The 72,089-nt window shown below is 37.1% G+C and overlaps 2 protein-coding genes and 1 pseudogene across 3 annotated transcripts in view; 1 reads left to right on the forward strand and 2 right to left on the reverse strand.

Moving 5' to 3' along the window:
* Nucleotides 1-7,261: 7,261 nt before the first annotated feature.
* LOC145771959 (uncharacterized) lies at nucleotides 7,262-42,304 on the reverse strand. 2 transcript variants are annotated; one of them, XM_082583734.1, is made up of 43 exons: nucleotides 42,130-42,304; nucleotides 41,154-41,228; nucleotides 38,169-38,258; nucleotides 37,936-38,037; nucleotides 37,122-37,247; nucleotides 35,992-36,120; nucleotides 35,515-35,652; nucleotides 35,097-35,234; nucleotides 34,358-34,495; nucleotides 33,955-34,092; nucleotides 32,937-33,074; nucleotides 31,865-32,002; nucleotides 30,920-31,057; nucleotides 30,497-30,634; nucleotides 29,803-29,940; nucleotides 28,516-28,620; nucleotides 27,505-27,714; nucleotides 27,082-27,204; nucleotides 26,345-26,488; nucleotides 26,109-26,195; nucleotides 24,997-25,110; nucleotides 23,957-24,085; nucleotides 23,377-23,486; nucleotides 22,851-23,019; nucleotides 22,120-22,365; nucleotides 20,969-21,088; nucleotides 20,692-20,830; nucleotides 20,235-20,400; nucleotides 19,724-19,875; nucleotides 17,935-18,039; nucleotides 17,257-17,445; nucleotides 15,184-15,350; nucleotides 14,675-14,755; nucleotides 14,204-14,392; nucleotides 12,604-12,768; nucleotides 12,256-12,364; nucleotides 11,519-11,638; nucleotides 11,134-11,214; nucleotides 10,568-10,691; nucleotides 10,004-10,138; nucleotides 9,631-9,822; nucleotides 8,866-8,926; nucleotides 7,262-8,593 (listed from the first exon to the last, which is right to left on the reverse strand). In XM_082583734.1, the coding sequence occupies exons 1-43, from the start codon at nucleotides 42,181-42,183 to the stop codon at nucleotides 8,462-8,464; spliced, it is 5,682 nt and encodes a 1,893-aa protein (XP_082439860.1). In that variant the 5' UTR covers nucleotides 42,184-42,304; the 3' UTR covers nucleotides 7,262-8,461. The 2 variants fall into 2 exon arrangements, with proteins under 2 accessions (XP_082439860.1, XP_082439861.1); XM_082583735.1 differs by having other exon boundaries at nucleotides 10,013-10,138; nucleotides 22,120-22,360; nucleotides 22,846-23,019.
* Nucleotides 42,305-49,089: 6,785 nt separating this feature from the next.
* Nucleotides 49,090-49,760, reverse strand: LOC145771576 (EPM2A-interacting protein 1-like; annotated as a pseudogene).
* Nucleotides 49,761-66,316: 16,556 nt separating this feature from the next.
* The window catches only part of LOC145771585 (TBC1 domain family member 22B-like), a 13,194-nt gene continuing 7,421 nt past the window's right edge, over nucleotides 66,317-72,089 (forward strand). The window contains exons 1-6 of the mRNA XM_082583289.1: nucleotides 66,317-66,448; nucleotides 66,926-67,079; nucleotides 68,869-69,280; nucleotides 69,910-70,041; nucleotides 70,695-70,765; nucleotides 71,354-71,482. Coding sequence (XP_082439415.1) covers nucleotides 66,387-66,448; nucleotides 66,926-67,079; nucleotides 68,869-69,280; nucleotides 69,910-70,041; nucleotides 70,695-70,765; nucleotides 71,354-71,482 — 960 coding nt within the window. The 5' untranslated portion in view covers nucleotides 66,317-66,386. The remainder of the gene's footprint in view (nucleotides 66,449-66,925; nucleotides 67,080-68,868; nucleotides 69,281-69,909; nucleotides 70,042-70,694; nucleotides 70,766-71,353; nucleotides 71,483-72,089) is intronic.

Genomic DNA, 72,089 nt, shown 5'->3' on the forward strand with positions numbered 1-72,089 from the left:
CGGGGGGTGTGGGGGGCCTCCCCAGAAAATTTTGAAAAGTTGCTTTGAATTTGGTGCATTCTGAGCAGTGGCTCCGAGAGGGGGGGGAAGTCGGGCCAGTTTCCCCCCTAGCAAAACATTGTAAAGGAAAAACGAGTAGTTTTTTGTTTTTGCACTATTGAAGGAGCCCCATTTTCAGTACTAAAGTAAAAATGTACCAACTAAATAATCAATAAATTCTTAAATGAAGTGCGTAGTTCCAAGTATTTCTCAATCATTGTAAATGTCACTCTCGATGCTTCTCATCAAGAACAAATCATTTTTGTATTAAGGTAGGCGATGTTGAACCACTTCAAGACGTCAAATCTGAAGCTGAAATGATTTCTGTATCACTGAACGATTTCGATTGTAGGCTATTGATAGTTTCAACTTGAAAACTGGTGCTGTTTTAGCTAAGCAGGAACTATTTTTGCTTGACAACTGAACCTTAACTTCAAAATCTGCGTTGGCCAGGCATAGGATGTTGTATCCAACATAAGTTATCTGGGAAAGTTAAAGGTGTCAGTCCAAGCACGATTAAAGAAAGTAAATCCTGTATATTTTTTTGTTTATGGATCATTATCAGTCATCATCTCAGCCTGCAGCAGATTGCGCATCAACATGAGTTATTTGCTTCCAAGAGTGGCGATTTTGAGCCAGCTCGCCCAGTGTCGCCAAATTGAGTCCGGTCCATGATTGGATGTTGTTTTGCCATCGTTTTGGTTGTCTGCCAAGTTTTCTTTTTCCATCTACTTTTCCTTCTGTGCAATGTTTGCTGATTCCGAATTGTGATCTTTTGGTGTGGCTGAACAGTTTTAAAACTTTCGATTTTATTATTGCTGCAATTGGATGTAATTTTGTCATAGTTAAAAGATCTTCTGTTTTCGTGTGGTCAAGTAGCCGTTTGTTGGTCATGCTTCTCATGATGTGATTTGGAAGGTAGTAAATTTTTTCTTTATTTCAGTTTTTTGTTTATGGATGTTGTTGCTTAGGCTAAATCTAGTTGGAATTCATAATGTTGCCTACAGACAGCGTTGTTCAAATGTCTTATCATTTTTGGAGTAATTGATTATCTGTAAGCTTGTGGCATCTTTAAAGTTATAGCCCAATCAGAGGAAAAATTCTGAAAAATCTAAAGAAAGCTGTCCTATCATTTTGCAAAGAAAATTGACTTCGAGAAGGTAATCAAGGCGTGGTGCAGTCAAACCCAATGTTTTACATTACCCTTTTGGAATTGAAGCTCTAAAGACGTTACTTAAATGCATCAAGTTGGAATCAACAAGAGCTTGATCGGAAGCTGAGTCAATGCTAAAGTAGCCTACAACTAGCAGTTTTAAATTTGTGACTGCTTTGCATTATGTGGATTACGGTCCTAAACAAGATTCACTGATGAATTTAATGAAATTAAAGGAAGATGTAATCTAAGTAAGAGAAAGCTGAGAAGATTGGCTACTACTCACAAGCTAAAGTTGCAGTGGCAATTATAAATTTAAAAGAAAATGATTTTCTTTTCCAGAGGACAGAACGCTTTTATAACTCCACTTAACTAGCTGAATCATTCGAAGGAAATGTATTCTACCGTACATTGCAAAGGATTCGATACTTGTTGGAATTGACAAATGTATCAACAAACTCAAACATATCGTCGATGAGTGTGAAGTTCCATGAAAATTTCATCGTATGTCTGTTGTGCAGTTGCGGGCATGTGGGACAAATTTAAACCATTTGTAGGCTACAACAATGACATTTTTCAAGACATTTTGGATGAGTTGGTACTTTTGACAGAAAGCCACACAGCAAATTTCAGCTGCAAACCAGAACGAACCACCCCATAATCTCTACACAAGGAATCATTGATTGCAACTTTCGAAAGGTTTTTCCAAATAGTTTTGTTATAATTTTTTTTGTGTTCCGCTAGCTACCTTCAACGGTTGCGCTTTGAGAACGTGGTTTTAGCAATTACTGAAATTTGTAAAGAATTGTTTGCCCTCCAGTAGGCCTATGACTCAAAACCGATTGAAAAGCCTAACTATACATGTTGTGCATCAATTCAGACGTCGCAAAATTTTATTATTTGATGCTGTGATCCATAACTTTGTATTGCAAAAAGTCCAGAAAGGGTTGAATTAAATCAGGGATGTCCAAAGTCCGGCCCGCGGGCCAACTCCGGCCGACGAGACGTTTTTGTATGGCCGCGCCTGCTGTTGTACAATGTGTTATTTTTGGCCTGCAGACACACAAAAATCATGTAAATTCAACTTGTAGTTTTCAGAAAAATTATTGTAGCTGTTGGCCCGCAAACACTTATTATCAAATCTGGCTCGCGTGGGAAAAAGTTTGGACACTTCTGAATTCAATGCTTGGTTGAACCGTGGACTTCTAAATAGTAGAATCTGGACTGGAAACTGACTTTACGAAGTGTAGGCCTACAACAGTTGACCAAAGAGTTACCAGTTCTTATTTTAGTGCTTTTTCAGTTGCTGCCCCACCCCTTCTCGTTCAGTACCAGCACTGTACGAGTTAGGGTTATTCGCTAAGGGAGGTTTTGGATACCTTAGTAACTAACCCTAAAGGCTGTTGGCCAACTGTTGGCCCACTGTTGCACCAACTGTTGTACACTGCGTAAAGTCGGCTTCCAGTCCAGATTCTACTATTTAGAAGTCCATGGGTTGAACTATTTTCGTTGCCTGTAGGCCTATTGTGTGTTAACAAAGCTTTCTATACAAAATAGTTTGCCTCAATGGCATTTTTGCTGCAAGTGTAATCCAGTGATTATTGATGATTTACATTGAACGAAGTTCTTTTCATGCTGAGGAAAGCAGGCTAATTTCAGCTTAACACGAACATGTAACGCAAGATACAAATTAGTTGTATATTTGCTAAAAAAATATTATGGGGCCCATTTTTCGTATCATTTCCCGACCAGAGCTGATTTCTCTCGGAGGCCCTGATTCTGAGAGCATTTTCAACAAAAATGTGGGTATGAATATTCCTGTAAAATGGTGCTGTCAGGTGGCATAGCAAAAGGATAAGATCATGTTTTCTTCGGCATTTTTCGGAAATAAAGCTAAGTCTCCATGTTTTCTTGTTGTTAATTCCTGGCTGAGATGTTTGGTATTGGCAAAACTCGCTCTTTTAATGCAGTTTTGTTTAAAATTAGGCAAGTTTTTTTTAGACTGAAACCATCATTCCCAAGCATAAAGAGACTGAAAGCATCATTCTCAATATCGTGACGTCACACGCGTGCCAAAGTGGGGTTGTAACCCCCAAGGCCCAACCCTCCCCCTTGGCTATGCCACTGGCCATTGATATCCCTAGTTTAGACTTTATCCATTTCTCTCTCACTAATCACTATAATAGGCTTACAGAACACTATGCTACATTGGCATACCTGGGGTGGGGTAGGTGGATTGGGCTATGTATTTCGTATTGGCTTAGTCTATAAAACAACATTGTTACAGTAATTGCTTTGACAGAGCAATGCAAAACATGTTAAATGCCTTAATCTACGTCGTTAACTACTAAAACATTTTTAAGGGGGGGGGGTGCATGGCCCAATGCCCCCCCCCCCCCCTGCGTACGCCACTGCCTACCACTATCCACTTCAGTGTCGCTGCTACTCCCCTCTTCAGCAAAGTAGTTTGCTTCTTCAATTGCTTGAAGCATGTTCTGTTTTATTTTGGTCTTCAATTTAGCAGTGTCGCTTAATGATCAGGCATTAAACACGGATTAGTCTACATTGTGGGTGGAATGCAGTCGCAAGCTGAAAGTCGCTGTCCTCGAACCAATGACCAAATCTGGTTTGTATTGCTTCCACAAGAACGTCCACCAACAGCAAGCAAACAGCAATGCTATTGCTGGTTTTAATGTCAGACAATCTTTTTAGAGGCAATGCAAACATTATACTAAATGCAATAAATTTCAACTTCTTGAAGGTAACTAACTAACTAACTGACTAGTAAAACTCGGTTAATCCGGATTCGATTTGACCGGGGATTCCATCCGGATTAAGCGAAGATCCGGATTAACCGATGACGGTTCTATCAAGCCTGAGGTTAGGCCTACCTAGATAGAAGGGTATCGGTAGAAATCACCGAAATTGAACGCATTAGTGTAGTCATCTGCCAATTCCGAGACGCGCGATCACCACATTAGCGACCCAGTGATAGAGTTCTTTTGAAATGCAGTATGCATGTAAAATGAATGTATTTGTAGACTTTGCGTCTAACGCAAGAACACACTGGCAAAAGTTACATCTTCAGACATGCGTGTCGGAATAATCTGTAGTCACTCAAAACTTTTGAAAACAGTTACCGAAGACGAGTTTCTATGGAAAACTTACAAAAAATCACGGTCAAAGTTTTAGTTTTAGCATAAAATGGCAAAACTGTCGGGCAAATCCGGATAAAGCGATAGAGAAAGCGCAACTTTTGTCCGGAATAGGCGAAGATCCGGATCAAATAATTAAATAATCCGGATAATCCAAAGCTGTTTCTCAAGAAAAAGATTACAAATCATTTGTACTTCCAGTTTTATCCGGATTAGGCGAAGATCCGGATTAACCGAATCCGGATTAACCGAGTTCTACTGTTATAAGCATCAAGAAATTGCTTTTAACCACTGCGTGCTTCTGGATGCTTAGGCTATAGTCAGTTAGTTAGTTACCTTCAAGAAGTTGAAATTTACTGCGTTTTTATAAATATTTTCAGGTTCCTGATGAGGGCTTAAGTTCAACCGAAAACGTTTGACTGTTAAACTCATTTGTAAATATGTAAAATATATTATTATAATGCTCAGCCCTGTTGTATTGTTGTGTCTTGCCTGTCTTTGGTACATATTGATTAATCGCCAAAAACAATTAGGCTAATTTAGCCAAATCAGTTATCAAAAATCGCCAAAAAGGAGCCAAATCATAAATATGAAGCTAAACGTCTTAAAAAATCGCCAGATTTCTGGACTTTGGCGATAAATTTGCCAATATGGCAACCCTTCTCCACCAGACCACAAAACAAAAGTAGAACCTCGCATGCGCATTGCTGTGCCGATACATCTGCAAGAAAAATGCATTATTGCGCAAAAAGCAGCAAACAAGGCCTATACGGGGAGTTGAATTACCAAGCATCCAAGCAACCATGAGCATGTTGTGAATATCCAAGCCTGATGCTAATAACGCAATGCAAGTTATCATAACAAGATTTATTAAACTACTATCGGTGCCAATTGTTATTTTACGGTAAACAGAGATTATTTATGATAAACAAAAGCCCTTCTATTGTCAGACGTAATAAAAGCCTTCGTATCCCCTTCTTTAGATATCCCTGGTGTAGCCATTAGGCTGCTGGTTAGCCTACCGCGCGCACGCGTAACTGTTTTTACCAATTTTTGCCCTCATAGCAGCCGATACTCACGCTCCAGGTCCAAATCTAAACATTGAACTTGAAAAAAACGTAGCCTGGAGACACACCCAGTCTAGTCAAGTTTAAAAAAGTTGAGAAAAGAAATTGATTCTGGTCACTACTATGCTAAAAGTAAGATTTTCCGAATTGATTAAGATTTAACTCTAACCCTAGGAATTAACCCTAACCCATTAACCCAAATCTTACTTTTTTTGAAAAGCTTTTGTGCACCGCAAAAATTAATGTAAAAAAAATGACTTCGATGGGCGTCGAACGGATATCCTTACGAACATAAGGCAAAAGACGAAACTACTGAACCAAACACACCAACGAAAAATGTTTAGCTACATTCAAACGGTATAAATACAAACTCTATGCGAAGTAACAAAAAGTTCGTGGGAAAAAAACTTTGTGACCGCCCTGGGTCGGTAGCTCAAAGCTTCTACAAGTAGGTGATAGGCCTACTACAAGAATTTCAATCAACCAATGAACTTCACACCAACCAATTGTTTTCCAGTATGTCATCTCACTACCTCAGATATTCAAGATATTTTTCCTCGCTTTTTGGAAACTTGTCAATCTCTATCGTAAAACAGTCGCACACAGCTTATATTCATTTTTGCTGTTGTCGACTTTCTAATACGCTCAGGGCCGGATTTAGCTGATGGGGGGCCCGGGGCACTTTTAGATCGGGGGCCCCCGTGCAAAAATTTTTTTCAAGCCTACGGCGCGAAAAACCACCTCTACGTCTACAGTAGCTTCAGTCCAGTACTGCACAGCATTTTGCAGAAACTTTAAAGGCCAAAAGGAAAAAAATAACACAAAATCACATTTTTTTCCACATAGGGGGGCCCTTCAAAAGTCGGGGGCCCGGGGCAACTGCCCCCCCTAAATCCGGGCCTGAATACGCTTGTAGGATTCCGCCATATTTTCCGTAACCTAGCCTACATTTGAGCGTTAATAATGTTTCAAATTACGGTAGGCTACCATCTTTTATTATTCAGTTTTGCACGTTGGTCGCGCCTAACCAACTATTTGATCAAGATTTTCACAAGCGTTCCTTATCAGACCAGCAGCGGCATTGTTATCATGTCAAAAGTAGAAATTAAAGTAACTTTTTATTGAAATTGCCTCGTGGTAGCTTATTTTTATTAGCCCATTCAGGTGAAAGTGCACATATTCACGTTTATTTTGGCAAGATCATTCAGTTGGAAGCGAGCTACCGAGTGGATGTGTGTCTCGTGCAATTTTATCCTATTTATATTGTGCTTTAAATCACTATTTTTTTTTTCTAGACCACTACTATGTTTGGCATTTATTGTTTTAAGTTGTGATGGTCAGAAATAAAAACAAACTGAACTTGTATATCAGTTCAGTTCTAAATGATTCGTTGAGCAGACGCCTCTTACTATATGTATCGCAGGCCTATTTCAAATATCATTATCATTTCAATCCCTGATTTCAACAAGCTCTTTGCATGCACAGCAAACTCATGTGGTTTATTATCATATTTGTCCACCCACGACAGCTCAGTTGGTTAGCGCGTGACTTCGTGAACGAAGAAGCTTCAAGATCAAGCGGCGCTGGTTCGACTCTCGGGGTGTGCGCTTGAGCAACGTATTCTAAGGACTGCTCTCCATTCAGCGGCACCTAGTGAATGGAATACTTTCCCGGTAACAAGACTTCAACAATAAAAAATGAATCAATACGAAATCAATATAAACTACTCCAAGATCTTAGGCTATAGGCTACAGTATAAAACGTAGCAGATTTAAAAGTGCGGTTTCACACAATGCTTCTTAGCTCTGTAAAAAATCATCGTTGGAAACTTTTTATCATTTATTGCGGTACATCTAAGTACGGTATACTGTACTACGAAAGCTTATAAATCATTTACACATTCAAAAACAGCCATTTCGAAACATGCCCTTGTCCAAATTAACTTTTTACTCAAGTGACACTACCAAGCATGATGTTGGACTTTTGATTTATCATTAACTTCAACATAGAACAGTGAATTTAATGCTAAACAAATTTTGGAGTGTACCAACTAATTCACAAAAATATTTCAAAATAGTCTACGTTCGTCGCAATTGAAACGAAAAAGCTTTTATCGGGAAGCAAGAGCTTGTCACCCAGCGATAAAATCATGCGCTGTGTTCTGATAATGCAAGAATTGGCAGTGATCAAATTAACTTCATAATTTACAGCGTACACTAAGTTTGGATTTCAATTGTGAGGCAGTAGCTTACATGGATCTATAATCTAGAAGCATCAAAAAGTTGCATGACTTCCGAAATGATTGATAACTTTTGAGGAAAAATGTAGAAAATTGTGCAGTGAAGAGGTTGTGGGTTTGGTTTTCAATCTTCATCCTCAGACTGACAAAGCCTTGTTATTCCTGGTAGTTTTGCATACTTGTAGACTTGTACTGTGTAGTAGAGGCTTTTGACGCAGGGTCGGTTACCGAGATTGAGTGAAGTTTCCGATTATTGAAGTGTTGTTGCCGGAGAGGTTTGAATCGGAAGCGGATGACGCTTGGTAACGAAGTTATTAAAAAGGTTATGCTCATTGCTCAGTGTACTTTCTCCGTTAAACATAACCTTTAGACTTCGTTTATGATCACAAAAGAAGTTCAAATCCACATACAGTATACCAAAGAACAAACGTAATCATCAACAAACCAGCAATCGAGCGCGTCATAATACATTCTGACGTAACAACTTCGGAAAGCTTGTTTTCTTTTTAGTGACAAACAATTTGATGCATCTTGACTCAAGATTCTTGAGTCAAAATTCAGTGAACAAATGAACAAGTTTTGAGTCGAGGTTCAGAATAAATCCAGCTTCGAAAATACGAGAATCAACTTTATTGATTACAAACCGAAAGGGAGTGAAAGGAAAAGTGATACAGTAGTGCAATACATAACACTGAAGTACGTATAAAGTTAGAGCATCAAAGTAGAGTTAATTGTCAGCTCAAGGTTCTGGCGTGGCGGCGAGAACAACGCAACAAGTTGATGACGACACATTACGGTCAGCTCTTGTTTAAACCTGTGTAGATGGGACTGGGTCGTAATCGTTTAAGTTCAGTGCTTGTCGTTTCCTGGACGGCTTAGTTGGAGCCGCATGTGGTCGCCATTGAACTTTGTTTGGTTCTTGCGGAAAGGATGCGCTTTCCTGGAGTAGAACAAGTTCGGTTTCCGAGTAAAATAACTTAGAATAAGCTTTTGATTGGTGCTAAAATTTTGGATATTTGTAAACATGACTAAAGTAAACGTCTACGAATCGAAACGACAAGTTAACAACTGAACAGTTCTTCTATTGGTGCAAAATTGGGTCAACTTTAGTCCACATAATTTTAATTTAGGAAAAATCGTGAACATAACTTTCCAACTAAGGGTTACTTTATCAAACAAACCACGCAACAAACTATAAAACCAATAAATTACCTCGCTTGCACTGTTGGTCATGTCGCTGTCTATAGTTGTTCTTGTCACTGAGGAATAGCAGCTAAAAAAATACATCAGATATGAACTCAAAACTTTGAAAAATGTGACGGGTTTTTAACTGTTTCTTGAGCCGTCGGTAATCAGAAATGGTATGATGGTTCCTCAAAATTTACTTTCCAACCGGTGCCCCACTATGTAGTGACTTTGTTGATGTAACAAAAACTATAATTAAACTCAATGTAATCTGAACATAAAACCAAAGACAACAAATCTATTAGTTTCTGCTAAAATTAAAAAAAAAATACGAGAAAGACCTGGTTGGCCTTCTGTTAAGGGTCGTCGGACAACTCGGCAAACGACAACTCAGCAAGTACGTTTCAACATTCAACTCAGCATGTACGTTTCAACATTCAACTCAGCATGTACGTTTCAGCTACTGCCAAGTCAGCAAATGAAATTTACGTGCTCACGTCGGACGTGCTTGGTCATCGCTCGTCAAACTCATTTTGCTGGCTTGTGACATGCCAAGTTTCGAGTTGCTCAGTTTCATCATTTACCAACTTTAGTAACTTGCTCAAATGTTGCTAATTCGGTTGTCACTTGCTCAGTCCGCAACTGCTGACTTGTAGGAGACTCTGTGCTAAGCACATCTGTTATTTTAATCATCACTGATTTCAGACTCCGTTTTCTCCGTTACTCCGATTTCAAGTCATGTCTAATACAGTATAAAATGTGTAAAATAAAATGTGTAATAGAAGTTTTTACTCGTCTTCAGTATCTTCAATGGAGCTGACCCATCGGCTGGTGTCGGATCCGATTGACTGCGTCGACCCCAATCTCGATGCCTTCGTGGAAGAGATGCTGGACACGTCGCTTGGCAACACTGAACGCTTTGTTGCAGGACCAGCCAGGGAGTCACACGATGCTGCGAGTGCACGATGCTGGCGCTTGTTCGCTCTGAATGACGTCACATATTCATGTTCAATTTTGGCATCTCTGATTCATTATGCGTCGGATGTGAGATCTATAGGACACTGGTTCAAATCCTCACTGAGGCACGTTTCAACACATATAATAAAAAACACTAGAACACTTACCTATCATATGTATATAAAGAATATTAAGCAAAAGCACTCACAGTGTCGACGACGTAGGCATCTTAGTGTTTGGACCGTTCATGTTGCCTTTACAGCAGAACACCGATGTTTTGCTGCCTAACGTTGAACTGATATAGATCGCTCCTTCAGTGATGGCAGATCCAAGGTACCTAGCGCTGAAAAGAATAAAGAGTGGAAAAAGTTAGAAGTTATTTGTGCAATAAGTTAAACCTGCAGATGGAGTCAGTAACATTGTGCTATAAATATTGAACATTCACGTGGCATCAGGAATTAAACTTAAGATCGAAATCGTTTATCAACAAACAAATGATTTCTTTTATAACACACCCCTCAATTATGACTGAGATTTATAGCGAAGAAGTTGATGTGTGCAGTTGCATTGCAGAACTTTTCCACAAGGAGCAAGTTCGCAACGTACATGAGCGATACAAGTGCGCCCGACGTGGAAGTAATCAACGTGTTGCAATTAAAAAATGAAATAAGTTTGAAATAAATTCAACAGAAAGAAACTTTTAAAGAATTTCAAGCTATTAGATAAACTGTGAGTCAAACTTCACCAACAATTTAGAAAGAAATAAACCAACCCTGGAAAAGAGAGATAAGCTTGATCCAGGGCTGCACTCTCAGCAGAAGAGCTTCCGTCAACACCAATGCGGATGATAGCAACAGAGTTGAATTGAATAATGACCAGGTAGGGATCACGATACTCTGCAACATGAACGATCAGTTTTGCGTCAGATCACCTGGGATGAAGTAAGCAGTCATCCATTCGGCTTACATTGATACAGCTTCCGCAGACGTTTAATAAAAATAAACACAGGCTGAAATGCTGACTAGGTTGATGCGCTTCAAAGTAAACCACGCGTCACAGCTTCCATGGTAATGTCACTCTTTTGACATGTAGCCACTAAAAGCAAATACAAAAATGACGTGTCATCTTTCTGCAAGCTTCAAGCTTTTTACATGCGCTCAACACGACATTTCCAATAGTAATGCGCTGCACATCTAATCATACTAGTGTCACATTCTATTGCGATACCCTGTCAACGGTCGTATTACGTCATAGAAAAAGTAGAAATTGAAAGGGAGTAGCGTCAGTAGATGAGGACACTTCGGCAGAGACAAGATTTTAAACAGCAACATCACTCACCAAACGCTAGAGGCATTCGCGGCCACGTTATTCGCCCACTCCTGGTTTGACGACCGAATCCATCCACAAACACACCGAACTCTGAGGAACAAAATCAAGGCGGTTGCATTCACTTGATCGACATGCAATTGACAAAACCCGCGCGGACAAAAGTACAATTTCTTAAAATGTCACACAAATTGCGCGTAAACTGCAAACAATAAGCCAAGGTTTACAGGCAAAGCTTAATCCGTCATTAAGCCTTTAATGCCAAAACATTAAAAGTTAAAGATCCATGTTTACTACCAGAGTAGACTGTGCATTGTGCAACCGTCCACAATGTAATTGGCAACTGTTGATCTGAATGGAGTTGGCAAAGTAATGAATGACTTAAAATAGCAGTTACCGTGAAAACAAAGAAGAAACTCTTGCTTTCCTCGTCGCTGCTTAATTTTCAAAATTGAAACAGGAAACACGCTGCCGTCATCACAAGATGTCGCTACAATCTCTTCGTTATTAATAAATTCTGAAAAAATACAATCGGCTTAGGCGGCGCAGTGGTATTTGAATACTGGAAAGCTTGGGCGTTCATCAAGACAAATTATCCTTTCTAGCACTAGTTGCAACGTTCATCTGATGAAGGATGAATTGTTTCCTATCACTTTCATCAGATAAACATTGCAACTAGTGCTAGAAAGCAGTGGTATTTGGTTAGGTTAGCACACAGGTTGCCAGCTCACATGTCGACAAGCATTGTATCTAAAACACCGTAACATACTCACAAGTATAAAAACCAGGCAACGTTGTATCGATTCAGAAAAAACGGTTGAGCAGATGTAGAATTATGGAAAGACCACAATTAAAATGAAAACAACTTAGATTATAAGGAGCTTACGTCACTATATGAGAAATATGGAAAATTATTCTATACTTTATAGCTCTACGATAAGAAAACACAACACTCGGTTGCAATGATGTTGGTGGCGAGCTAGACTTTCAAATAAAGGCTGGAGAGCGGAGATTCAATGTGATGTGCGGGAGCAATCAACAGAACACATGATGACGTAATTGAACAACTCGTTTTCAAGAGGCTCGCGACAGTTACAACCGAATATAGAATATACGATATCATAGTTTTGATACCATCAGTTTTGAAGTCGGTAAGATCGATTTCGTAGAATGTGCTTGTTCCAATGATAACGCTGCATGCAGTGAAGATCATGCATGTGCAAGGCTCTGTCGTTGCGATCTCCTGGAAAATGAACTTTGTTAATCTCAACAGCTTGCGATGAAAAATGTAAAATGCAAGTCAAAATAATAACTATGAATTATATTAGCCTAAGCTAATTCACTTTTTCAAACGTACAAACAAGCGATGCATTTTGAAGAAACTTAACTTTGAAACGGAATAGCACAGATTCTTTTTTGTTCCGACGGCCACTACAGGCAACTAATTAAAAAGGCCGGCTTATACGGAACACAACAGCTCACCTTTCTCTTGCAGAACTTCTTCAACTTGTCATTATATTTGAGCACCGTGATATTGGAAGCACACGCAACACACAAGTAATGTAATCCTTCAGCTTGGCCAACACTGAACAAATGGCAACCCTGCATTTCCTCAATGGATTGTGGCGATGCTTTACCCCTCTCCATCTGTGTTGAGTGTTTTTATTCATTTACATGATATGTATTGGTAAAATTGAATTTCAAGAGTTTCCAATTTTGTACTTTTGTTTATCACAACTTTTCTGTCTTTTTCTGGTTAGATTTCCTGCATTGATCACACAATCTATGTTTCCTGTTTCGGTAGGTTTACCAACTAGAGCAAAGATTTAAACTCAAATTGCTCTGAGGGCCAAATAAACACTTGTAAATGAATCTGAGGGCCGCAATACACAATTAGAAGTCAGTAAACAAAATAGCGCAGTTAAAATACAATAACGGACCTGAAGATTAAAAATCTTGCCATCAACTTTCAAAAAGCGCGGAAAAACTAAATCCTAGATTCCTAGAAGAACTGAGTTCCGCAAATACCAAGATTAATATTGCGATAACGACACAATAAGTGAATATTAAAGGCAATTTGATTGTGATGTAACAATACGAGTTTCTAGCAGCAAGAAAATAGAGCGACAGCAGTACTAAAGAGTCATGTGAAGTTTGAAAGGCGTTTTCAGATTTTTGAGAAATTCTACTGTGAATTTTATCTTTCTACATCTATAGAAAAAATATTTATTGTAATTCATTGTTAATTATTTCAAAATTTAAAAATGCATCGCGATTCGCGGGCCGCACCAAAAGTCTTCGCGGGCCGTATGTTTAAGACCCTTAAGCTTGAGAGATGTAATTTACCCTCACAAACAATCTCAATGCCAGTTGAAAGCCACCGAGTTACATTAAACCAGTGGTTTTCAACCAGGGTTCCGCGGAAACCTAAGGTTCCGCCAGTAAGTCTAGGGGTTCCGCAAGTTACATTCAAATCCGAGAGTACATTTTACTATTATATGCATATTGTTTAAATATAATCAAATATTGATTAGGCTTTCCATTTTTAATAAATTAGCTATTTCGTGTGTGTCTGTCAAACACACGACTCAATATTAAAGACTTGTGCAAGAAACACCAGGCTCAAGTTTCTCATTGAATTTTTATGAGAATAAATGTAATTTTTTACAGTTTGTATTTTTATGGTACATAAATAAATCTGAACATGAGTATTTTAATTCAATTTTATTAATCAAATGATGTTTTTTGCATAAGGAAATTAAATAATTGAACAGGGGTTCCTCGAGCTTTTGGAATGTTTCATTGGGTTCCGTTCCACCAAAAAGGTTGAAAACCACTGCATTAAACCAACTGAGAAAAATATCTGAACCGATATATGATCATATCAAAGCTACAGAAATAACTAGAGAACTCCTGGTAGCGGGTTATACTCCGAGCCTCAACAAAGATAAGACAAACACAAACACAATAGAATACGACGTTTGCCCATTAAGACTTTCATTCGTTGTTGCTCGTTATTTCAAGTCACAATATTCTTTAATAGCTGCTTCAAAATGATTCCACACAACAGATATCAACTCACCGAAGACACATCGAGAGAGATCAGTCTATGCTTCTGTCCTTCAATCGCAAGAATTTGTGACTTTCCAAGAGGAGCCATTTGGAAGACACCGGACACTCCTTCCACTTTCCTCATGTTGGATCGGGATGATACGGAACTAGTACTTGGAGAGAGGAGGTACAAGCCTTCGTCACAACCGAATAAAGTGCTCTGTTAAATCATTGAGGTCAGGTGTCGTGTTTGGTGGAAAGCCATGGAAGGTTTCGTCAGAAAATGTAACAAAGTGTTCAGGTCGAATAAGCCACGCGAGTGAGACAATAATAATTTGAGATTGCTTGCACGCATGATTTCATACATTTCCTGATACTTTTTGCACACTTCACTTCTTTGTTTGCAGGGTTCAAGCCTGTCGAAAATTAAGCTTCATTTTGAGTGTTGCCATAGATACCGGGCGGTTGAGATATACATGATTGAAGAATTGATGCAACTTACCTTGTTAGAGATGGGGAGGGAGCAGTTCATCTCTAATTTCTCGTCGCTGAGCAGAGCAAGGATTTCGTTGCCCAAAATTTTCTGAACAAATTCCAGTAACAACAATTTATTCTAAAATGCCAGTTGCCGCCAAATACGTTTCTTGGGACTCGTTTGGTAATAATACACAAGACAGCTAATTTTATTATTCTACAGAAACAGTCGAAAAACGTCGAAAAAAGTTTCAGTGTTTAAATAACCTTTTAACATTAACTGAACTGCAAGTATTGAGGCGCGCAGGGTAAGCGAATATCTTTCTTAAAACTTGTAAATTTCAAAAAGTTGTAAAAAAAATCAGTAAAATGAACACAAATGATTAAACGCCGTATGATCAGGTGGTCAAGATTTAATCAAACCATGTGTACAAGACTCCGTTATATGTTGGTAAAGTGTGATAATGTTGTGGACTAAAACGCTGTCAGGACTGGCAGAAACACCAACATACAACATGATGTGAATAATCAACTAACCGCGTCAGTCGAGATGTGTTTGGTTTGGTTGTGCTTGACCGCGATGCCTTCAAGCTTCTCCACCCACAAATGCTTCTCTGCGTATCCAGCGGCCAAGAAATACACGGACCTGGCAGGCCAGCACGAGTTAGCTGCACCCGTTTGTACTTTGAAAGCGTACGTGAGGTCTGGAAATGAAGTTCAAAAAGCAAGGCTGAAAATGGTCAAACGTCAAAACCATTTGTAAGTGACAATCATGAAAAATTAACTGAGTTTTAGAATTTTAAATGACGATGATTACGTGTTTCCACACATAATGACACTGATCAACACGAAATTTTATAAGACAAACTAACAATCACTTCCAATTTCAAGTACATCTGGTTGAGTACATCGAATCTGAAATCAAAATTTGCCTATCACGTCACGATTTCATGATAATCCACTTTTTGTTCTTTTTCCAACAAATAGAAAATATTTTGTGGAGCTCATTGTCTCCAACATTGTATTTATGACACAGCAATTAGCTTAACATTACGATGTAAGAGTTGTAATTGTTCGAGATAATGCAATGGGTGTTTCGATTTTGTGACATCATAATCTGTCATAATTGACTGCTGGTTTTATCCCTTTCAAGGTGTTATATCAATAGGGGACTGTCATTGTCTTTGAGGTTGTTGCCATACTTGTGCTGTAATAAATATTTATATGTAGCCAGTGCTATGCTTGGTCAAAAGAAGTATTGTTTTTGGGAGCTTGAGCTGAACAAGGGAGAGCTTTCAAATTGCTCCATGTTATTAACATAGCTGGCAAGAGCGACTGCAACAAGTATGACAAGGGGTCCCAAACCACAAGGTCGCGACCAAGTACCGGGTCACGAAAAGGTTGCTACCAGGTCGCGAGAACACGTGGTCAAAATGGCCGACAAGAGTGCGAGTTAGTTGAAAGCATGTTTTCAGCCTTAAAATAAATGGATTACAGTGAAAACAATTGAAACCATACACTTTGTACGTACAAATAAATTTTATCTATATAGCCCAACCTTGCTGTACCTATCAAAAGCTATCTATCAATGTCGCAAAAATTGCCACCATTGTTCTTAGGGTTTATGTCATACTTCCGAAGTAGTTCTGCTCCAATACTCCACCTGGAGCAGAACTACCTCGAATTATGATGCTGTGATGTAGCAAAGATGCTACTTTATGTTTTTTTGAAGACAAGCCCGATGTCAGCAGCACGTGGTAATTAACTCGCAGCATTTTATGTTTCGACTCATAGCACTTAGCAATATAGATTACAAAAATTAAGTTACTTAAAAGAAATATGACCAAGAAGCAGATTGCGCTTGAGCATTACTTTGATGGAAACAACCAAAGAAAAAATATAGAAAATGTCGAGACAGCCACGCTTGCAGCGATGTATAGAGAAGCTGCTTTTAATCGAAAATATGATGAAACTTATCTAAAATTTAGTTTCGTTGCTGCAGGTGAACAATATGCTCCAATTCTAATGAGTCTGATTTACGGAGGTAGACCTAAACTCGCTAACGAGTTAATGAAGCCATCAAAACTACTGCGGCATCTCGAAACAAAGCAAAACTAAAACTAAATTTCAAGCATGAGCACTGAGCAGTTTAGTGACATTGTTGAGAACATACTCAAAGCATTGGTTTGCTTGTTAACATTCTTGTTGACTTTTTATCATTGTTTTTGATTCTCGAAATTTTGTTGTAGGGTACCGTACTGAAAATAACCGTATATGGTGCTCACTGATGAAAACTTGACGTGATAGAGAAAATCTGACTTCAGATTTGAGATCAGCAGCCAAAACTGAGCTGAAAACATCTATTTTCAAGTTTTATATCAAATTTGTTTTTTAGGTCAGTGAATTTGGTTCATGATCATTGCAAAAGGTGTTATTTTTTATCATAGAAACGATACTAAGAGTATGTTAATGAGTAATTGAAATGTCGCTCTGGCATTTACTGCACCCAAATCAAGTAAGAAAGTCAATAACACAACCATACGCATGAACCTGCATTGAAATGATTCAATCTTCTTCTCATGATAAAGCGAAGTGTGAAAACGAACTCACCCATTTTTGAAGTGCCTGGGAGTTCTGATTGGCTAACATCCGTCTGAATAAAGGCCGCTTGCGTCAAGTCGATGACGTCATCTTTGTCACTGACCTTAGACGGGGACTTCGCGGTGGGTGGGGCTATACGTACATGGCCGGAGGAGATACGCACTGACTTCAAGACCCAGGAGTCATCGCCGCATAGAACTGATCACGTGATACAAAGAACGAAGAGTTACAAATTCAAAAAAAAGTTAACGTGGTTTGTGGCTATGCGCAAGACTATTAGAGAACCAATATCCTCGATAAAATCCCATGTCAAGCCGGTGACCTGCAAGGGCAGTCTATTTTGCTCAAGACCAACAGGAGTATTTCAAAACAACTGCATGCCATCGCGATTTACAGTACATCATTAAGCTATTATGAAAATGGCAGTTTTCAAAGTATTTAGTTGAATTGAGAAGGGGAAAAGTATTTGCATTTTCTGCGTAAATTTGCCAAAGAAGTTGTAAGTTTGTGAATAAAGTACAGAAAAAAATAGAACAATACACATTTCGTAAGGTTAGTTGATATCGAGAACACGAAAATCCAAAGGCAAAATTTGGAATACACGTCTACAAGGGAAATCACATAAATTTAAAGGAACTTCTTAATTAGGTGTAGGTACGCCAATTGTGATCGTAAGTAATAACCCACCTTTAAGTTTTCCGTGAAACTGGTCAGAACTGGTTCCTTTGAACACGCACGTGATGGGAGAAGCAGCTGACTTTGTGCCTTCCTTGAATTGTTGGAATAATCCACCTATAATGGAATTACTCACTGATGCATGTTACATAGGAAATAATGGAATGTCCATTATAATGTAACGTTAAAAAACATTTGGAGATGCAGTTAAAATTATGAAGCAAACTGTAAGCTCATCATTTAACTCAGGGGTTCGCAAATAGTGGGTCGCGACCCAACCATCCACTGTGGGTCGCTAAACTGTTTAACTTAGCCTACTACAAATATAACTTCTTTGGAAAAAATTAATACAATTGTATACTCTTTGATGTGATACGTTTCATGAAATTTTATACAAGAAAATTTATCCTTTTAATGGTAGTGCAGTAGTCCCTGCTTATTAAGTCCATTTTGGTCCATTCTGGAATTACTGAAGGTATAGAAGTGGCAGAGAATCGTCTCCTCGCTTTAGTAGGCCTAGCCGCTTAATAGGCCCAAAATTGTCCGGTCCCAGTGTGGGCGTAATAAGCGGGGACGACTGTATTGAAATTGATATTAAATTGCTAAGTATTTAGAGCTTCGGTAGAGAGTTTGTTTTGTTGAACCATAGGCATACGAAGCCGAGCAACGTTATCAAGTTTAACATCTTCAAGTTTATTACATTTACATAAACACAAAACTACGCAACAAATTAAATATCGAACGTTTTCGACATCACAAGATGTCCTCTTCAGGAATAATAACATATATACAATTTTACTACATCTGAATAAAATACAATGGTTATAATAACTATAAACAGGAAAAAACAAAAAGTGCACAGTACTTCTGACTAGCTCACACTCAACGATATAGGCTCTGCAGGAATCAAAGGTAACTACATCAAAAGGTGTTAAACAGATCACATGATGTGGTAAAAAAGGCAAAGTGCAAAAAACTTATTTTAAAATACCGAGAGCAAGAAAGATGAGCCGCAAGCATACAATTGTCTGTTCAAAGGTGGATTGTTACGTTTTATGTACAAGGCTTCTAAGATTTTAGTTTGATACTCAGACCTGCCTCTGGATATGATCTCAAATTGTTTGATGGAAACGTTGTTTTTACATTCTGTACACGAGAAAATGTGATCTTTAATAGCACTTTTCTGTATGGAATTCAAATTCAAGTGTTCCCCAGCTCTAGCCGATAAATGTCTTGTTGACATACCGATGTATGTCAGGCTTGCATCACGCAAACAACTGAATTTATACACAACATTGGAACATAAAGCAAAAGGCGTAGGTGACTTTAGCTTGAAATATCTGCCTACTTTGAACGTTCTATATACAGGGTAAATGTCACAATCGAATTTGTTTTTAACAATTTTAGCTAGATTTTTTGAAAATCTTACCGAATCTTTTCCCAAGAATGGTACAGTATATCAAAAAGTTGCTAAAATTGTCTTCTTCTGGTATATCTTTTGGTTTTTTATCCAAAAAAGCTTTCAATACTTTATCAAAGAACGTGCTAAGTATTTTGCGCAAAATTATATGCTTCTGAAACGTTTGGGTCGCAAAGATTTAGAACGATTGTTTTTTGGGTCGCGCCAACAAGTATTTGCGGACCTCTGATTTAACTGAACAAAACCGATTGAAGTTGAACATTCAGATTAAATCATGATTTTTCAACAACAAAAAATCGTTAAACACAGATCCCAACCAGTCAAGGCAAACGTTAAGTTAAATACTCAGATGAAGCAGCTCCAGATGTGAGTTGTTCTTACCAGGCAATCCACAGGTATTAGTGATGCTCTTCCTGCACTTGGTGTGGCAGACAACTGAACATTCCGAGCATTTCAAAGCGGAGTGACCAAAGTAGATGGTAGCGAGACAAACGGAACATCGTACAGCTTTGTGACACACCCAGCTTGAAAGTCTGTATGTTGTACGCAAAGAAAATATTATCTTGCGAAACAGAAACTATTCTCAAACAAAAACTACTTCTTTTTGGTGAATGTGTGTGAACTATTTTCTTTGATCAAAATTTCTAATTGTACGTTATTTGCTCACAATTGAGCAAATAAATGCGCAATACGCATTGAGAATGCGCAATGCGCTGTGAGGAAGCACGTTGCGGTAATGCGCCAAACGTCAGAGAAGCATCTAAATTCTTAAACATTCCTAAGACCAGTTCTGGCAGAACACGAAAATCATACAAAGTGTATTTCATCATCAACGTTTTCAGAGCAGTTGATTGTAAACATCCAGTAATTATCTCAGTATTCAAGAAAACACCTGTGGGGGATATTATGATGCATCCGAGGCTTGGAACGTAATTTTCCACTTTTTGGAGAAGTGGCTCCGTCTACGGATGAACACGCTGGAGACTTCACGATGGCGGTAATGGCGGCGATAGATCCAGGACTAAGAGGAGTCTCCATTCCGTGCTTCATCCGCTTCACTGAAAGATGACGTTTTAACGAGTGATTGCATTGATTGGAAAGAAAGGTTTGTCGTGACAACGTCCATAAGACACTGGTGGCTTGAGCTACTTTTTGAAAATTTTAAAAGATTTTGTGTAATGTATTGAAAAATGATTTTATTGACAATGTTGGTATTAAATTCGGTCCAACGATTTGACGAAATCTATTTCAAAATTATTGTGAAACAATTTCTGCCTGTGCGGTCAAGAATGACTTGCAATTGTTCATTGTGGAGTCAGACTCGCTTCAGCAAATTTGACTTAAAATACCTTTGGAGTTGGTAACTTGCAATTCTGATCGCAGAACATTGACTTGCTCCTGCAGCCGCACATTAGAAGATTTTTCTTCTTCGAGCAAGTCACACAACTCCCGATACTGCAACGGGGCTTGGTACAAAGTTGTCTTTTTCTGTTGACCACGATAGATTGTTATTAAATACAAAAACAAAACCGCAAATACAACCGACTAAAAGGATATAATGATTAGAAACATATCTCAAAGACTAAAACCGAGTTACATGTGAATGTTATTTGCAAGATTCTGTACCTTTTTCTTCTTTTTATCGGCTGGTTCCAGCTCCTCTACTCTTGATTGCAAGAAGTCGATGAGTTTCGCTTGCTGGGCTCCCTGGCAGTTCAACCTCATCAGTTCATGGGAGAATTCCAACTGAAAAAAGAATTTGATGCATTCACAACATACTTACAATAAAATCACTGACTTTGTTCTCGCGAATAGCTGAACCTACAAACACCTAGTTGGTAAGTAACAAAATGGTCTGATCAAGCAACAATGGTTCGACCTTCGCAATGGGCGGCTGAGCAGGGTACCTCAAAGGAAATTTTCATTTAGCACAACAATTTTAAGCAGAAACACTTCGTGAAATGGTGAAAGAACTACTGCTACAAAGTATCTCTTAAAATTCTGTCATTTTTGGGATACCTTTAAATTGCTAACCGTTTTATCCATGCAGTGTTCCCCAAAGGCTGCATTTACTACAGAAGACCCCACTCCCTTCAATGCCAGTTAAGCATCTGGGCTTCACCGAGATGTCTTCCCGAGGGTTACAGTTCTCCTGCTAACCTCACCCCATCTCAAAATGACACATTTCAGTGGTTCTTTCACGCTTTACAATGTGTAATATTAAGATAAGTGAAGATGAGTCTTGAAGTTAAAATTACGCGGCACAAAACGTAGTCTTGCCTGCAGCTGCTAGCCGACTGCTGCGGCACACAATACGTGCCTACCAGTAACTTGGTGACAATTTAAAGTCAGAATGTCCTTTCTGTTGTGTACGCACATTTAGTTATTTTGAGCCTAAATGTTTGTTATCTAGACAAGTTGTATTATAAGATAATTTGAGCGTTTTAACCAAGTGACATCGATGTAGGCTATCAATCACTTTCATTTCACAATGTCCATCTCAGTAATTGGCACTGTGTGAGCAGTGTTCATCTGTCAGCAAACCTGCTCGGGAGTAGTTTCAAAGAAGCTTTGAAGAATTTGAAAATAAACCTTAAAGTTATTAATATAATAGCGATGATGAATCATTGCCTTAAGAGTGACCTCTAATGTTTACACAAACATTAATAACTAACTAAGACAGCAATCAAGTCAAACATGGAATAAAAGATTTAAGATTTAACACCCCTGTGTAAACGTCCGAAAGTTTTCTTTACCCAGCATGAAACTGTCCTCACCTTTTCAGTGTCGACCTTGTTTTGCATTTGAGTTTTCTCTCTTTCCAGTGCGTCGCATCTATCCACTTCCATGTGCAGATTCTGTTCCATTCTCTTCAGACTTTGATGAAGAACTTCTTGATCTGCACGGAGCTTATCAACATCATCTATGCTGCGTTCGTGAACTTGTTTCTCCATGGCGAACTTACGTTGAAGAGCGGCCGTGTTCAGCTCCAAGTTCTTGTATTTTCTCTCCAAGTTTCTATTCTGTAAATTTGAGAAAATAATTTGATCGATAGTAAGTAATAAACAAGTTTTAATATTAGAATTGGATTTTGGGGAACGTTAGATTAAAATAGTGAATTCAACTTTGGCACTGCAAACAAAAACAGCAAATCGGACTAAAAGTTTAGTTTGTGCACTTTCAAATGATTTTTTAAGGTTTAAAACCTCACACAACTTTTTGTGTTGTTGGGATACATGTGTGGTTTTTTGAGTCATTTTCTATTTCAGATGCAAACTACAACTAGGCTTTAAAACACCATCAAGCGCTGGTGATAGTTCAATGTTTGTAACATTTCAAGTAGAGTGAGCAAAGCATCAAACGTTTACAACTTATTGCCTGCAGCAATAACAATTAAGTTTCGTATTTACGAAACCTTGACTGCATGCACAAATGTTATTACTTTTGTGCCGTTCTGCAGTGGCAGTGCAACATACTTCGTACTGCTGGCCGTTTAGAAAAACCTTACCTCTTCGATCACTTCGTGCAGTTTATTCATCTCATTTCGCAATTCGATCTTCAACTCAGTGATCTGGTCAGAACTAGTTTGATCCAGTGAAAACAACTCAGCCTTGAGTTGATGCTTTGATGAGTTCAGCTTTTGTTTCAACTCTGAGCAGCTTGACAAAGCTTCATCTCTGAAAAAGTAACTGGGCGAACGTTAGCATGTGAGATGCTTCCCCCTAATTTGACGTAAGTCATTTTTCTAAAATATTTCAACTAAAACACCAAGATGTTGTGTTCATCAAAATGAGTGAAAAAGCTTTTACAGTTTAGTAGCAGCTCAGGTATATTTTCAAAGCTAAACAGTGTTGCAACTGTGTGCTTCGGAGCACGTCTTTTAGGTGCAGACAGTTTTGGTCTCCCAAATAGGCGCGCACACTGGGCATTTTTTAAATTCGATTTCATTTCGTTACCTTAAAGACGTGGACCCGTGTATTTTAATGTCTGCATTCAAAGCTTCAAAGTAGTTTTGGTTTGAAGGTTAAGCTTACCGTTCAAGAGCGATGTTGTTTTGCTTTTCTATCAATTGGTTGTTGAAACATTCGAGATCTTCTACTTGCTTCTCCAGCAACAAACAAGTTTCCTTCAGAGTAGCCACCATCTAGCACAAATGTGATGACAAACGCTGGTGAAGTGACAGATACGGAAATGCATTTTTCACAATTCAATTCAATTTATTATGATACATTATGATGATATAGCAGCGTGTTTTTCGTATTGGCGCGTTTTTCGTATTGGCGCGTATGTTGCACGATACCTACTTTTTATTGATGCTATTTTAAGGCCAACTGTTTATATTGTAAATGAATTACGATGGCCATTTTTAACGTCGCCGCAAGTTAAAATGATATTAGAAAAGGTCAACTGAGTAATGAACATGAACGAGGCATGAACGTAATCTTGCAAGCCCAGTCGTAATTTGAAAGCAAAATATTTTTTATGCTTTTCGGCCTATCTATTTTTGTGGTAGTGAAAAGACCTACGACAAAAGCTTACGGGTGGGATTTACGGATTTTTATCAGAATAATCGAGCAACGAACCTTCGTATTTCGAGCTTAATGCATCACTTACATTTTCATGGTCCGACATTTTAGATGCTTTTGTTTTCAAATCCTCTTCTAACTTTTCCACCTTCCTGCACAAGCCCCTGTGTTCCTTCAAGGTGGTTTCTTGCTGGTTCACCAATTGGGAGTTGATTGTCTAATGGACGGAAATGATAATTTGTCATAAACGTTGAGAAAAGTGTCACTGACAGTAATAACGTAAAGCAAAACAAAGGGCTCTTTTTCGAAATGAAGAATTTGTCTGTGAAATGTTGATAAAGAAGGTGTTAAAAGCTTCAGCAAGTTTTAGAAGTTTTAGCAAAGGTCGAAAGCTTCAGCAAGTGTTAAAAGCTTCAGCATATGTTAAAAGCTTCAGCAAGTGTTACAAGCTTCAGCATGTGGTAAAAGCTTCAGCAAGTGTTACAAGCTTGAGCATGTGGTAAAAGCTTCATCAAGGGTTAAAAGCTTCAGCAAGTGTTAAAAGCTTCAGCAAGTGTTAAAAGCTTCAGCAAGTGTTAAAAGCTTCGGCATGCCATTTCTGTTGTTTTCGAAGTACAGTAGTTTACAGTTTATATAACATCTTCAGTGCACATCTGGACATTCAAGGGAAAAAAAAGTTGAATTTAAACTTGGAGACCTTGATTTGTATCAGGACAGAATGAAGTATAGAACGTTTTCGAAGGTTTTATTTTGATTTATGGAGTAGAATTGAAACATGGTATGACAGGATAAAAACCCAGGTATCTCTCAGTTCTTCCCTGTACAAGAAACGTAAATGGCAAGAGAGCTCAAGAAAACCAAGAAAACTTTTTAAGGAATTCTATTTTTCAATGTAAATTTAAACCAAATCTTAAGTAACTCATTAAACTAGCATGGCTATTTGGCTACATTACAATTGAAGCATAAAATAATTCCTGTTGTCTTAACGTCATGTCAGTATGAAATGTTTAGCTCATTACAGTGTTAAAGGCTGAACATTAACTGTCCGGGCATGAATTTGAAGTTATGTGGATATAATCTTTTTATGATTATGAAAAAGATATAAATGCACAATTGCACATTACATACCTGCATTTGATCCAGTTTGCTCTTGTATTCATCAAGTTGTGACTCCAGGGAGGACCGAAGATCAGACTCAACTGATAATGATCTTAAATTTTCCTCCAAGTTCTTCTTTTCTTTCTAATCAAAAAATGAGTCAAAAGTCAGTTTCTATTTATAATCTTATATTCCCAATGGCGCTTGCAAAACTCACCGACTTCCAACGAGAAATACAGTTATCTCAGATAAAATTGATTGTTGAATTATATTGCAGCAACAATGCCCAATTGTCCATTCACCGTCAGCACAACGGTTCGCACCAGAGTTTCAGTGTAACGACGTAAGCATAACGGTTCCACAATGTTCCAGAGTTTTTGAGAAAAAAAAGATTTATTTTTCTTTTACGCATGACCCCTTCGGCTTAATAGGTGTTCCGCGGTATTATAATGTTTAAATAAACTATGCAATATTGAACCTGCATTTGCGGTCCAGAAAACGCTAATTGGATTGAAAAACTTTTAAGTTGCAAGAGATGTTGTTGTTGGGCACATGCAAAAAAGCCTTTTTTTAAACAATTTCATGCTCAACCCTAGGGAAGTTTCTCTCTATTAGCTGGGCCCAGGCGGCCAGCAAGATTCTGTGTCATTAAATGTGTGAGTTATGTTGCTGTGAACGATCATTTGTCCAAAGATTCTCAAGTAGCCACTCAAACTCGGAGTCAGTTGGATATTGATCGACAAAGGTTCACTTCGAGCGTTCATATACAAACGTAGCGATGGCGAGTCACTTGCTTGAGGTAGACCCGGTTAACATGTAGTTGGGAAAGCTAGCCTATCTGAAAAAGTGCAGTGGGTCTCTTGGAGAAGGATAGGTAAGCTGCTCCATCACAGATTTGATTTTGCTTGTTGTTGCTTGCTTGGCGTCTGAACTCGTCAGAAGCATTGCCCATTGCAGCTGTGACGTTCTGGTGGTGGCTGTATGTTGATGTTTTGTTTCACATCTGCTAATGTCGCAGATGCCATTTATAAGATGAGACGCTGAGAGTCACTTGTCGTCCAACCCCATGAATAATTCAATGATACGTCAAACAAATTAAAAGTTAAACCAGTTAATTCCAACGGTACATAACAAAATCTCACCTTCTCCTTGAGAAGCTGCTGGTTTAATTCGTCGAATTGATCTCGAAGATTCGAAATCATTTTCTTCTGTTGCTCGATGGTCTTGTTCTGAAATAGTTAACTTTGCTCAATCTACAACATCAACCCTTAGAAGTCCCTGTAATAGGTTTCCTCGTAATTGTTAAAAAAATTACATTTGTTTCGTGGTTCTGCAACAGACTTTGCACATAAAATAATATTTAAGAAACATATCGCACCTGTTCAATGCGAACAGTTTGTAACTTGGAAGATGCTGTTGTAGAATCGTCTTCTAAGATTCTCCGTTGTCTCTCAGCGCTCTTCAACTTTTCGCTGAGATCTTCAACGGTATCTACCAAGTTTTGCTTCAGCATATTGGCATGCTTAAAATTATAAAAGATTAGAAGTTAATGGTTGGACTGTGTGCTAAACAAATTTGCGTTGCATTTTAACTCAACGTACGTAATTTAAGATTCAATTACTAAAAAAATCACACAAACATAATGTCATAATTTACATTTAAATATCCATTAAAAGTATAATTAATGGGAAGTCTGATGTTGCTTTTTTGTTATCAAGCTGTCAAATCTAGGCAGAGTGTAGGATAGACAGCGTCTCATATCATATCAATAACGTAACTTCAAAAAAAGTTGTTGCACTCTTAAAATTGAGTTGTGTGATTAATTCAAATCTAATGTGAACCTTGAACATCAAGCTTTGATGCAAAGTCGAATTTCAACAATAAGTCAAGGCTTCACTTTACGATGGTAATAATTTGTACTACAGTACCTGTATTAACGTACGGTTGGTAAAATACATTTTTTTGCTGCACAAGAAAAGCAAAAATAGATTCACAGGCAATTTGGTTCCACAACACACAAGAAAATACGAAAGATTAGAACAGTTATAGAGTTAACTTCTGTCTAAACCAAATTCCCCAACCATCTAGTGAAGAATGTCCCTAGCATGAACTCACCTGGAGATCATTCCTCAGTTCTTCATTCGCCGCATTGACAGATCTAACTTCAGCATTGAGATTTTTTTCAATTGCAGCTTTCGAGAAAATCTCTTCTTTTAATCTTTTTTCGGTTTCTTGAGACTGAGAAATGAAAACGCTGAGTCATCATTAATAGAGATGTTTTTTGCAAGATCATGCACCAGTATCCGTAGGTAGCATACAATGTCAGAATATATGAAACTTCCATTCGGTTTATTCAAATTTTAGTTAATTTTATAATTTTACTTGACTGGTTAAGGAAACCATTATCTCTGACATTAAGAAAAGTTTTTTAAAACCGAAATCCTGAAAGCTTTGCATAAAAGAAACATTGAACAATCGTCACCGAAGTCAATTAATTTACAGTAGTGGCAGTTTGTCACCAACAAAATAAAAATTTACCATTTCAAGCAATTTATCCTTTCGCACGGTGGAGCTCTTGAGTTCTGTCAAGTCGCGCTCAACATTAGATAGATTGCACTCAGATTCCTTCAAGTCCGAAGCAAGTTTCTCTTTCTCCAACTCCAGTCTCTTCCTGTCACGTTGGAGACTTTTCAACTGACTCAATGACTCAGTTGACTTGTTGGTGCGTTCCCGGTCCCATGACTGCAGCTGAAGAATGTGACAACAACTCATTAAACCACATTGTTGCTGTCGAAACTGGATGCAACAATTGGTCCAAATGTTTCGTGCAAGTCATGAACCTCCATAAACCAATTTTCAATAATTGTATCATGGATTATATTGAAAATTTTGAATAACGCCGGAGAGAAGTGTGGTACTTAAGAACACCAGGCTACCTCATTCGATGCTTTCAGTAAGAACAACAAATTTAAGAATTCCATTCTGAGGCGGACCCCTGTAACTAGAAACTGAACTTCAAATTGCAAAACAACCAAACTACCTCTAAAAGCGACATGAAGACAAAAGGTGCAGTGAAAGATGGGATTGAAAACCCCTCCACTACACGACATTTCGGTTTCAAAAGCGGTTGCTTTTAAAAGGTTGCATACACTACAGGGCTGTGGAGCCAGAGGGAATTGTCCGGAGTCGTTAAAATAAAAGGCTAACGCCGATTCCGGCTTGATATAAAACGATAAAAAAATAAAAATTTTGATGGCAATTTTTTCACAATATTATTGTTTCTTGTTCTCCGTAACGCACTCTAAAACTGTACCAAAAAATAGAATTGTTTATTTTTGTCAGGTTTTATGAAAGTCGCCGTTTCAATTTCGATCACAACAGAAGCGAACTTAGATTTTAAATAAGTATAAAACAAAAACTTGGCAATCCTCAAAAATCTGGCAACACTGAAGCAGGAGTCCGCCAAGTATAAATCAAAGTGTTTGGAATCGTAGATTTTTTCACCCGACTCCACGGCCCTGGTTGCATTACACTTCCACTCTACCACACCTCATGAAGCTCCTCGTCCTTGCGTTCGTTTTCCATCTCAAGCCTCTTGACTTTTTCTTTCAAGGAATGAAGTTGATTTCCGTTCTGTGATGCTTTCGTCTCCATCTGCAAAGCGAAATGTTGGTGATATAAGCCTCGTTTGTAACTACTTTAATTATCAATTTTGGTAGAGAGGTAACTTTCTTTAACCATAGACAAATTTTCTTTAATCATTTCTTTAACCATAGTCTACTGTAACTATCATTCACAAAGGTCTGGTTGGCCAAAAAACTTGCTGGGTTCTTGCGTTCTATAGCTTTTGGTTGATAGTCTCTTGTAATTATAAAAAGACCGGATATATTGCTTAGTCACACGTAACGTTGCTTTGAGTGCTTGAAACAGTTAACAAATCTCAGGCGTTCAAACAGACAAATCTCAAAACAAATTAATTTCAGACGTGATTCAGACAACAAAATCTGTCATTTTTACACTGATTCAGCGTCGGCTGAATCAGTGTATCAATGTAAAAATGGCCAATTTTGCTGTCTAAGAAATACTGTTGCTTGAATAATCCAATGAGCAAGCCACAGCTAGTTTGCTTATGACAGTTGAAATAAAAAAAACTGCATGACAGAATTGTACATAATAGACAAGGAATATTTTTGGTTGTTTTAACTTGAAAAACCAGCAAGAATTTCCATTCTTATGACTTCCTCAATTTGAATCTGAACATTGTTATCAACAGAGCATGTAGTGAAAGCAATCAAATCATTCATTGCCACAGTTATGTTGTCCGTTCCAACAGTTCAGCATGTGGTATCGCATACTATTTGTGGCTGAAGATCGGCTACATTGGTCAAAATGCGTTCTATTCTTGAACGTCAGACTCTGGTACAATAGTAGAGATTTCATGATGTATTATGTCAATAAGTCACAGTGATCAAAAACTCTGCTTCCAGTGATGTTACGATGAAATTTGTCGGCTGCATTGCCGAGTGGTGAGAAACCTGGAACGACGTTCGACAGGGCGCCAGTTCGACACTGCTCAAGAGCATGCGGATGTGTTTTTGCAGGACACTTAAAGGCATGCCTGAAGGTGGACACGAAGATTGGCTTCCTTGTCTACCATCTACTTAATCTAATCTAAATCTTCAAACACCGGGTGTAAGCCTGGATTCGACAAACGATGAAAACACTTTCGTAGACGAACTTGAGGACAATGATACTCGGCTGCTATAATAAAATTATTTTTAGTTATTAAAAGCAAACCATTTCGGTAACTTATAGTCTGAATGTGATGATATTTACAGTGATCAGGGCTCTTTCCTTTTCTTCGTTCGTGGCCTGAAGAATCGACAACTTATCTTGCAATGCGCACACCTTGACACGGAAGCTGGAAGCAACAGAATCTGCCTCTAACTCAGAGTGAGCCAGTTTTGAGGACACCTAACATAAATAATGCACATGTTGGTTGGCATTTGAATTCTCATTGAAAAAAAAATGGAAACATTTAAAATATTCAAGAGAGTGTACTGTATAAACGATAGTAATTAACAGTAAATAATTTAAAAAAGGAAACTTTTGGAATGGTCATTCAATTCAATCTTTCCACGCCTGACATGCCCAGCAACGATAAGTTGAATAAAAAAATTAAAGCGTGGTGTACATACGGGAATATGAATCTGTTAAGGTTAAGCTACAACAAAATCAGAAAAATAATCTCCACTATCTGTGGAATTTCGTTAAAGAGGTGCACCTGACATTATGAGTACGTGTCTAGCATTGCGGGATATGATAAAGCACAAAACTTTGTTGCTTTTGGTACAGAAATATGTTCCAAATAAATTTGAAACAAAACGATCTATAAAGGTCATCATGATTTGAAACATAGTGAGGAAAAACCGCTCTGCAGTGAAAATTGCTGTTTAAATTAGATACCTGGTAAACAATCAGTTTTCGATACAAACTAAAAACAGATGAATAAAATTGTAAAAAAGCTCACGTTACAAAGCTGATCTTCTTTGCTTTTGTTTTCTGCTGTCAGCTTGGCAACTTTCTCTTCAAGCATTCGAAGCTTTGTTCTCTGCTGGGACGACGATGTCTGAACCTCCATTTGTTGGTTACTGAGCTGAGCTGTCGCCTGGCAGGTGATACAGAAGTTGAAACAAGTGATGAGAAAATATGCAATTAACTCATTCATTAATTACTTGTTACTATAATTATATAATACACTTACCTCTTTGTAGTTATAACCGTTGAACATCTGCAGCTACCGTTTATTTAATGTGGAATGAAGTAGTGGACTAGTGGTGCGATACTGATGAGCCCAGCCTCATGGGCAAATACGTGTCTATCGCTGAATTCATGCAACACTTGACCGCCGAGAAACAAACGCAAGTGTGTTAAAACACAAATGACAACCCACCGCGCACAGCTCTTCGTCTTTTCTTTTCATTTCCTTTTCCAGGCGACTGAGATTTTCAACCAACACCTTGGTATGAGACTGTTGCTTCAAATTGCTGCTCTCGGATTCGTTCTCAAAGCTGGACAACTTATTAGAAATCTGCAACAGCGACAAATTCTGCTCATGCAGAGAAATGCATAACCCGATTTCAAACACATTTGCAAGCAAGTTAAAGATTAAGCTCTGGTAGAGAGTTTGCTTTGTTGAACCATAGAGAAATGAAACAGAGTAACTTTTGTGGGTTTAACATACTTTATTACACACAAAATATATAACATAATTAAAATAAACTCAAACGTTTTCGACACGTACGTGTGTCCTCATCAAGAATTAAATCTGCAATATACATAAAATGAAAAAACGTAAGATAACTAGTTGACTTTGCACTATAACTGTAACGACACTCTGGACTAAAAAGTACAAACTGAACAAATGATACAAGACTGATTACGAGACTGGAGTAAATTATGCGGTGGGAAACAGATCACATTAATTATATTACATTTTTTGTGTGTAATAAAGTATGTTAAACCCGCTAAGGTTTATGTCTCTATTATTACTCTGTTTTATGTCTCTATGGATTAAGTTCATAGATTAACAGTAGATGTTCAGACCAGGGTTGTAAAAAAACGTTTTTTTTAATAAAACCCAACCCGCCTAGATTTTTATGGGCAAACACGGGCTTTTTGGTAAAAAAACCTTTCGTTACTCTGATGAGGCAAGCAATTGATTCTACACTGGTAATTAAAATTAAATGTTTTAGAAAAAATATTGTTATTTAAACTGACATTTTAGATTGGATTGGAGCAGGAGAAAGAAAGGAGCAGCTTTGAAAATCAGTGCATTGATACAACGTATTCCAAGGTGAAAGTTTTGCAAGTATTCGAGCTTTGAGAAATCGCTTACTCTGCACAATTGTTCCTCCTTGTTCCGGTTGGCGTCTCTCAGATTGGTGATCTCCTTTTCCAAGGAATCAATTTGGATCCGATGCTGTGAGGTCAAAGATTTGTGCTCCGATTCCAGGCGGTCAACTTCACGTTTGGACTAAACAGAAGATGGGAGAATATACAATCGGTTTTCTTCCACTGGTTTGAAAGCTGAGGTGATCTGTCACATGTTTGCGTTGCATAACTTCCATACTTCTTTCGCCTATCACGTCATACCACTTTCATGATATAACAATTGCTGCTCAGTTGTGAGAGCTCACTTTCTTTGTTTAGAATTCTCAGTGACAATACCTGCACAGTGCACAGCCATAACTTCATCTAGAAACCTACAATAGCCGGCAGATGAAGCTCTGCTCGAAGAAATACTTGTGGGACAATGACATCATATTCTTGGACTTTCAAAACCACTGTTGCTGATGTCACTCTTTTGGTTCTCAATCTTTTTCTTATTTGCATTTTTCTGTTAGTCCTTTTTCTGTTTTCTTCCTTTTGTTATTTTATTTCTATTAACAACTCATCACTGCTGTATTCGCCTTCACCGCCTCATTACACAAACCACATTCCACACAACGGAATACGGACTTGCCTGATAAACCAAAGGAAACTCTCGTGGTAACTCTAAACTTACATTTGTTGAATAAATTAGTTAACTCAACATTATAGTAATATCCCAAATTATATAATTCCAAGTTTCCAACCCAAACAGTTATGTAATTGTTAACATCAGCGCTGGCCTTTATTCCTTAAAATATTGAATTCAAATGTAATTGAAATAATATTCAAGCAAATGCTCAATCTTCTTTTCTTGCTGATGCGGCAGTATTCAGCTTAGTGAAATATAAATTTTAAAGGTATTTTTACATAAAGCAATGTATCAAAACGTAGGTAGAACATTAAGTTTTAAAGAGCAATAAACTTTATCTATTTTCACCCAATAATAGCTTATCACTCAAGTTCAACCACTACAAAACAAAGACAATGAAATTTCGCCGATTTATTTTAAATGTATCAACAGCGAATCCAAGTGGCACCTTCTTCAGTTTGAAGTCTTTCAAGTTGTTCTCTTTGCTCAATTCACTGAAATCTGTTTGCAATCTCTCCAGCCGAGCGACGTACTTTGATGAGGTTTTTTCATCCTTCTTTTCCAAGCTTAGCATGCTGTTCGTGAGCTGATACAAAATAGACATAAGATTGTAAGCTTCAACGGCAGACCGATCTATACACACAGGCAGTAACAACTTGCAAGCATAAGTTCGACTGAAGGCCTATTAGCTACGCTTTGTAGTAGTCAGAATGGCTTGTACAAGGGGATAGTCTGAATTGTAATTGTGTACATTTTGTGTCGTTTTGGTCTACTTTTCGTGTCACTGTTACCACGCAAATATTTAACAAGAATGGTTCACCAGAAATCAAAATTGTTGGAAATCACAATAGCATCCGGCAACATTGAGAACAAGGAAACATATGTATTTTTTTTACTTTTTGATACTTATTTTCAAAACTATCAGTTGAACTTCAAGCAGATATAAAACATAGTTAGCCTACAGTCATTATTATAAGTGAACATTGGCAAAGCCTATGTTCGTACAGGGTTGCCGTACCGTCATTATTTCTAAGATTTGTACTTATTTTGAAGGTCTTCAATAAATTTGTTGTCCTTATTTCTAAGAATGTCCTTGTTTTGTCTTATTTTTAACAATTACAAAACTGTGGTATTGGTATTGTTGTGTCTTGCCTGTCTTTGGTACAAAAAAGCAAACTATTTCCCGAACCATGATACAAAGCATTGCCTATACCCAACACCATGCAGAAAATGCTTATGATCGTACTTGTTATTTGCATCGTCATAATCCCACTAAAAAATTATATTTTTCCGTATTCACCTTTATTCTTTCGGTGATGGTCTAAGTTGTAACGTTTTATAGCGAAGAAAATGTATTTAATTCATTGCTTTAAATATTAACGAAAAGAAAATTGACGTTGATGGTACCGGTACAGGGAATATATCACGTTACAATACATCTTCGAAGTGAACAACCTATGTCTCACCGAACAAATTTCACCATCTTTCACTCTTAACTTTGATTTTAATTCTTCGATTTCGTCATTTAGAGTTTGAATTTTAACCTCAAGTTTCATCATGGAAGATTTCTTGCTCGACTCACTTGAACCTAATCGAAGAGAAATCTAGGAAGCCAAACAAAAAGGTATTAATTTAAATTTCTAGGGTATTTGAAAATCAAATTGACAGCAATCTCATAGAAATTTGTAACAAAACGAACCGGTTAATGAAACTGGTTCAAAACCAGTCGGTACTGGTTCGAAACCGGACGATACCAACAAATACAAATAATGCTAAACTGCAAGCTAAAACAGGTTTGAAAAGCTTTGTGAAACTTCATAAATTGACTTAAAAGGTGAAGCTGGCAGTCATGGATGAAACTATGGTTACCTGATTCAGTTGAATAGTTTTTTCTTTAAGGTCCCTTTGAAGTTCTTCGACCTCATCTTTGTAAGCAGAAACCTCCACGTGAAGTTTGCTGGTCAAGGAATCGGAAGCATTCTGTTGGTTCGTCGCTTTCTTGTTGATCTGATATGACACAGAACAAGATCATTGCAGCAAAGAACAGTTGAGTTGGGTAGGTGACTGACTTCTTGAGTTGTGAGACTTGATACGCGCAAAGGTTCGGTTTAGCAATGGTAACAATTTTATGTGTATTCAACGCTGTTGCATACTTTGACAAACAAAAATTAGTTTTTGATTTGTGGTCACGAACGCGACAGAGCAGTGGTTCCCAACCTGGGGGTTGCGACCATCGACATTGATCCTGCAGTTTAGAAAAAATAGTTGGGAGAGGGGTCGAAAGATATTTAAAATCAACACAAGAGTTCGTCATCCAAGAAAATGAAAAATAATGAATAGAAATGAAAAATGTCGTTAAAAACATAAATTTTAAACCAACAAACTTCAAGAAACTATATGTTTCTCGGCAGCCGATTGATAGTTGATTGAATGGTCTAAATAGGTAGCGTGGAAGCTACACCGTTATGGTTAGTGAATCGCAACTGCTCGCAGTACTAGTCAGTGCCCACTGCCCAGCCTTGTGCTGATAGCCGGGAAGAACGCTCCTTTCTTTACAAACTTCCAGAAAAATGACTTTATTTTATGATGTGTCGGAAAGTGACATTACCTTAAAAATTTCGTCATCTTTTTCTTGCAACTCTTCCTTGAATTTCCTAATCGTGTCCTCAAATACTTTCAATTGGATGCGTTGTTTTGAAAGGACAGAGTCTTGGTCATTCTTTCGTAAAGTCATTTTCTGAGAAGCCTATACAAGTGAGGCAATCGATAAATAATATAATCGATTCTGTAGCGCTCAAGGTAGAAATTGTTGCTTATGTTTATCACAACGCATCTGTAAAAACTAACTATTAAGCGTAACGTGCATGGTCTTTTTCCAATGCAGGAGCCGCATTATAATCTACCCCTGAAAAGCCTGTTTTGGAAACAGCTTAAACTAAAATAAAAACATGAAAAAGCGGAGGCCTTGAAATGCGAAAGATAAGGTTGTGTGCAAATGCACACGCTTGGAATTTTGTGTAAATCACCTGGTTATAAGCATCGTCTTTATCTTTAACTTCGCCTTTCAAGGTTTTCACTTGAAGTTGCAGAAGCTTCACTTCTGCGTTGACTTTTGACAACTCCGATTGACTTTTGTTTTGCTCATTCGCAAAGTTTAATTTTGTCTGGAAATAAAGTATATGATATAAAAAGTTGGACAAGTCTTACACTCAACACTCTATCATTATCAACATTTGCACAATCCTTTGAGTGGTGGTGGTGCAAAGCCAAAGTTTGTGCAATAGAAACAACCAAGTGGCAAGCTCACCCACCACGTCGTATGCAACAATGAGCGATAATTATGATCACTACGATTGAAGTGTAAATGGTTGCTGAAACATTGAACAGCAAAACCTCCGAACAACAAGTGGAGATGAAACGATCTTGAGAACCACTCCCACATAAAAGGCGACTCAAGGTCGAGTCGTAAAATAGGAATCGTGTATTGGAAAAGTTTGTTTTACCTTTGCGAGCTCTGTTTTAGCTGTTTCGCTTTCTAAGCGCAAAGTCTTCAACTGATCTTCAAGAACACGAATCCTGACGCGATATTGTGAAGCTAACTTGTCGCTGTTCTGCTCCAAACTTGATTTAGTCTGCATAACAAATAGATACCAAGTGAAATTTAGCAGATTTCTTAAAACTTAATTAATTAAACAAGAAAACAGAGTCTAAACAGCTTAAACAAAGAATTTCGCGCTGGTCTGTATTGGTGGCTGGCAGCATAACGTGAAGTGGACTGATTGGATTCTCCATTTTACAGTGTGGTAGCCTGTGAGACGGTGTGAGTGTGTTCCCATAGCAGTAATTTACGTTAAGTCATAATTCACAGTTGCCTTTACACAGTTAAAGGCCAATTACAAATGCCACGAGTTGAATGATTGTCTCTTGATCTTCTTTATGCATAGAGTTGGGTGTTAACTGATTGCAAATTTATATCAGTCAAATCCTGACTTTATGGTATGTTATCTAATATCAGATATTATTATTGTTATTGGTTACAAAAACGTACATCGTTTCTAGCACTAGTTATGTCAACGTTTATCTGATGAAAGTGAAAGTAAAAGCAACAACAAACAGGATGGTTTATTGCTTCACTGACGTTTCGTGCACCATGACAATGCACATCCTCAGAGCGAATAAATACAAAAAAAGTTATTTTGTATGTTATTTGCTCTAAGGATGCGCAATGCGCATTGTCAATTGTCATGGTTCTCGAAACGTCAGTGAAGCAACACATCAACCTGTTTGTCGTTGCTTTTACTTTCACTTCACCAGATAAACGTTGCAACTAGTGCTACTGCTAGAAACGATTATTGTCCTGATAAACACCCAAACTTTTCAGTATTCAAAAGTGTAAATGTTAACCTAGTTCGACAGCAACTGCATTATGTACATCAGAAAGACGAAAAAGCATCTTGGTGCTTACAACATGACACATAAAAAATCTAAGATATTATTATTATATCTTTGCACTTTCCATAATTATCCAACAAATGTCAAAAAGTTTAAAAATCGGCATTTTTTCAATGCAACCACGACTGATGTGGTCAAATGATACAAGCTTACAGAAAATGATACATGCTTAATTGCTTACTGAGGCAAGAAGTTCGTCTTTTTTCTTATTTTCTTTATCCAACTTGTTTATTTTTTCCTCCAACACTGAAACTTTTGCATTGCTTTTTGATGTCAGGGAATTATTTTCTTTTTCAACGTTTTTTAACTGAAAGGACACATAGATACAATAACATTGTAATTTATGAAATTTTACATCATTTCTTAAAAATAATTTCCTTATCATATCACATGGATAAATAAAAGTATCGACAATAAAATGGATTGTTTGACATGTTACATTAGAACCACTTCGTTTCCAAGTCATTAACACTACACAGTACAGTAGTACACACTACACACTGTATATATTATATATTTTTTTTTCTGTTTTGATATGTTTAAATGCATGCAGGACACTCGATGCAATGTGCATTAACAAGAATGCAAATTTGCCTAATTAATACGTCATCGCAAAAAGATGTCCAATTGTCCATTGAAGTACAGAGTTAAAAGAGCCAATAGCAGTGTGGACTGTGGAAATCAAAAATAATATAATTTTTATGGTGGTTCTTTTTATGGTAAATTTACAAACACAACCTTATATTAATGCAAAAGCATGTCTTCTGCTATTAGATTAAATGATATTTGATTAACATAATTAACTGGCTGTAGTTGACAAAAAATAATCGCTTGGTAGTTAGTGTACCATCAAAAACTTTGTGAATAAAATCTACAAACAGTCAACGTCAAATCTATACAACCAACTGTTGTCAAAGAAACTTATTATTTAATAACTCACACCGGTTTGTAAACAACGAACTCAGTCACCATTACCATGCAACAGCAACAAGTACCTTTTCAACATCAAGCTTAAGTTGTCTAACTATCTCTTGCAAGGTTTTAATTTTGGTTTCTTTTTCTTTAAGAGTGGTGATGTATTCTTCTTCCCGAAGATCCTATTATGTAATAACATATTCAGTCTAAGATCAATAAGATTAAGGAACAATTTATATTTGTTCGTGACTACAAACATAAAACAACATTATTCAAGCAAGATGGCTAATCTTTAACGTCACTGTTTTCATACCGTCAGTTGCTTGTGCTGCGTTTGAATTTCTTTGAGAACTTTCACAGCTTTGGAATCGGAATCAGTAAACTTTGAGAGCAGTTGAGCAACCTATGCCAAACAAAAAATTTAATAACAGGAAACTTGTCATTCAATGTGTTTGATGACACTCACGAGGATGTAAAAATACAAAGGCCTAAGCATGCAAGTTTAAATGAGCAATGATTTAATTTCAACTCCCTGATAAGTAGCCTATTTTTGAAATTATGACAACAGAACATTATAATTACAAATGCAAAGCAACAGATAACTGAAAGCAGCAAAATACAGTCAAGTGTAAGAGAAAGTTTGTTGATGGGAATCCTATATGCCGATCATTTAATTTTTATTAAGTAACACAATGGAAGACCTGGCAGAGAAATTCGATAAGTTGAAGGAGTTACTTCAATGCAAAAAAAGCATATTAAATAATGTCAACAAGATGAAATGGGTAAGTTAAGGGGACATTCCTGTTGGAAATAATTTTGTTTGTATCTTAAAAACATAAGTAAATTTCATCAGGTTTCTGAATATGGTAAAATTTTGATTCTATTCAATGTCTTGTGTGTCAAAACTTACAGTGATAAATGTGAGTAATGTAGCGTATGTTTTAATGGGTGTTTTTTAAATGCTGTTTTCTTTGAAAGTCATTCTTCCATGCTTAAACTACTCAATTTACAACTACTCATGTATTTCTTGTCAGAATGGTATGAAATTTTGCAGGCAAATATAAATCACTATATACTGGAGAAATGATCTATGAGAGAATTTTTGCTATTTCTGTGAGGTTTTACTTAAAATTAAAAAACAATTGCTAATATGGCAAGTCTTTCTGTACATAAATTCAAAATTCATTAATTTTTTAAATATACACCTGTGGAAGAAAGTCTCTCATCATTATATGGGTAAGGGATGGCAATAATGCTAGCAAAAAGTTCAGAATGACATAAGTTCTCCTCCTGGGACTTATTAAATTTTTTACCGGTGATAAAAAAATTTAAAAAAAAAAAATGGAAAAACTTATGAATTGCTTTGACATTTTTTTCACTGAAACGTTTTTTATCTATTTAAGTGCCATTTTTTATAGCAATTTTCAGAGTCTTTTCAAAGATATATAATATATATATAAGGTGTTCTACAAGTTAAGCACATTTTCCGATCAATTTATTAAGGGTGGTGCTAAAATCGATATTTCATCAGGAAAGGAGTGTGCCCTTAAATGGAAGGCAAAATTGTGTTGAGTAAATTGATCATTGCGGCATGTGTGGACAAAAAGTGGAGTAAAGTTTTGCTGGTGTATACAAAAAAAGTGCACGGAAAATGTGCTAAGATGAAGATGACACACGGTTCTGGAGATTGTTTTGCATGTGAAAGCTGGAAGAACATCAAAAAATAGTAAATACTGTTGAATAGCTGAATGATGAAGTGGTATCGGTGAATTTTGTTATCTGGGTGATAGGTTGAATGACTGCAAAGCGGTAGTGACTGCAAGAGCTGTTATGTTATGTTATTAGGGTGAAAGCCATGGTTCGACAACCGAAAGACGCAGGTTTAACACAGGGTTGTCGGTAATTTACCCGACCCAAAAAATGCTAATATGGCAATAGGTGGGTTTTTTGAAAAAACCCACCTAAAAAAACCCATAAAAAAACCCTGAGCATCATATTTGTCCAGTTTTTATTAGAAAATTAAAAAATGAACAAAAACACTACAAGGCACTTAAAACAAACTTTAAATTAGGACTTAAGGATGTGATTGTGAAGTAAATTTCCAAGAATAATCTAAAAACGCAGTGGATATTGTACAGTACACAAAAATCAAGTAATGCCACTTTGTGTATACTACACTAAAACTCATGCAAGAAGGCCTTATAGTTAAACTGGTGAAAGTACTGCTCTACTGTAGTTTGTATGATGTAAAATGCAATTTAGGAGGCTATTTACCAATTACAGATTCTGGATTCTAACGCATGGCTGTTTCAGAGCATTTGCCTAAATGGCCATTGGCTATGCAATCGCTCATCCATTACTTACTATATATACATAAATGATAAAAAATATTGAAACATGATGGCATAAATGCTCCTTGCCTTCAAATCTAAAGCAAATGATGCAATAATGTGATTTCTACCACGGTAGCATCAACTTGGTATAGAAATCAGTGGATGATGCAACATCCAACTTGATCTTGAATTAATGGATGATGCAACATTCAAGCAACAATAGCCCTAGTGCATTATTTTATTGAGTTATGCAAGCATGTACTGTGAGTGAAAGGCATTTCATTTGTAAAAAGCAGTTTTGAGGTGAAATAAGCATGAATCTACCTTTTTTTGCATCTTTTTTAAAAAAAAACAAAAAACCCGGGTTTTTCTCAACCCTGGTTTAACACCACACAAGAGCATATGGCTGTGTCTTTGGAAAGACACTTTAAGGGACACCTGAAGGTGGACACAAAAATTGGCTTCCTTGCCCTCGTGTCCACTTAATCTAAATCTTCAACCACCAGGCATAAGCGTAGGTCTGGTAAAAGTGCTATGAGAAATCGAAATGATAATTATAATAAGGACTGAAAAACAATGGTGAAACTTGTCTGAGTGAAGCTGATGGACAAGAAGAATATTGAAAAACTGATAAACTTTCTTGGCTTAAAAGAGACTGCTAATACCAGGTGACAGCGAATGAATTGAGGTGGTATGAACAAGGGATAAACACACTATTTCAAGAAATGAAATAGAGCTTTAAGTGGAATTGAAACAAAGAAGGCCCAAGAAAAAAAGAAAGTTACAAGGAAGAAAGCCACAAAATTCCCAAGACAAAAAGCAGATGCCATGATGTTGTGGTAGGACACATAAAGCAAAAAGATTGAAAACAACTGGCACCTCAAAAGAAATCCACAATTTGTATCACGATTTTAGTACTGTATCATCAAAACACTAAAAACAGTTTTAAAAAATAGTTTCAATACTTGGTTCTTTAGAGTAGCATTTTCTTGGGCGTATGTAGTAATCTTCTTTTCAAACGCATCTCGTTCAGAACGAATCTAAAGAAAAAAACTTTAAGTTCCTATTTTTTTAGTTATTTAAATAGGCAAAAAGAGAACAAAAAGGGAACCAGACATTCTGCCGCGGCCAACCTGCCACCAGGACATCTCAACACCAGACATTAGACAACTTGTAGCTGATTCCTTACTTATCCAATTTGCACTTTCTGATCATAGCCCATGGTTTGCTTGACTCGAACATTAAGCATCTGTTGACTTATTTTAGAAAACAGCAACAGAGTAATCTTAAAACTTCTAACTCCAATACCAGTTGATTATTGCAGATGCTTTTAATATTGTACTACAGTACTGATGAAAAATAAAAGCCACCTCCGAATCTAACTAAGGATACATGTTTACAATCGTGTTTACAATCGTGTAAATAAGGATACATGTCATCAAACTTGAAAAAAAGCAAAAAAACGAACATCAGCTGCAACCTCAATTATATAGACTCCCAATTCTATGTATAGACAATTCTACAGTCTTTCATCGCAATCCATGTCATGAAATTTTGGAAAAAAATTGTTTCTTTGTTCATGGCATCACTCTAAGAGCATTTCTTATTTTCTTTCACAAAAGTGTTGTATTAACTACGTTACACAATATGACTACACAAAATTTAAGCTTACTTGGTAGTTTTAAGTGGAAGATGTATTACGGTACTCTATATTTGTCTGGTTTGTAGCTGCTACAAAACTACAGTGTTGTATAATTTAATTATCACAGCCAGGTTTCTTAAAGTATTAAACTAAATTTGTCTTAGTTTGCTACTTTGCTAGTGTTTTTGGAACAAATCGGATTAGTAAGGAATCAGTCGTCATCTAGTGGCGAGATGTCTTGGTGGCCGGTCGGCTGTGGCAGAATATCGTGTACAAATACAAATCAGCTGAGTTCTTACTTCTTTTAACTGACATTCCAGCCGTCGAACATTTGATGAAAATGTTGCTTCCATAATGATGACTTCAATGCTTTTAAATACTTTGATCCAGTCACCAAACTACAGGTTACGTTTAAGCTTAAACATCGCAGCTTTAAAAATCTGATTCAAAATGTGGTTCTACTTCTAGAACTAAAATCTTATAAATCACAAACAATACAATTAAAGAAATAAATCGAATTTTTTCTTTAGCTTTTACTGCAAAAAACATCTCTTCTTATTGCGGGTCTGCTACTATTCGGTGAGTCCGATTCGGTGAGTCCGATTCGGTGAGTCTAATTCGGTGAGTTTCTAACCTCTAACCCCTAACTCCTAACCCTAAAACGGCAATGATAATTAAGCTACGGTACCCAATAATTAAAAAAAAAAAATTGAAAAAATCCCCCGTTAAGGGATCGGACTCACCGAATCGGACTCACCGAAACGGGCCATTCCGTCTTATTGCTAATTTAACCTTGTTCGATCTTCAAGCCACCTAACGGAGTGGAAGGTCTGCGTGTCATGGATGATGAAATCAAAGACTGGATGCTCTCTAGTAGCCTTCCAGTGTAATTCGGAACATTGTGAATCTGGGGTGGTAAAAGGATGGACCCTCGGCCCCAGAGACTCACACGATGATGACGATTTAACCATCGTCAATTTTGCCAACTAGGCCTACTCTTACAGAAGCAGCAGCAGGAAATCATGGGGCATGGGGACACAAAGCTGATAAACAAGAGATCTCTGCGGCTAATTGTGCGGACAATAAACAAAGTTCATCCCAACACTCATCCCATCCGCCTAACACTACAGAGACAGGCCTGGGTATGCCTCAACCGTCTCTGTACCTGTGTCAGGCTTTTCCACTCAACCATGCACCTATGAGGAATAGCCTCTTCCTCCTCTTGTGCAATGTGCATGTGGTACTGATGTGATGAACAGATTGCAAATGACACTAACGATTGTATCACCTACAACGCAGAACAAACTTAAGAGCAACAGGCAGGGATGGGCAAAATAGAATACCAAATATAGAATAACCGGTTGTGAAGCCTAACCGGTTTCAAAATGCATGTGAAATCGAATAATTGACACCGCTTTAACGATCAACTTCGTACTACTCCATCTGGTCGCAACAAATTCGCTACAGCGAAAGTTAAATTGTTTATCGATTTGGTGCAATCCGGCGTAGGGTAAACGCACAACTTTTGTTTTTCGCATTAAAGAGATCTTGTCAAACGCTTTGCAGTCGTCACAGGCTTGCGGAAGTACATATGGGTAGTTAGCTTTGTCTTAGCTTTTACTTTGCCAGTACAGTGACATGGACGACTTGTTGAGCTGTGGGATTGAAGATGCTACATGCAGTAGTGAAGATGAATCAGCAAATTTGGCTTCCCCACCTTCAAAAATAGCTACCTATCTCACGTTGTTGAAAGCATCCACTACATCTGTTGAAAACGCCCTTGTTGGGTCGAAAGCAAATAAAAACCAATTTTCTTGTTTATATCAGTTAGTTTCAAAATATTTTTGTGTAACTGCCACATCTGCTTTTTCAGAGAGATGTTTTTCAAGTGCAGGTTTAACTGCCACCAAGTTGAGATCCTGTTTGACTGGTGAACATTTAGAAAGCCTAAATTTGTTACACTGCAATAAGCAATTTTTGTGATGTTCATTGTTTTTGCAAACTCATAAAAATTATTAAAATGTGTAGATAGTAAAAACGGTCAATTATTCTAGAATAGATATCTGTATTCTATATTCGGTTTCAGTATTCTGGAATATTCTAGAATAGCTAAATTATTCTATTTTGCCCATCGGATGCAACCTAATTCATACCATGAACAATTCGTACCATCAGTTCGTACCTTGAAAAGATCGAGAGAAAAACTTAAAAAAGCTGGAGTTGCTGATCGCAGTTTCCGCAAACATTTTAAAATTTTCTACAAACAAACACTCTTAGGATCATTACCAGAAATTTTAAAATGTTTGCTGAAACTCCAATCAACCCTAACCCTTAACCCTTTTAAAATATTTGCGGAAACTCCGATCAACCCTAACCCTTTTAAAATGTTTGCGGAGACTGCAATCAGCGACTTCGGTAAACTCTTAAGATCATTACCGGAAATTTTAAAATATTTTCGAAAACTGCGGAAAAACGAAAACTGCGATCAGCAACTTTGTTTTATTTTTTTCTCTCGATCTTTTCAGTTTGTTTGTTTGCGGAAACAGTGAAACACCCTAACCCTTTTAAAATGTTTGCGGAAACTACGATCAGCGACTTCGGCAAACTCTTAGGATCATTACCGGAAATTTTAAAATGTTTGCGGAAAAACGGAAACTGCGATCAGCAATGTTCTATTTTTTTCTCTCGATCTTTTCAGTTTGTGTGTTTGCAGATGCCGATACCTAACCGATACGTCGATACCCTAACCCTTTTAAAATGTTTGCAGAAACTGCAATCAGGATTTCGGCTTTTTTTAATTTTTTCTCTCGATCTTTTCAAGGTACAAACTGACGGTACAAATTGTTCATGGTACGAATTAGGTTGCACCCTTGCCCATCCCTAGCAACAGGCTTAAGTCACTTGTTTCTGCAATATGACAGAATCAATTTTCAGCCCTTATTGGTGAAATTCGTTTTCTTGAAAATGGCTTAAATTGTTTCAAAGCCTATTCCATTTGATGAACAAGTGGATACAGTACAAGAAAAGTATCAAATGGAAATAGTTGAGCTGTACTGTAGTAACCTGCTAAAATCAAAATGTCACCGGAAGGATGTAGCCTACAGTACTGTATCACTGCTTGACTTCCATAAAAAAATATCTTGAATGGAAACAATAGCCCAATCATGTCAAATGACATTAATATTTGGCATCACTTACCGTAGGCAATTAGGCATGTGAACATTATACTTTTTCCTCATTCCATTTACCACTTGAATTTCAGAAACTTTCTAACCAAAAACTGCCTCAAACATCATATAAGTGTCGTGCTATCAGAAAATGTAGGTTGGATTTTGAGCTTTTGTCAACAAAATCAGAACTTGAATTTTAATCAGATGTGGTAAGTCATGATTTTGTTGATGAAAGCTCAAAACTCAACCTATAGCCCAATATAATATGAAACTTTTAACAACATTATAAACAGCGAAGAGAATTGTTACAAAACTTAATAGGCTACATCCTGCCAAGACCTTGTATGTAAATTTTGATTTGGCGTGTGGTTAGAAAAAGGTTGCTGACCCTTGTTCTAAAACAACCTTATCTCCGATGAGATTGTAACAACCTATGTTGCAATGTTGCACAAATCCACCTTCAACCTTACCAATGCCAGAATCTGTAAACAAAACTTGACCTGTCTTTACAGCTTCCTAAAGTCTACGTACATTAATGTACACTTTTGTGCAGGTATACGATAGGCCTAGCACCTTAAATTATAATAATAATAATAAATATATATGTGATGTTGTAAGCACCGAGGTGCTTTTTCATCATTCTGATATACATAACGCATTTGCTGTTAATTAGGTTAACAGCTAGTTTAATAACTAATAACTCTAACCGTCAATAACACCTGATAACATATATAAACTTTTAGAAGACATATTAGTGGGACCAGAAAATAATACGGTGATATATACATGAAAAATACATACACAATAGTACTGTCACTTAATACATAACATCATAAGTCTAAGATAATTTCAAGGTAAATTTCAATGGATCGCTGCTCCAGTGCTTGTCAAGCCTTGCCTTGAATGCATTCAAGCTAAGTGCACTTATGACTGTTGGCACTGGTAAATTATTCCAGGCATTTACTACACGCACTGTGAAAAAGTTGCTTCTCAGCCTTGACATAGTTTGTGGCTTATACAATTTTAAGTTATGCCCTCTTGTATCATAGGTATTTGGATTCATTTGAAATAATACAGTATAATTTACATCATAAAAACCATTTAAATATTTATACACTTGAATAATATCATGGCAAAGACGTCGGAATGCTAGAGTCTACAGGCAAGTTTAATTTTTCTAATCTTTCAGAATATGACAAATGCCTTAATCCAGGAACCAATTTGGTTGCACGCCTTTGAACATTTTCTACTACAGCTACAGACTACTTATAGTTGGGAACCAGATCAAATTATTGTATTCCAAAATTGGACGAATTAATGCATTAAAAAGAGTGACAAAAGAGTGACAAAATGACAAATACCAAAATTTGAATTGAATTTTCTGGATATCTGATCTGGAAATCTTTGTCAAAGAATAACTTTAATTTGGACAAATAAAATATCTATCACAACTTGTTGAATACCATCAGCAAGCTGCCAGCAGTACCGCATAGGCTATATACTATGCTACTGTACCAGTATGTGGGAATACTTAACCAGTGTAGATCAATTGATTTTAGAAATTTTTTTCCTCAAGCTATTTAACAATGGTATAATATAAGTCTAAGTTTTTTTTTAAATTCATTGGTATCAGACTATTATTTTAACTCAACCACTACAAGAATACAATAGGTTACTCTTCAAGTCTCCAGGTGAGGATCAGGAACATCAACACCCTGTGCTGTTACACCTTACACATTAGGCCTAAAAAAGTACAATGCATTTCTTTCGATTTTCAAACCACCCGCGTAAAACAGAGCTTCCAACGTTGTAAAATCTAATTCAAAATTTGCAATTGGTAGACTTTCATCACCTTTCATTTCGTAACATTACTCATATGTTTACACACATTCAATGCAAATAGCGGTGGCTCGTAATCATTTACATGGTGAACAAAATTAAACATATTGAATGTCACTTGTCTGCTTTTTAATATGCTAAATATCTTGCTAAACTCTGTAAAATTTAGGTCTAATTGCAGAGGTGGGCAGTAGCGCGCTACCTTTGTAACGCAGCTACTAGCGGCGCTACTTTTTTGGTAAAAGTAGCGGTAGCGGCGCTACTTTTTAGTTGGAGTAGCGGCTGCAGTAGCGACGCTATTTTTTTCCAAAGTAGCGGTAGCGGGAGAGGCGCTACTTTTTTCAGTCGCACTCCCGCTACCGCTACTTTTTAATTTAAAGTGAAAAAAATGCTCGTTTTTTTGGTCAATACTGGCGTTTTTCTGGTCAATACTGGCAAAGTTTCGATGTTTTGGCAATCTCGTTTTCTGGTGTGGAGCTGTGATCCTGCAATCAAGGTATGAAATCGATAATGTTCATTTTTATTTTAATAATAGCCGAAGTAAAGTTGTATATGGTTTATAGAATATAAACTACATTCAGTGAGCATTGCCTCATCAGTTATCACCTATGCTAAGATGTCCAAAAATAAGGTTTTATCATATTGTTTAAAGTAAAACTGTTGACAAATGGTTAGCTAAGATATTTGTTGCTGATAAAATTTTCTTACACGATGGTTTTTGTTAAAAGAAATCATAACAAGGCAATTTTGATGCCAATTCAGTTGTCATCAGCCAGATTCAGCCATTCAATTTTCATCAGCCCTGCTTACAAGTTAAAAGTTACAACATAGTTTATCTTATTTCTAAAGAGCTCATTTATTTCTAGCTGACGTCAACTTTTTCGGCGAATATCTCCGTGTGATGAAGCCTATCTGTCAGGCTTTAGACATTCTCCAGGGCGAGTCCAAGGCGTATTTCGGAGTCTTGCTTCCAACCATTACAATTTGCGTGAAGAAGTTGACCGAGATCAGTGATCTTGTGACCTGTGAGAATGAGTTGAGAGTGAAAGTCCTTGAAGGGGTGAAGAAACGATTCAACAAGTGCTTCAACGACATGAAATGCGTTATAGCATCGTGTCTTCATCCCTCCTTTAAGACGTCGTGGCTACAATTTATGCACTACGTTTCCACGGATGATGCTGATGCACTGCGAGAAAAAGTCAAGACAGATGTAATTCGACTGTTGCGGGAGATATCAAGCCAGGTTGATACCGAGAAGAGTGACACCAACACCAGTCACGACTCTGAGGATGAACTTTTTGGTGTGTTGGCGCCATCCCGTGAAACGTCGGTGCAAAAGGAAACAGCAATTGTGGACGCCTTTTTTCGGACAGGAGCAAGTTCTTGAGCTTTTCGAATACCGAGTTAAAACGTCTGTTCATTACATACAACACCCCCATTCCTTTCAGTGCTGCGGTAGAGAGACTTTTCTCTGTTGGAAAAGATGTGCTTAAGCCAAAGCGGGCAGGACTTAGTGACTCTCATTTTGAAATGGTCGTGTTTTTGAAAGATGCGTAACAATAAATTTCCCTTAGAATGTGTTTTCTATAACGACGTTAAAATGACAGTGTATAAACTGTAGGCCTAAACGACTGATAACATTCGTTTTCAAGGTCATTTTTGCGTCACTATAAAGACTTGAAGAGTGTTTCCTAGTGTCATTTTAGACAAAAGTAGTGGAAGAAGTAGCGGTCGTGCGCGCTACTTTGGTCCGAGTAGCGGTAGCGGGTAGCGCGCTACTTTTGTAAATTGGTAGCGGGTAGCGGTAGCGCGCGCTATTTTGGTCCAAGTAGCGGTAGCGGGTAGCGCGCTACTTTAAAAGTAGCGGGTGCCCACCTCTGTCTAATTGTAAGCAATGATTTAATTGTAAGGTCAAAATGAGCCAAAGAGATGCCGTCATTCAGTTTCATCGCGCGGAGAAAACTAACTCTGAGAATGAGATCATTAGGCTAAGCTCTTAAAAGCTTCAAAATCCACCGTTCACCATGTTGTGAATGGATTTAAGGAACTTGGTACTTCTAAAGGTAATCCTTAGTTTGCACTAAAACCAAACAATATGATACGTATAGGGTGTCCAACCTTTTTGCTATTGCCGGCCGCATTCAGATAAATTCTATAAAGCACGACCGCTAGCGAGATTTAAATGATTTTTTTTTTAATTTGTGTTCCCTATGAGAAGAATTAATTCGTTAATATCTAATAAACTTATCATACTTATACCTAACAGTGCCATGAAATATCAAACATTTTTTGAAATGAATTTATTCAATAATAGTCTGCGACATTGCAACCAGTGACTCCCTTGATTTTGCATACGAGCAGATAAACTTGCAAAGTTGGGAACCTCGCGAGATACCATCAGTCTTCGTTGAGACTCCAGGTTTCCGTCCAACAATCGCGTTCGGTAGCCTACCTACTCGTTTTTCAGGCACTTCGTTTGTGAAAAGGCAGACTCGCACACGTCAGTGCTTTCGAAAAGAACAAGAATTTCTTATGTTAATTCTCGCAACGTTGGATAGCCTAATTAAGTGCACTTTTCCATGTCAAGCAAATTTTCTTTGCACTTGAATTTAGTCACAAGCTGCTCATTATTTTTTAATTCCACCTGTTCCATGTAAAGATGTAACGGAGAACTTTCGGTTTCAATCAGGTGTGGAAAGGCAACGAGTCGTAATGTTTGCAAAATTTTTTGAAAATCTTGAAAACGATCTTCAAAATCCTGCAACACAGTGTCAAAAACACCAGAAAAAAAGAATGTTGTTGACCTGTATTTCGCAGCTGTCGATGAGAGCCGTAAGTTGTGTAAAATAGAAAAAATTACGCTGCTGAAGATGATTTTTAAGAAAACACTTGTCATGAAAATCCGATACTTTTTTGTGCATGATAGGCTACATATTGTTGTATCTTTTCCTTGCAAGCTTTGATTTAAATTGTTAACATGAGACAGAAACTCTACTAGAAACGTCAGAGATGCGAGGAAGCTCTTATTTTGTAAAGGGCAGTCTTTGTTTTTTGTGGAATAGTATTCCAGTATTTCTTTGCGAAACTGCAGAACACGGCGAGATGTTTCTCTATGAGACAACTAACGAAGTGCCGTGTGATAGAGAATGTCTTCTGCAGCCGTTTCGCTCAATTGCAGAAGTTCTCGAAATTGCCTGTGATGAAGAGCATTGGCACGAATGTACAAAATGATGCGATTCAGGTCTTTTAAACTTTAAAGTGTCATTTAAGGCAAAATATTTGACGCTCAGGGCTTCTTGGTGGATAATACAATGAAGGTTTGTGAGCTGCTTATTATCGTGCTCTTTTGATACAAATTCAAAAAATCTTGCCACAAAGCCTTGTGTGTTACTTATCATTGCAGGTGTTCCATGTGTGCAAATACCACAAAGATTTTTTAAGTCTAATCCATTGCGAATGTAAGCATTCTTAACAGCCACATATAGCCTAGGGCCCTAGGCTATGTCTTCGCCACGGGTGCGGTGCTATGTCTTTGCCACGGGCACCCATTGAAAGAAGATCTTCGCAGAGCTCAAAATTTGGAGACAGAGAACGAATGAAGATCAATAGTTGCGCAGAGTTCTTAATGTCAGTCGATTTATCGACAGCCAAGGAAAACAAAATTGCTTCTTTGTTAACCTTTGTCTGCAGGCAGAGGGTCAAATGTTTGGCGATATCATCTTGCCGACATTGAATTGTAACTTATTACGCAAGAGAGCAATTGAAGAATAGCCAGTTTCCTTACCAGGATGAATGCACTTAACAAGACTATGAGACATCGCTTAACAAGTTCTCCATCCGAATAAGGCTTTTCCGCTACATCAAAATGATATGCGACTCTATAAGAAGTTTCGTAGCGTAGGTTACTGAGATTATTCACTGAGAATTTAGCGAAAGAGAATTCATCGACGGCTGCATGCGGCCGTACGGCCGCAGGTTGAAGTGTTGAACACCGTTGAATTATAGGCTAACACTAGGCTACTGGTTAGTTGGTTTGATTGGTTTTGAATCTGTATTCTCAGACTGACAAAGCCTTTTATAGTTATTTCTGACAGTTTCGCATACTCGCAGAGGCTTTAAACTACTGACGCAAGGGCAGTTACCGATAGCTTATTGGCAGTGTGAAGTTTCCTATTGTTGAAGCAGAGCCTGGTTGAAGTGTTGGTGTGTTGCGAAAGGTGTTGCAACCTTGCCACATTTTAAACTGATTGTTCTGCTTTAATATCATGCACGTTATAACGTCTGCGTTTTGTAGCTTCTACCTTTTTCTAGACCTCTGCTATGTTTGACGCATATTGTTTTTTCGTTGTGATCGTTAGAAATAAAAACAAACGGAACATTTGTTGCGAGGAAACAATTCTATCAATTCGTTGCCGCTGAATGGAGAGCAGTCCTGAAATGCGTTGGTCAAGCGCACACCCCGAGAGTCGGTTGATCTTGAGTCGGGTGCGTAACCACTGAGCTTGACGTCGCCTATAATATTTTACGTTTTACGTATTTGGCTTGCTCAACCCAATATCACGTGCGCATTGAGAGTAGCCTACACTCAGTGGCGTAGGCAGAATTTTGAAATACAAAAACTAAAAAGTAAGGAAAAGAATGAGTTTGTTTTGGAAAAAATAGAATAAGATGCTGAGTTGAATGCAAAATACTTCAACATGACAAGGTAGCTCTAAAAAGTGGAGTCGTGGAGTTTCCATCCGAATGCAAGTTGGAGTTTCTCCCTAAAAGGTTTTTGAATTAATAACAATAATCTTGGGTGCAAAAGTAGTTGGCCTAGGCGCTAGGCTATAGGCCAACCAGGGATACCAGACTGGATAAATCCTTTTGTGTTGGAGAGCTATCCCTGATGTCTATTAGTAGACTATTTCGTTTTTGTTTTGTTTTCCATATAGGCTAGTTGTTCATTTTTGATTTGAAACATTTGTGATGGATGCAAACAAATAAATGCTTGTTAAATTTACCAAAGTAAGTTGACGTGAATGTAAGTAGGATTATCCATCAAATGATTGAAAGGTCAGAGAGCATATTTGCCTCACATTGGAGTTAGGTCATTATGAGGTATTTTGGTCCCAACGTGTTTGTACCGATTTCAACCTTGAAATAAATTATCACACTTATTTTAACTGCAACATTTCAGTTTCACATATAGCTTATAATATTTTCTCAACTCAACTCAACTCAATATTCTTTCGACTTTATTTTTGTTATAGGCCTCCCATATTTTGGAGACACTTGATAACCTATAAGGTCACATTTTGGATATTGTATTTAATTTAATCCATGTCATAAACGATTTTCTCGTTACATGTCATCGACAAGCTCAAAGAAATAACATTCTCATTTTTCTCCTGGCTCAATATTAATTGCATGTATCAATTAAACAGCAAATTCAGTTTAGCAAGCTATGACCAAAGCAAGTCCCACGTCAGCACATGAATCTTATTTATTGACTTAATTATTGGCAGTAGCTGAAATGTGGTTGCTGAGTTGTCGCATGCCGAGTGGTCTTACGACCCACCAACAACCTTTCAATAGTCGGAAACTCACTGACTCACTTTGTCAATCTGGGTGACCGGGCTGCGAACTTTTTTTCCCACAAACTTTCTGTATCATTTGCATATTTCTGTAAGCGTAGCCATTACTGGTTACTGCGCGGCGCGCGTAACTGTTTTTACCGATTTTCGCCCTCACAGCAACCGATTTTCGCCCTCCAGCAGGTCCAAAAACATTCAACTTAAAAAAATACGTTAGCCTGGAGACACACGTCCTAGTCTAGTCAAGTTTTAAAAAGTTGAGAAAAGAAATTGATTCTGGTCACTAGTCTAAAAGTAAGATTTTCCGAATTGATTAAGAATTAACCCTAACCAATTAGCCCTTAACCTTACTTTTTTTGAAAAGCTTTTGTGCCCTGAAAAAATTTATGTAGCCTACCGGTAGGCCTAAAGAAAAAAAAATTGATTTTGATGGGCGTCGAACCGATGTCCTCACGAATGCAAGGCAAAAGACGAAACCACTGAAACAAACGCGCCAACGAAAAATGATTGCATTCACACAGTATAAATACAAACTCTATGCCAAGTAGCAAAGAGTTTGTGGGAAAAAAAATTTCGCGATAGGGCTTGTGTCAGTGGTTCAAAGTCGAATCTCAGCTGTGTTTTGTAGGCTACTGAGCAAGCTACAACTGAGCAAGTGACAACTGGGCTAGCAACATTTGAGCAATTGGCTGAAGTTAGTAAATGATAAAACTGAAAAATTAATAACTGTGGTCACAGCGGTAAACCATAATCTCTTCGTGGGAAAATTGTAACATAAGATTCCCGAATCCGTTCATCTGCATGTAATGACCGAAAAAGAAACACTCCTTTGAAACGTCTATTCAAAATGTATTTCTGTAAAATTAGCCACCTGGCTGTCGAAAATGGGATGCAACGCCGTACACCACTAAAACTTGTCACTACAGAACAGATTACTTGGATAAAAGACGGAAATTTTCGTCCAGCTGACAAGCACTACCGGTAAGCAAAACAGTTAAATGTGCGACTAACTCTCAAGCAACCATTTCACGAATGACCAGAATAGATATCAATATCTCAAACTCACGTACGCAGTACTGTGACGTAATAGTGAAAGACATTGTCGCGCAATTCAAACAGGTGTTCAAAGGTGGTGATGCCATGTTTCATGTTTAAACAGGTTTGATACAAGTCTTACGAACGATGGTGCAATTTTGGCTCATTTTTAGGAAAAATTCCATGACGTAATACGCTAAGATTCAGTAGACCTGAACGGTTTTTATATGACGTTTGATTAGGTGAACAATTGTCTGGAACAAACTGAGCCTCTACAAGTATGCGAAACTGCCGGGGTAAAGCTCTCAAAGAAGCTTTCCTTGTCCGAATATAACGATTCAATCAATCAATGTTAACGTGCTGGTAGGTTTGTATCGATTTTTGTAGTTAGTATCTTTTTCGTCCCGGACGCGTTAATGACGAAAAATAAAATGATTGATTGATGAGAAAATATAATTTTTGTGGAAGCCCTGCTGTGAAGTGATTTTCTGGGTAGCCACTTTAACAAGTCGAAATTCTGCCACTGAAATTGACTACAGTGCAACCGCCAACCAATCAGAACGTGTTATAAGAGGCTACCGTCCAATTGTGACCCTTCTAGCACTCATCCAGAGAGTTAATGCTTGTTTTGAACTTTATTTGGTAATTACAGAAGAAAAAGAGCAATAGCAGTGGTGAGAATCGAACACGCGTCAATGAAATGACTACTTTCTAGCCCTAACCCTAACCTCTAAGCCAACCAGCTGACAAAAAATCCATCACTTAATTTGCTTTCTATGATCTTCTTTTCGCCATTTTTTTACGTCACTTAAACCGCAGCTTATGATTGGTTGGCGGTTTCATTCTAGTCAATTTCAGTGGCAGAATTTCGACTTGTTAAAGTGGCTACCGATTTTCTGTGATTCTGTCACAATTTCTGACTTGCTTGAGAAATCAGAATGTGAAATGGAGCTTTGCGCTGTCCAACACGCATTGCATTTTATGTGCTTACATATGAATGTAACCAACCTCAGCAACCTGTTTTCACTACTTTGATAGATGTTTTCACACAAAAGCAACTAGTTTTCTTTATTTTTTATGTATTTATAAGGTGGCAGCTGACTCGATGACCAACTGATCTTTTTTGGGTGCAAGTATAGAATCCGCCACCCTAGTCAACATGACGTCACAAAACGGACGCAACTACTACATAAAGGTTGAAAAAAAGGATGCTGAAAAGCGGCGGAATGAAGGTGATAAAGCGGAATGGATATGGATTTTTTGACAATTTTACTGTCTTTTTACAATAAAAACATTAAACTAGAATGACATAAAATTTACCAAATTGCATCAATTCAGCTAAAAATTTACCCAATTAAACTTTAAAAATAAAAATATGAAACGTTTGCAACTAAATGTGTTGTAGCTATCTAATTTCAGCTCGCATTTTAATTTTTACAATAATAGTAGCCTACCAATCTAACGCAACTGCAAAGAGTATGTCTTGCTTTATGCACCTGGAAAGTTTCAGGTTTATATCTTATCTACAAAATGGGCAATCGTCGTTCAAACGTAGCCGCTCGGCGACACTTTTTGTCAATGCATTGTAAAGGCGAATCGATCCTTATTCAGTATAAGCCACCCCCTGTTTGCAGTGATCGGTAAATAGTGCTTCCACTAAACTTGCTGTAGTTTTCTCGTTTCTGCTCGGATTTTAACAATTTTGCCATTGTTGGAAAGCACGATCATACATCTACACGAAGCAATTAAACAGTAGCACAAAATAGGTACTAGCTTTATTTTGTGATAACTTAAACTTCACCAACTTGTTACAATTCTGAGCAATTTAATTTTTGCAATATAATTATTAAATCTTTGCAAACTAAAAGAATATGTCTTGCTTTATGCACATGAAAACTTTCAGGTTTATATCTTATCCACAAAACTGGCAATCGTCGTTCAAACGTAGCCGCTCGGCGACACTTTTTTCCAATGCATTGTAAAGGCAAATCGATCCTTATTCAGTATACGCCACCCCCTGTTTGCAGTGATCGGTAAATAGTGCTTCCACTAAACTTGCTGTAGTTTTCTCGTTTCTGCTCGGATTTGAACAATTTTGCCATCGTTGGAAAGCACAATCATACATCTACCCCAATCAATTGGCTACAAATCCAAAACAAGTACTATCTTTATCTTGTAATAACTTAAACTTCACCAACTTGTACCGATTCTCAGCAATTTAATTTTTACAATAAAATCATTAATATTCTGCAAATTGAAAGAGTATGTCTTGCTTTATTCACCTGAAAAGTTTCAGGTTTATATCTCATCTACCAAACGAGCAATCGTCGTTCAAACTTAACCGCCCAGCAAAGCTTTTATTCAATGCATTGTAAAGGCGAATCGATCCTTATTCAGTATACGCCACCCCCTGTTTGCAGTGATCGGTAAATAGTGCTTCCACTAAACTTGCTGTAGTTTTCTCGTTTCTGCTCGGATTTTAACAATTTTACCACCGTTGGAAAGTACAATTATATATCTACCCGAATCAATTAAACACAAGCACAAAGTAAGTACTAACTTTATCTTGTGATAACTTAAACTTCACTAACTTGTACCAATTCTCAACAATTTAATTTTTACAATAAAATCATTAATATTCTGCAAATGGAAAGAGTATGTCTTGCTTTATTCACCTGAAAAGTTTCAGGTTTATATTTCATCTACCAAACGAGCAATCGTCGTTCAAACTTAACCGCCCAGCGAAGCTTTTTTTCAATGCATTGTAAAGGCGAATCGATCCTTATTCAGTATACGCCACCCCCTGTTTGCAGTGATCGGTAAATAGTGCTTCCACTAAACTTGCTGTAGTTTTCTCGTTTCTGCTCGGACTCCAACAACTTTGCCATCGTTGGAAAGCACAATCATACATCTACCCGAATCAATTGGCTACAAATCCAAAACAAGTACTATCTTTATCTTGTAATAACTTAAACTTCACCAACTTGTACCGATTCTCAGCAATTTAATTTTTACAATAAAATCATTATTCTTTTGCAAATTGAAAGGGTATGTCTTGCTTTATTCACCTGAAAAGTTTCAGGTTTATATCTCATCTACCAAACGAGCAATCGTCGTTCAAACTTAACCGCCCAGCGAAGCTTTTTTTCAATGCATTGTAAAGGCGAATCGATCCTTATTCAGTATAAGCCACCCCCTGTTTGCAGTGATCGGTAAATAGTGCTTCCACTAAACTTGCTGTAGTTTTCTCGTTTCTGCTCGGATTTTAACAATTTTGCCATTGTTGGAAAGCACGATCATACATCTACACGAATCAATTAAACAGTAGCACAAAATAGGTACTAGCTTTATCTTGTGATAACTTAAACTTCACCAACTTGTTACGATTCTGAGCAATTTAATTTTTGCAATAAAATCATTAAATCTTTGCAAACTAAAAGAATATGTCTTGCTTTATTCACATGAAAACTTTCAGGTTTATATCTTATCCACAAAACTGGCAATCGTCGTTCAAACGTAGCCGCTCGGCGACACTTTTTTCCAATGCATTGTAAAGGCAAATCGATCCTTATTCAGTATACGCCACCCCCTGTTTGCAGTGATCGGTAAATAGTGCTTCCACTAAACTTGCTGTAGTTTTCTCGTTTCTGCTCGGATTTTAACAATTTTGCCATCGTTGGAAAGCACAATCATACATCTACCCGAATCAATTGGCTACAAATCCAAAACAAGTACTATCTTTATCTTGTAATAACTTAAACTTCACCAACTTGTACCGATTCTCAGCAATTTAATTTTTACAATAAAATCATTAATATTCTGCAAATTGAAAGAGTATGTCTTGCTTTATTCACCTGAAAAGTTTCAGGTTCATATCTCATCTACCAAACGAGCAATCGTCGTTCAAACTTAACCGCCCAGCGAAGCTTTTTTTCAATGCATTGTAAAGGCGAATCGATCCTTATTCAGTATACGCCACCCCCTGTTTGCAGTGATCGGTAAATAGTGCTTCCACTAAACTTGCTGTAGTTTTCTCGTTTCTGCTCGGACTCCAACAACTTTGCCATCGTTGGAAAGCACAATCATACATCTACCCGAATCAATTGGCTACAAATCCAAAACAAGTACTATCTTTATCTTGTAATAACTTAAACTTCACCAACTTGTACCGATTCTCAGCAATTTAATTTTTACAATAAAATCATTATTCTTTTGCAAATTGAAAGGGTATGTCTTGCTTTATTCACCTGAAAAGTTTCAGGTTTATATCTCATCTACCAAACGAGCAATCGTCGTTCAAACTTAACCGCCCAGCGAAGCTTTTTTTCAATGCATTGTAAAGGCGAATCGATCCTTATTCAGTATAAGCCACCCCCTGTTTGCAGTGATCGGTAAATAGTGCTTCCACTAAACTTGCTGTAGTTTTCTCGTTTCTGCTCGGATTTTAACAATTTTGCCATTGTTGGAAAGCACGATCATACATCTACACGAATCAATTAAACAGTAGCACAAAATAGGTACTAGCTTTATCTTGTGATAACTTAAACTTCACCAACTTGTTACGATTCTGAGCAATTTAATTTTTGCAATAAAATCATTAAATCTTTGCAAACTAAAAGAATATGTCTTGCTTTATTCACATGAAAACTTTCAGGTTTATATCTTATCCACAAAACTGGCAATCGTCGTTCAAACGTAGCCGCTCGGCGACACTTTTTTCCAATGCATTGTAAAGGCGAATCGATCCTTATTCAGTATACGCCACCCTTTGTTTGCTGTGATCGGTAAATAGTGCTTCCACTAAACTTGCTGTAATTTTCTCGTTTTTGCTCGGATTTTAACAATTTTGCCATCGTTGGAAAGCACGATCATACATCTACCCGAATCAATTGGCTACAAATCCAGAACAAGTACTATCTTTATTTTGTGATAACTTAAACTTTACCAAATTGTACCAATTCTCAGCAATTTCATTTTTACAATAAAATCTTTAATCCTTTGCAAATGGAAAGAGTATGTCTTGCTTTATGCACCTGAAAACTTTCAGATTGATATCTCATCTACCAAACGAGCAATCGTCGTTCAAACTTAACCGCCCAGCAAAGCTTTTATTCAATGCATTGTAAAGGCGAATCGATCCTTATTCAGTATACGCCACCCCCTGTTTGCAGTGATCGGTAAATAGTGCTTCCACTAAACTTGCTGTAGTTTTCTCGTTTCTGCTCGGATTTTAACAATTTTGCCACCGTTGGAAAGTACAATTATATATCTACCCGAATCAATTAAACACAAGCACAAAGTAAGTACTAACTTTATCTTGTGATAACTTAAACTTCACCAACTTGCACCAATTCTCAACAATTTAATTTTTACAATAAAATCATTAATATTCTGCAAATGGAAAGAGTATGTCTTGCTTTATTCACCTGAAAAGTTTCAGGTTTATATCTCATCTACCAAACGAGCAATCGTCGTTCAAACTTAACCGCCCAGCGAAGCTTTTTTTCAATGCATTGTAAAGGCGAATCGATCCTTATTCAGTATACGCCACCCCCTGTTTGCAGTGATCGGTAAATAGTGCTTCCACTAAACTTGCTGTAGTTTTCTCGTTTCTGCTCGGATTTCAACACTTTTGCCATCGTTGGAAAGCACAATCATACATCTACCCGAATCAATTGGCTACAAATCCAAAACAAGTACTATCTTTATCTTGTAATAACTTAAACTTCACCAACTTGTACCGATTCTCAGCAATTTAATTTTTACAATAAAATCATTAATCTTTTGCAAATTGAAAGGGTATGTCTTGCTTTATTCACCTGAAAAGTTTCAGGTTCATATCTCATCTACCAAACGAGCAATCGTCGTTCAAACTTAACCGCCCAGCAAAGCTTTTATTCAATGCATTGTAAAGGCGAATCGATCCTTATTCAGTATACGCCACCCCCTGTTTGCAGTGATCGGTAAATAGTGCTTCCACTAAACTTGCTGTAGTTTTCTCGTTTCTGCTCGGATTTTAACAACTTTGCCATTGTTGGAAAGCACGATCATACATCTACACGAATCAATTAAACAGTAGCACAAAATAGGTACTAGCTTTGTCTTGTGATAACTTAAACTTCACCAACTTGTTACAATTCTGAGCAATTTAATTTTTGCAATAAAATCATTAAATCTTTGCAAACTAAAAGAATATGTCTTGCTTTATTCACATGAAAACTTTCAGGTTTATATCTTATCCGCAAAACTGGCAATCGTCGTTCAAACGTAGACGCTCGGCGACACTTTTTTCCAATGCATTGTAAAGGCAAATCGATCCTTATTCAGTATACGCCACCCCCTGTTTGCAGTGATCGGTAAATAGTGCTTCCACTAAACTTGCTGTAGTTTTCTCGTTTCTGCTCGGATTTTAACAATTTTGCCTTCGTTGGAAAGCACAATCATTCATCTACCCGAATCAATTAAACACAAGCACAAAGTAAACACTAACTTTATCTTGTAATAACTTAAACCTCACCAACTTGTACCGATTCTCAGAAATTTAATTTTTTTAATAAAATCATTAATATTTTGCAAATTGAAAGAGTATGTCTTGCTTTATTTACCTGAAATGTTTCAGGTTTATATCTCATCTACCAAACGAGCAATCGTCGTTCAAACGTAGACGCTCGGCGACACTTTTTTCCAATGCATTGTAAAGGCAAATCGATCCTTATTCAGTATACGCCACCCCCTGTTTGCAGTGATCGGTAAATAGTCCTTCCACTGAAAGTGCTGTAGTTTTCTCATTTCTGCTCGGATTTTAACAATTTTGCCATCGTTGGAAAGTACAATTATATATCTACCCGAATCAATTAAACACAAGCACAAAGTAAACACTAACTTTATCTTGTAATAACTTAAACCTCACCAACTTGTACCGATTCTCAGAAATTTAATTTTTTTAATAAAATCATTAATATTTTGCAAATTGAAAGAGTATGTCTTGCTTTATTTACCTGAAAAGTTTCAGGTTTATATCTCATCTACCAAACGAGCAATCGTCGTTCAAACGTAGACGCTCGGCGAAGCTTTTTTTCAATGCATTGTAAAGGCGAATCGATCCTTATTCAGTACACGCCACCCCCTGCTTGCTGTGATCGGTAAATAGTGCTTCCACTAAACTTGCTGTAGTTTTCTTGTTTCAGCTCAGATTTTAACAATTTTGCCATCGTTGGAAAGCACGATCATACATCTACACGAAGAAATTAAACAGTAGCTCAAAGTAAGTATTAGCTTTATCTTGTAATAACTTAAACTTTACCAAATTGTACCAATTCTCAGCAATTTACTTTATACAATAAAATTATTAAACCTTTGCAAATTGAAAAGGTATGTCTTGCTTTATGCACCTAGAAAATTTCACCCCTGTTTATATCTTATCAACAAAACTGGCAATCGTCGTTCAAACGTAACATTTTTTGGTAATAGAGCTAAGGAAATGACAAAGGAAATTGGAAATGACAAAATTTACTGCATTTTTTGAGTAGCTTAAATTGTGGGGTTCTTTATAATATTTATTTAAAATACATTTCATTTTTATCAATGAAATAATTTTTTTATTTCAAAAACAGAGCACGGCCGCCAACACATGCTTATTAAATTACCTGTTAACGGCCGCATAATTATTCATCGACGGCCGCATGCGGCCGTACGGCTGCAAGTTGAACACCGTTGGTGTAGATGTATGCAGAAACGAGAAAACTACCGCACGTTCAGTGGAAGCACTATTTACCGATCACTGCAAACAGGCGGTGGCGTATACTGAATAAGGATCGATTCGCCTTTACAATGCATTAAAAAAGCTTTGCTGGGCAGTTAAGTTTGGTAGATGAGATATAAACCTAATACTTTTAAGACATACTCTTTCCATATGCAAAAGTTTAATAATTTTATTGTATAAAGTAAATTGCTGAGAATCGGTACAAGTTGGTGAAGTTTAAGTTATCACAAGAAAAAGATGGTACTTGTTTTGGATTTGTAGCCAATTGATTCGTGTAGATGTATGCTCTTACTTTCCAACGATGGCAAAATTGTTAAAATCCGAGCAGAAACGAGAAAACTACAGCAAGTTTAGTGGAAGCACTATTTACCGATCACTGCAAACAGGGGGTGGCGTATATTGAATAAGGATCGATTCGCCTTTACAATGCATTGAAAAAAAGCTTCGCTGGGCGGTTAAGTTTGAACGACGATTGCCAGTTTTGTTGATAAGATATGAACCTGAAACTTTCTAGGTGCATAAAGCAAGACATACCCTTTCAATTTGCAGAATATTAATGATTTTATGGTATAAAGTAAATTGCTGAGAATTGGTACAAGTTGGTGAAGTTTAAGTTATCACAAGATAAAGTTAATACTTACTTTGTGCTTGTGTTTAATTTCTTCGTGTAGATGTATGATCGTGCTTTCCAACGATGGCAAAGTTGTTAAAATCTGAGCAGAAACGAGAAAACTACAGCAAGTTTAGTGGAAGCACTATTTACCGATCACAGCAAACAGGGGGTGGCGTATACTGAATAAGGATCGATTCGCCTTCACAATGCATTGAAAAAAAAGTTTCGCCGAGCGTCTACGTTTGAACGACGATTGCTCGTTTGGTAGATGAGATATAAACCTGAAACTTTTCAGGTAAATAAAGCAAGACATACTCTTTCAATTTGCAAAATATTAATGATTTTATTGTAAAAATTAAATTGCTGAGAATTGGTACAAGTTGGTGAGGTTTAAGTTAACACAAGATGAAGTTAGTGCTTACTTTGTGCTTGAATTTATTTGATTCGGGTAGATATATAATGGTACTTTCCAACAATGGCAAAATTGTTAAAATCCGAGCAGAAACGAGAAAACTACAGCAAGTTTAGTGGAAGCACTATTTACCGATCAGTGCAAACAGGGGGTGGCGTATAGGCTACTGAATAAGGATCGATTCGCCTTTACAATGCATTGAAAAAAAGCTTCGCTGGGCGGTTAAGTTTGAACGACGATTGCTCGTTTGGTAGATGAGATATGAACCTGAAACATTTCAGGTGAATAAAGCAAGACATACCCTTTCAATTTGCAAAAGATTAATGATTTTATTGTAAAAATTAAATTGCTGAGAATCGGTACAAATTGGTGAAGTTTAAGTTATTACAAGATAAAGATAGTACTTGTTTTGTATTTGTAGCCAATTGATTCGTGTAGATGTATGATCGTGCTTTCCAACAATGGCAAAATTGTTAAAATCCGAGCAGAAACGAGAAAACTACAGCAAGTTTAGTGGAAGCACTATTTACCGATGACTGCAAATAGGGGGTGGCGTATACTGAATAAGGATCGATTCGCCTTTAGGCTACAATGCATTGAAAAAAAGCTTCGCTGGGCGGTTAAGTTTGAACGACGATTGCTCGTTTGGTAGATGAAATATAAACGTGAAACTTTTAAGGTGAATAAAGCAAGACATACTCTTTCCATTTGCAGAATATTAATGATTTTATTGTAAAAATTAAATTGCTGAGAATTGGTGCAAGTTAGTGAAGTTTAAGTTATTACAAGATAAAGATAGTACTTGTTTTGGATTTGTAGCCAATTGATTCGGGTAGATGTATGATTGTGCTTTCCAACGATGGCAAAATTGTTCAAATCCGAGCAGAAACGAGAAAACTACAGCAAGTTTAGTGGAAGCACTATTTACCGATCACTGCAAACAGGGGGTGGCGTATACTGAATAAGGATCGATTTGCCTTTACAATGCATTGGAAAAAAGTGTCGCCGAGCGGCTACGTTTGAACGACGATTGCCAGTTTTGTGGATAAGATATAAACCTGAAAGTTTTCATGTGCATAAAGCAAGACATATTCTTTTAGTTTGCAAAGATTTAATAATTTTAATGCAAAAATTAAATTGCTCAGAATCGTAACAAGTTGGTGAAGTTTAAGTTATCACAAAATAAAGCTAGTACCTATTTTGTGCTACTGTTTAATTGATTCGTGTAGATGTATGATCGTGCTTTCCAACAATGGCAAAATTGTTAAAATCCGAGCAGAAACGAGAAAACTACAGCAAGTTTAGTGGAAGCACTATTTACCGATCACTGCAAACAGGGGATGGCTTATACTGAATAAGGATCGATTCGCCTTTACAATGCATTGGGAAAAAGTGTCGCCGAGCGGCTACGTTTGAACGACGATTGCCCATTTTGTAGATAAGATATAAACCTGAAACTTTCCAGGTGCATAAAGCAAGACATACTCTTTGCAGTTGCGTTAGATTGGTAGGCTACTTTTATTGTAAAAATTAAAATGCGAGCTGAAATTAGATAGCTACAACACATTTAGTTGCAAACGTTTCATATTTTTATTTTTAAAGTTTAATTGGGTAAATTTTTAGCTGAATTGATGCAATTTGGTAAATTTTATGTCATTCTAGGTAGTTATATTCAACACTCGGCGTTGGTTTAATGTTTTTATTGTAAAAAGACAGTAAAATTGTCAAAAAATCCATATCCATTCCGCTTTATCACCTTCATTCCGCCGCTTTTCAGCATCCTTTTTTTCAACCTTTATGTAGTAGTTGCGTCCGTTTTGTGACGTCATGTTGACCAGGGTGGCGGATTCTATACTTGCACCCTTTTTTGCTGTCTCTTGAAACTGTCCTATGGCATATCTCTTATTACTCTTATGTTTCTGTTATATGACAAATAAACTGATTCTGCAATTTGAGCTAAAAAGTTTTAGTTTAGGAAAGGTAAATGACTCAGCGACTTATAGCCTAGGCTACCGTATATAGGCCTACACAGGCCTTGCCAAACTCAGGGATATCTATAGGCCTAACTACAGGATTGGAAACTCTGCGGAACTGAAAACACTTTTATACACCAGTGCTGAGTCACTGTTCTTTGCGTTGCTGTGATAAAGGTTTACATAAGTTTACCCTAAAAAATAGGAAGTAGTAAACAGACAAGGAAAAGTGTAACAATTACTGCACGTGCCGTAAACTGTAAAGTATAGGCTACACTTGCCTTGTTTGTTTTATGTGTTTGCACTCCATTTGTGCAATCCAGTTGTATTTTGTTTGCTGCTAAATAGTTTCAAAACCGAGTATTAGTTTTAGTTCTTATGACGTCTTAAACGTATTGATTTCGTACTGGGTTGGTCTGTGAAAAAGTTTATCATAAAAACCTATGACAACACAATTCACTGATTGTTGAACACTCTTCCTTAACTTCTGATCCGGTTTGCAATGCGCAAAATGCTAAAGAACAACATGGAATTTTTGGATTCTTTGCATTCATTTATTTTTGGATTCTTGGTTTTAAACTTGGCAGTGGCTATTTGACCGGCTCCGGTCTTTGAATCTGAAACACTATTTGACCGGTCATGACGTCACTTCATAAGCACTTTTTTCTTTTTCTCTTTCAAAGCAAAAGACGATAAGCGCCTTAAGTTTTAAATTCAACACGTTTTTTTCAACTGAATCCGTGGCGCATACGTAACGTCTCGGGGTGCCATTCTAGAGGGAATGAGTTCGATTCTATTCGGAAGCGTTTTTTTTTTTTTAACTAAATTTTTAAAAGTGGAAAGTTGTCTTGAAGGGTTGGTTGAGATGATGATTTGAAACTTGACTGATTGTTGTGCGACAATGAGACTGGATTTAATTTTTATCTTCGGACTTCAGCGAAACGTAATCTTACAGCCTATTAGAAGGTGTGATTTTTTCAGAGAATTTGTGCTAAGAAATGAAAGGAATTTGTTAAAAATAAAAACTAGAAAAAACTTTTTTAATTCGTTTTGAAGCTTTTTTATTCACTTGTTGATTCATTCATATCAGTTTGTATCCTTTTGTAGTTAAAAAAAAAGAAAAAAAAAAGAACGCTTCCGGATAGTATCGAACTCATTCCCTCTGAGATGGCAGCCCGAGACGTTACGTGTGCGCCACGGACTCAGTTGAAGAAAATGTGTTGAATTTAAAACTTAACGCGCTTATCGTCTTTTGCTTTGAAAGAAAAAAGTGCTTATGTAGTGACGTCATGACCGGTCAAATAGTGTTTCAGATTCAAAGACCGGAGCCGGTCAAATAGCCACTGCCTTTAAACTTTTATACATCAAATAAGTTTTGATGTGAGTGTATATTTTATATTGTTATTGTAAAATTGAATTTTAAACATTCTTGAGTTGCTACAAACAGTGTTTTATTTTAATAATTCTTCTGTAGTCATAGTAATATGTTGACCCTACTGATGTATTATATACCGGTAGCAGTTTAGCACTGAAAAGAGTTTCCAATTTTGTAGTTATAGATATCCTTGGCCAAACTTTATTTCAATATTTATTTTAGATGTTTTGATTACATGCCGTTTTTTCCTTTGTATGGATTTTGAGTTGACGACGCATGCATCCGCGAAAATGTACTTATGAGTGCATGACGTCATGCTTGAATGACATGATTGATTAAATCTTTATCATCAGACTGGGAAAGATTTTTCAAAGCTTAATCCTGGCAGTTTAGCATACGTGTAGTTCTAGGCTTTGATTGCAGGACCGGTCATCGAGATTGACAGAGACAGAGTGAAGCTTCCGATTGCTAAAGTGTTGCTGCCGAGAGTTATTCCATCCATTAGATGCCGCTGAATGGAGATCAGTCCTTTACATACGTTGCTCAAGCGCACACCCCGGGAGTCGATCCAGCACTGCTTAATCTTGAAGCTTCTTCGTTTTAGATATCATGCGCTAACCAACTGAGCTATCGGTGCGGACATAAGATATGGTAACGTAGTTTTTGAGGCTATGGTTATCATAAATAGTAACAGCCTCTGCCTTAAGAATAACAAAGGTTTTATTTTTAGACGCCATTACTAAGCCTATCTGGTGTTCTTAAAGTATAGCTACCACAGTATCACAGGCTGTTTATTGGATAATGAACAATAGTCCTGCAAAGAATTTGTTTTGGAAACATGATTCTGCTGTGGTTCCTGGAAGGTCAGTTCGAACCTTATAGTACCTATGTAGATGAAGTTTATCTTTAATACAGTATATACTTAGTGTAAAGATAAATAATATGGGAAGAATCGGTATTACGTTAGACCAGGCAATGCAGGCATGTATCCCACAGCCTTTCTTGCTGGCAGCGAATACAAAATATTAAATTTGGTTGCAGGTCGCGACATTTTTCAAAACTAATCTGAGATCACTATGATATAAAGGCATAGACATCGATTAGGAGTATTTGACATCCCCTGCTCATGTACAATCCTGGTAGAACAACCGTATTATATGCTGAAGTGATCACTGATTACCACTTGGGGAGAAAGTAGGATATAGCTAATCAAGTTCTGTTATTTAAACCACAATACAAGAGGGAAAGCACAGCAAGCATATTTATTTGTGCATTATTTCAGAAAAAGTATTTGTATGTTTTTTGATCTTTTCAGTCAGTGTCACTTTTTTATCTGCCAGAAATGTAACTCGCCAGTCATCACAAAACACTTCTCACCATAAGTTGACCTTCAAAGAGTTTGAAAATCACACTGATGATGCATGGGATGCTGCAGATGATGATTTGTTACGAACTGCTCTTGCCAAAATAGACATGGACTGTAGCTCACATCAGGTGAAAGTATTATTATTAATACATAATATTTTGTGTCAAGTATTTTCCAGTGTCATACATAATTTTCAAATCAGTAGAATCTTCCTTACTCGACATCTAAAAGGGAATGAAAAAAAACGATATGAGTTGCAATTCTTTAGTCAGAACATTCGGCTTCCGGCCAAGGATCATCTCAAGCTATTCAAACAATTTATTAAAACATTTTGTTGTTGTATAATCTGGTTTGGCAAACTGTATTCATTCATTTTATCAGATACAATTAATTTCTCCAATACTTAGCAATATACCTTTTTTTTACAATTTAACTTGGTGTCAAACTCATGACCAAAAGGTGAGTTTGATACCTGCTCACTGGACATGTGAGTCACTGTATCACCTACATTCTAAGGGATGTTGGACCGTATAATCATCAAAATAAAAGGGTAGAAAGTTTCCTTTAATCTGATTGTATATACGTTTTTTACACAGCTACTTCAACTTAAAATCCATAGTAGCTGATTGTTTTGTTGCTGTCATGTGTTTTAATATTTTTCATTGGTTGCCAATAGGGATGCACAATACAGAATACCTGGCTATTCTAGAATATTCTAGAATACTTAATTTCGAATCCAGCATTTCGAATCTATTCTGAAATTACGCGGCAATTTTTTCCAAATGATATCGAACAAAAAGCAAAAATATTTGTAGGTACATTATTGTGAATTGTAGTAGTATCACATGTCAATCAGAGTACAACATATGATAAATCAAGCATCATACGATGAGGGTTGCCAGATTTTTTTGTCAAAATAGTGAACATTTTGAAAGCGAGCGACCGCACCCTCTAACTACTACAAAAACTTGGTCATCATACTGCTTAGGCCTATAGTACAATAAACATGCCACAGTCATAGTAAAAAGATTGCAGTACACACAATATAAACCTACTGATGCTAAAATGGCAAGAAAAGTTTGCAAATACAACTCTGATAAACAATCCATTCATACTAACTAATCCCAACTGGATACAAGTGTTGCTGCTCTATTGAATCGAATGACATAGTAATATAGCTCATCAGATTTCTTAAATCATAAATCTAATATTAATCATAAATCGTGCTGGCCAAGCCTGCCTTTGGCGAAATTACACTGGGGTAGCATATTAAGGGTTTTTCCCCAAAGCACCAGACTCATGTGCTTTTAGTCTCTAAGCAGCAAAAGTGTATGAAATATGTGGTGAATCCAAAATAAATTTGGCTAAAATATATTGACAGAATTGTTAAAAATAGCAGAATAATGAACATGTTCGCTATCACTATTAGCAAAATAGTTTACAGTGCACATTTTCTTTTTCACGAATCTCAAGCGCGTGGTGAGTGAGTCAATGCACGCGGTGGCCGCACACACAAATTATTCACTCGTACGGGAACGCAATGCATGTCTGCAATTCTGATAACTGTGTGAACCCTATAAAGGAAGAAAAAAGGCGCTTGGAACAAACACTCCATGAAGAAAAAAGTCGGCGCGCAAGACGGAAAATATCAACTTTATGTTTGTTTAACGTTGCACACTGTTCAAGTGTTCATTTAACAGATTTATTTTCGAATCCTGATATCCAAAAAAAAACTGCAAATGCGATTCGAATACATTGAGATTCGAATCTCTAAGATTCGATATTCTGTATTGTGCATCCCTTGTTGCCAAGGATGACTCCACAAGATGTGGAAAATATTTTTTCCTACAAACAAGTGTTTGGAAATTGTGTATGTATTGTATATTGTAAATTGATAATCATTTTGCGGTTTTGTAGGTCCATGCTACTGCCCAAGCTGTAATTGATCATCATTCTAGAACACAACTCATGCCACAAAAGAATAATGTTGAATTGTCTACCACCAATGCCAGTGACACACTACCTGCAAATTCAAGAACTGTTTCAGCGATAACAAACCCTTCATCCATACCAGCACCAAAACTGACAAAATCTTTAGCAAAACGATTTCCTGGGAGTGCATTCAGAACCTCCAACGAAAGTAACCCTGAAGACAATAATGTTTCACCAGACACCGAAAAGACCAAAAAACATGTCAGCGCTTCAAAAACACCCAATAAAAATGGTCATTTTGAAAGTAGGAAAGAGTGTGTAAAAAAACAATCAAGCAGAGATGGAAATGCTGAACAAGAGTCAGAAACTAGATCAGAAATAACTCCTCAACAACCTGGTATTGTATTTCTGCAGCTATGCATATATATAGGCTTAACTCGGGAAGTGATAACAGTAAAAGATTGTAAAGAATGGAATTTATTGGAATCCGACCTTTGTGACTGTGAGAAAGTGCAATCTGCTATGCGTGCAGCTGCCCAGTCATTTGGAGTGCGGCCTACGAGTGTAGAAATGCCCTGCAAAATCTGCACATTGAAAAACAAAACCCGATGATGATGATGATGATTTCAGTAGTGTGTTTTAGAAGCATATTTTTACGTAATATATATATATATGTTTAAATACAAGTTTGTTTAATACATTAACTTCATTAGGTAATACTGTGAGTGTTATATGTTTTGATTTGCTTGTCATTCCCCCCAGAGAAACCTTATCACAGCACCATTTCAGGGTCAAAAAAATTCAATGACGGATATATCGAAAACAACCGGTTTCGGATTATCATCAATTTTGTCATTTTAGTTAAATCTATAGCGATATTCTGTGAAGCTGGTTGATTTATCACAGTTGGCTTAGTCTCATGGTTTCATTGCAGCTACTATATCTGCTTGGATACATCTTAGTGAATACTGAATGCTTATTGCAAATCATCTATTGTTTGCAAATAATTTTTTCTGATGTTTTTAGGTGCAAATAAAGCAGGATCTGCCCCTAGATCACAGACTATGAGGATGCCAATGCAATCTTCTAATTACCACAAAGAAAACTACCGGATAGAAAAGTTTAATCAGTTAATAAATTCTAATTCTACAGATTTAGGTAAGACTTGAAAGCACTATTTTCTGAAAGTATATCCGCTTGTTTTTTTCTTATTTCTATGACATGATCAATTTGATCATTGCCATGTGGCCTTTCAATTGGATGATAGGCTGATTAATACCTGACCACAACTAAACCAACACAAATAAATGAAAGAAAGTTTGTAGCTTTGCTTCAACAATGAAGCACCATCAATTCCATCATCTTGATGTTTTTTGCACTCCCTGCGGTAACGAATGGTAAAGCTGATTTAGAGCTAAGGGTTAACAGCTCTCTTTAATAACACCTTGCCCCAATCAATTATAGGTCACATCAGGTGCCAGAACCCAGCAAGGCATCATGGGTGACTTCAAATTGTTTTTCTACTGGGATGGTCTCTTTTGAGTCATGTTTTGTTGGGTTCAGTGGGGCTCTGAGTTAGCAATGAACCTAAAAAAAACGTCATAGCAAATCAACCATCACTGCAGTGACCTCAAACCTGCTCAAGTTGAGGACCTAGCGCTGAAACACTACAATGGTTGCAATCGAAAGTGTGACATAACATAAGTTGAACGCAAACTACGAGCTGTGATCCTTGGTGTAGTCAATCATCCTAGACACAAAAGTTTTTCATAATGTACACAGGAAAAATGCCGCTTTATTATAATTCACAGAAAAGTTGAAGCAGCTAAGTTGGCCTGGGATTCCATCACCAGTGCGTGCGATGACGTGGCAGCTCCTCTCAGTAAGTTGATTTTTAAAGTTGTTGAAAGCGACTGGCTGGTTTTCTAAACCAGTGCTTTTCAACCTTGTTTGAGTGGCCTGTTTGGATGTTTACAAAGTTGATATTCGGGCAGAAATTGCAGAAGACAAACGCAAAACTCTTGTGATTTTGATTTTCGACATAGAACATTAGTCATGAACTAATAAGTTTCTTGCGGAACACATGATGAACTTTCGCGGAACACCAGTGCTCCTCAGACAGACCGGTTGAAAATCTCTGTTTCAAATTATGTATTTTCCGACTTGAGTACTGGCATGTGTAATATTTCTTATTTATATGTGCAAAATCTATTAACGACCCTCGAGTGGAGCTCAAGAATATACAAAGTTTTTTTTTTTCTTAAGCTTGAAGGTTTATGTTGGATATCCAACCACGGCCCATAACTTTCTGATGTATTTTTTCAACCCCAAAACGAGATTTCAATGTCGGTTTCTATTTATCTGTTACAATGAAATCTGCGCAATTAGACTGTCACTAATAATGACTTTAGACATGAAGTTGGTTCACTGTTTGCTTAGGTTAATAATTTTCTATTTCACCTTCTTGCAGGGCTATTTACCTGCAAACAAGGATAGAAGGGAGCCTGTGTTGTCAAGGAAAAGAAATGAATACTTCAACTTCGTCAATCAGTATTATGAAGCTCGAGATCAGCCCATGTATCAACCTACCTTCCACCAAGTAAGTACCCAAACCAACTCAAAGGTGTTTTATTTAGTGATATGACTGTTTGATGTGATACTACTACTGTAGTCTACTTGTTTCATTTACTGCTTAGTAGTTGTACTTACTTATTACTTATTAGTATTTACTTATTAGTTGTACATTTGTACAATCACATCGACGTTGAAGCTACAATTGGGTTAACATTGTGTGAGTTTTTTTTGCCACAATTTTGAACATGCGAAGTGCTATGTTTAGATAATAAATATCTTCAAAAATTGTGCAAAATTATAGGTTTAAAAAATGATTGATACATCTCGTTAATGAGAGCTTTGGGCAACCGAAACAAACGTTGGTATACGTTTGCCAACGTTGCAAAGGCCACTGAAACAAATGAACTTCATCTTTGGTAATGATTCTTTCACCATGCGGTGTCCAAGTTTGTTATTATTTACCATTCACAGAAAGAAGTTGTCGATAATAATCACCTCGTATGCTCATATGACATTGGTCAAGCTCTATAACTGTAATTTACATAGAAAGTTGTAGGTTTAGAGAGACCATTTGAGTTAGTTTCATATTTTAACGTTACATCAAACTGATATAACGTTACATCAAACTGATA

Source organism: Aplidium turbinatum, chromosome 6, assembly GCF_918807975.1.
Source record: "Aplidium turbinatum chromosome 6, kaAplTurb1.1, whole genome shotgun sequence".
In the NCBI taxonomy this organism is placed as follows: domain Eukaryota; kingdom Metazoa; phylum Chordata; class Ascidiacea; order Aplousobranchia; family Polyclinidae; genus Aplidium; species Aplidium turbinatum.

Excerpts from the sequence above, each read along its gene's own strand:
- LOC145771959 (XM_082583734.1), bottom strand. The coding sequence starts at position 42,183 with ATGGAAGCAACATTTTCATCAAATGTTCGACGGCTGGAATGTCAGTTA. Across the intron at positions 21,089-22,119 it reads ACAAGGTCGACACTGAAAAG|TTGGAATTCTCCCATGAACT; the intron begins GTGAGGACAGTT and ends TTCTTTTTTCAG. Across the intron at positions 12,769-14,203 it reads TCTCTCTCGATGTGTCTTCG|ATGGAGAGGGGTAAAGCATC; the intron begins GTGAGTTGATAT and ends CACTCAACACAG.